Source organism: Parasteatoda tepidariorum, chromosome 9, assembly GCF_982258835.1.
Source record: "Parasteatoda tepidariorum strain Cologne lab strain chromosome 9, Ptep-v5.0, whole genome shotgun sequence".
Taxonomy (NCBI): Eukaryota; Metazoa; Arthropoda; class Arachnida; order Araneae; family Theridiidae; genus Parasteatoda; species Parasteatoda tepidariorum.
Genome location: NC_141763.1, coordinates 58,373,260 through 58,445,348, shown reverse-complemented (window position 1 = coordinate 58,445,348; position 72,089 = coordinate 58,373,260). Strand labels below are relative to the sequence as shown.

Here is a 72,089-nt window from a genome sequence, read left to right as displayed (position 1 = left end):
CATTGAGAATTTCAAAATTTGGATGCTGATTTTCAACATCCAGCCACTCGCAAATGTCCTCTTCCAAGACTTCTTCACAACCTTCAATTCCATTGATGGTATCAAGAAGTTCCGCGTCTGTCGGTGTGTTTTCCGTCTGCTGGGATTCACACTGTCTCCTCTTTTCAACAATTATTTTGTTGAATGATTTTCGAATTGTTGCTGGATTCACTAATTGCCATGCCTGGGCAACCATATAGATCACGTCTTTCACATTTATTCTTTTCAGCGCCTCATTTATGTTTTCTTCGCATTCAAGAATATGAGTGATGAGTTTCTTTTTGTAATGTCTCTTCGTTGTTTCAATTACCCCTTGATCCATTGGCTGTATTAGCGAAGTCACGTTTGGGGGAAGAAAAATCACACGTATTTCTCCTGAAATGAGCATTTCTTCTTCCGGATGACAAGGAGCATTGTCTATCAGCAAGACTGCTTTAGGTGAGAGATTTAGCTGCGCCAAATGTTCCTTTACATGCGGTACAAAGTCATGATAGAACCACTTTTCAAAAATTTCAGAATTCATCCAAGCAGACCTCTGATTTGTGTATTTCGCAGGCAAAGAATTCACATTAATATTTTTAAATGGTCGGGGCTTCTTTGATTTACCGATGAGAAGCAGGGGTAATTTATCAGTTCCACTTGCATTTGCACAAATTAGAAGGGATACTCGATCTTTGCTCTTCTTGTAACCCGGGGCACTGGCTTCTTCTTTAGATGCCAAAGTTTTCGATGGCATCATTCTGTAAAACAAGCCAGTTTCATCGGCGTTATAAATTTGATCTAATGTCAAATTTTCTTTTTCAATCATTTCTTCAAATCTCTCAACAAAGTCTTTAGCAGATTCTATGTTGGCAGACAACTTTTCACCTGCAATCGCCAGTTGTCGAATTCCATGTCTCTTTTTAAATTTATCTAACCAACCTTGACTTGCAGAAAAACTTTCATTTTCGTTTAATTTTTGGCTGAGAAGAAGGGCTTTCTCTTTTAGAATGTTCCCGGAAATAGGAATGCCCTGCGCGCGTTGTTGCTTGAACCAAAGATAGACTGCTTCATCAAGTTTTTCAGTTTTTGCTTTCTTTAATGTCGATCGTCCTTCTAAGGCTTTTGAGGAATCCATCTTTGAACAAAAAGCCTCTATTTGAGCTTTGTTACGTCTCCAATCGCCTACAGTGGTTTCACCAACTCCAAATTCCAAAGCAATTTTTTTCAAATTCTCACCATTATTAATTCTTTTAATAGCCTCAAGCTTTTTACTCATCGAAACAACAACTCTCTTTCTTTTTTGATTTGGCATTTTAAATATGAACAACTTACTAGTGCGATGGTCAAATGTGAAATGATTTAAGCAAAGGTTTACTACGAAATAGGGAATTCGTTAAAGAAAAGGGAAACAAAAGAATGTTATCGGAGGGGATTGGCGACTCTTACAATGCCTATTGTGAGAGTCGCCAATCCCCTCCCCCAACAAGAAGCGTCCGATAACATATTGCACCTGGTATTCAATAGAGTCACATGACCACTGTTAACAAAGCATTCATGGATGTTGTCTTCTCAGGGTGTAATATTTCTTGGAAGTTGAGTGCTTTTGAGGGGAAGAAGTGATACGGGTGTGCTGAGGGGTAGAAGTGAAAAGATAACACGGACAACGAACTAAAATGTGTATAATTTTTTCCAAGCTCATTGTGGAAAAGAGAGAAAAAAAAGGTTTGGAAAAAAAAAAAAAAAAAGACTTGCCTCGGTTAACAGAAACCTCGGTTGATCGAAGCTCGGTTAATCGAGGTTCTACTGTACTTACATTTATTTCGATGTTGAATATAATATGTATCAACATGGATCACATGCACTATTAGTCTTTTTTGTCTAATGGGAGAATAAAATGAAGAATTTATTATGTGATCGAATAAAAATAGACAAGAGAAAATGAAAATTTGAACGAAACACTTTTTATGCATAGTAGACCTAACATCTTAAATAAAAGATTTGGAATTGATTGGAAAATTTTATCTTTCTACATAAATGCATAATGTGAAACAATTTCAAAACACTATTATAAATCCACGTCATTGTATCTTTTTTCAATATTGTTTATCCTCAGCATTTTTATTGAAAAGAAGCATAAAAATTTAACTTTAAGGCAATAAATAATACTAGTCATCATAAATGAAGGAAAAATCACAAAAATGACCATAACTCAAAAAGTTAAGCATTGAATTTACGAAACTGGCTCACACTATAGTGCATAGAGTGATGTGCAAAATAACGTAAAGAGCATTAATCAGACAACTGTGGTGTTAGCGAAATTAGCAAACGTATGATGTGAATAAATCAGACTTGTCAGTTTGAAATAGAAAAAATGCTTTCTCTATGCAGTATGATTATCTATAGCAGCGATACAGCACATGCAGCTATATGTGATGCTTTCAATTACGCGGTCTACCAGTTCCTGCTGGATGTGCGATTCTTGTAGAGCAGCTGCAAGCGTGTCAAGGGAGAAGGAAGATTGAGAGCAGCTTCGCCGATTCCTAATGCATATCAAACATGTTCGATAGGATTCAAGTCTGGAGATCCAGTTGAGCACTCTATGTACTGAATTGCTTGCTGCTGAGGATAATCATCAACGATGCGAGCCTTGTGCGGAGTTGTGTTATAGTCCGTTAGCACGAAATCACTACTTATTACAACAACATAAGAGCGCACATAAAAATCAAGGATGTCATCTCTATACACGTGAGCATTCACGGTTCCACGGTTCAAGTTATGCAGGTCTGTGCGTCCACTCAATCACCCCAAACACAGACATTGCCTCCTTTGTTTGCACCTCTTTGACAGATGTTTGATGAATGATATCAGGTTCCAGGCTCTCTGATTATCAAACAAAGCCTATTATCACTTCAGTGGCTAAACCTAAACTGATCTGTGAAGAAAACAGTCCTCCATTGGTCAGCCGACTAGCGGGCATATTGTTGAGCCTACCTTAAGCGTTCCCTTCTATGGCGTAACAAGAGTGGCACTCAAATGGGTGCTCGTTTAGCGAACTAATGACGCGAAAGACTCACATTTAACTCTTTGACCACTTATCCTTGACTTGACCGTTGACTTTGTCCTGCCTTGAGTCTTCCAATAGATCGCCATCGCAGTTCTTTGGACAATGATGCCAGAAGGTCATTGCTTTAAATCGTCAGTCTCAAATTTATAATTTTAGAAGCACAGCGAAATTCACATACTTGGGATCAAATATACAATTTTATGCTCATTGCAGATGACGTCATTCCATTGCACCACTAATTTACATTACAGTAATACTTAGCAACTTTTATTTAACAATATATTCAAATTTCATCGGGATTGGTTTATTTTTGGGAGAGTTATAGCTATTTTTGTAATTTTTTTCTAAAATTTTAGATGACCAGCGTAGTTTAACTTTCTGAACTGAGACTTCTACTGTTTCTTCTTGAAGATAGCTCAGCGCCCTAACCAATTAATCTTTACAGGCCTATCTGGGCTAAGCATTGAATATATATTTATAAGATATATTTGTTAACAAAATTCAAACGAAAAATTGAAATGAAAGTGCACAGATATCTGAGATGAAAAAAAGCTGAGGATGAAGGTTGATCGGACATAGTGGAAGTAGTAAGGCTGAAGGCTGTAAGTCAGTGTGACCGGCTCTGTATCTCCAATTTCTGATCAGGCTGAAAAACAAAGTTATTATAATACACTGGAGCAGGGCCGGATTAAGACCTCTTGAGGCCCTAAGCACTGAAAATATTTTGGTGCCCCCTCCTCAACAAATCAAATATATCTAGTACTAAGTCATGAGTTAATTCAAAATATAAAATCAAAATTTTTTGTAAAAAAAAGTATTTATTCAAATTAAATAAAAAAATTAAAATAGAATCAATTGAAAACTTTTCAATTAATATTAAAAAAATAACTTATGTTTGTGCGTATATACAATGTGTAAAAAAGCAAACACTTCGAATAACTTATGATCGAAAGTTTGAACTTTTATATACTAAGACTCAAAATACTTTAAATTAAAAAAACAGACAAGTACTTTTTCTAAAAAAAGCATGCCTTTTTTTTCGATTGATTCGAATTCTTGACTCTCGAAATAAATAGCCATATGTCGAGAATTTTTCAACCCAAGTAAAACATTTTAGCTCACAATAATAAAATTCATTTACCTAAAAATAGTTCATTCTAAAAATAATTTTTAAGAAGTATTAATCATTTTATATTATTTTATTTATTAACAGAATAGTCGAAAGAACTTTAAATTGAAAATTTGAACAAATGTCATTTTGAATGACAAAATACAAAATTTAATGTGTACTAAATCAATCAAATAAACCTTAATTATTCAATTTTAAAAAAGTTATATATTTAACATTTAATTTCTCAAGAACTTTTCGACAGATTTCGTTCAAATTTTATATTTTACCATTTAAATAAATATTCTTTAAAATTATATAAAAATTTGCATATTTTTAAATTGAAAATTGTTCCGACCATTAATAATAAATAATTTTTAAAAAAAACTATTTTTGACAGGGAATTATTTTTAGGTTAATGAATTTTATTAATAGTTGCAAAATTTTTTCAATTCGTTTCAAAAGTTCTCGGGACATGGCGAAATGCATGAAACCTGCAATTGAATAAAAGAGTCCAAACTTTCAACCTAAAAAAACTTTTGGGATCTTAATTTCCATATTGTGAATACCATCAATATTTTGAGAAGCAAATATCCAAATTCAACAACAGTAACATTTATATATGTAGGTAGAGGAAGCACGTTTGCCGGATTTCATAACTTAAAAAAAAAACTTCTGCACCAACTAATTAACATATTTTAAGTTTGGCCCTCAAACCCTTTGAGATCTAGTAAGTTAAAATCCGATCATTAAATCAAGAGTTATTCAAGTTTTTTACTTTCATTTTATTTTACGCACTGTATATAATACAGCATAACTTTTACAAATAATAATGCTTTTCATTATTCCTTTTTCCTTATTAAACCTAATATATTAATAATGATAGGAAGAGGGGAAAAATAGTGATGAGTAATTTTATAAATACAACAATTATCTTTAATGATCCTATAAAATCTGGATTAAAAATCTGAAATGAACTTATTCCATAATAACAACTCACTCTAGATTTCATCTGTGGAAAACAGAACTAATTATCTAATAAAATTATTACTATTTTGTTCTATATTTTGGACATTCTCGTAGTTAGTTGACCTGTCAAAGTCAAGGGTACAGAGGAGCTTAAGAGTAATAAATTACTATTAATTAAATCTTAATTTGACTATTAAAAAAATTACCTTTTAGAAAAAATGATAGAAATCACTTAAAACTATTGCATTAAACCTGTACTTGAAATTCTCATAAGTGATAGCAGAAACTTAGGTTTGAAAAAGCTGTTACAGTAAATAAACACTCTGTCCTCAATAAGTAAATAAATGCATAAACAAAATACTTTAAATAACTATAAATTCAATGATCAGATTTTCATTTACAAATTCAGAACATTCGTGTTTTTATAATACAAAACAAAAACATAAATATAGCAACGATGAATATAATATAAAAACTGAACTTAAATAATAATCAGTAGAAAATAACAGACCATCATTTTTAATTTATTCACTTTTTTTGTGTTACGATATTTTTTATTCCTGTATGCATACGCGTACATAATACCACATAAGTTTTATAGAAAATAATTTCAGGTTTGGAAAAATATAATCTTAAATGTAAATAATCATATGTATGTAATTTTATTAAACCAATATTTATCTAAAACCAACTAAAATCTACTTTGCCTACTAAAATTTTATGTACTAAATATTTTACATATTCTTTACAACATTTAAAGACAAATTCGTAAAATAAATCAAAATAAAATTTGTGTATTGTTACCTAAAATTTTTATTTTAAATCGAATAACTATTTTAATTATAACGTCATAGAATGAAATTTATTTCGATAAGATCATTCATTTAAAAAATTTAATTACTTCTTAAAACTTATAATATGGCAGCCCCTCTTAAAAAACATGTCACATTGTATTTTTAACAAAAGCTTGAAATTTGTTTTTATTGCTTTTGAGTATTATTGTGTAATAGAATGCTTAAATGTAAAAAAAAAATTATATAATTTTTAATAATTGTAATTTTATTTTTACATTTAAGTTTAATTTTTTATTATTAAAATATAATACTATAGGAAAATTAAACTCTTCGCTTATATTGATTTAGACAAAATCAATATTGATCGATAAATAATAATTATTGATAAAATTATTTGAAGGATTTAGCTACTACCTGAAGCAACATCAGTTTTACACTATTACAGCATGCTTTCAAAAGCAATAGTTTAGAATAATGTTTTGGTAGAATAAACTTTTTTCTGTGCATTCATGTAGGATTCAGTGCACTCACGTTCTGTGCATTCACGTATACACGGGGGTGTGTAAATACGAGAAATTAGTTACTGATTGTAGCATAAATAATGTTATTGGTTAAAAATTATGTCAATCAAGAAACTTTTCTTTTCCTAGACCTCCCACTTTCTTCAATCTTATAAGTCACTATTTATTTGTATATCTACCCCCTCGAAAGGAAGACAATTTGAATTTTCTGAGATATGCACCCTTTTTTCTTTTGAAAAAAAAAAGAAAAAAGAAGGGGGAATGAGTCCCCTATAAAGATATCTGAGATGAAAGGATGTTCTCTGTCTGTAGTAAATCAATTGGTTACGCTTGTCTTATCCTTAAAGTGTTTCTTCTCAGAAAATTTAGCTTTGTATTCTAACACATATGTTGGTGACAATCACGGTGGTCCTTTTCAGGAACCTTCGAATTCATGGAATCGAATGCTGGCAACATACAGATTTTGTTGTTTTACTGGATTGTTTGTTATAGGCAGAAAGCAAGATCAGGTTAAATTGAACCACGTTTCCCAGAAGTCTATTACTTATAATAAAATAACAGGGAACAACAATATTTTTCCCACTCGTTTATGCAGAATGACCAATTTTTATTTTAAGAAAAAATTTATGGATAATGGAAATACCTTAACTAATTATTTATTTATTTCAATCTGATTTACACACGAGCTACAAGTAAAAATTAAGCACAACTATTAAAATTTTTTTTAGTGACGGAAATAATATTATTATACTCAAAATATTTACATGTTCAAATTATCATCATAATAAAAGTTGATGAAATTACACATATATATTGTATATATATATAATCATTATCATTAAGGATTTTCCTTATTAGTTATTAAACATATTTTAAAATTCAATTAATAAAAATATCTTTCTTAAATTTGCTATTTATTTTTAATTTGAAATTTTCAGTACTTTTCTTATTTCTTAATTATAATTTTTACAAACTTTGTTATAAGATGCACAAAATATAGTTTATTTGCACTAAACAAAATTCAATGATTAAAAATTTTATTTTATTGCTACTTATTTCTTACATTTGCTTTCAAAATTAAATTAGTTTTAATGGGTACTCTTCTTAACGTATTTTTCAATGTCAATGAACATCCGGTTCACATTGAGAATTTACACATTTTTTGTGCTCAACTTTTATAACATTTGTATTTATACAAGACTCTAAGGACTAAGGAACCTATAATTCTTTCCTTATTCAAAAACTAGCTGCTTGCATTCATATTACGTAGTATATATTTTAAATCTTAAAATCTAATTTCGTTATTCGATATATATAGATAAAAAAAATCATAAGTGATGCGAAGTGTGTGGTCATATTTTTCCTAAATTTAACCTCTCCTCCACAAAGAAATTTCGAAAAATGATACTTAAACGCAGCTCCTTTTTCTTAATTTAGTGAATAAAAAAAATTATTTGACGTAAATTTTTGAAATAAATTTTTGCAACACAACCTTTACGTAATTTGATGACTTCTTTTCCAGTTGCAATGAGAATATAATTAAAAATATAGTATAAGCAAATATTTTATGTAGTATAAACAAAAACATGCACAGAAACTGAAAACATGCACAACATAGATTTTTTTTTCACATCAAAAATCACATTTTTTACATCATCAAACCATTGCATCAAAAATTTTGTAAATCAAATTTTTTTTCATAAAAATATCAAATTTCTGGAGTATTAACTTCTACAACTGCGAAAAATATTCTGTAAACATGAATCGTAGCAGTATGTTATGGAATCATTGTAATGGATAAATAAATAGAGCTTTTATCGCATAGAAATTCACTACCTAATTTCATTATAAGACCGAAAATTTTTGATACAAAACATCTTTTGTTTTTTTTTCTTTTATTATGTGAAATTTCGTACTTAGAAATGGTTGTTATCTACTCTTAAAATGGAAGCTCAAAATAATAAATTTATTATCAATGTTTAAAAAAAAAAAAAATTTATTGTGAACATTTAGTTGTGGTGCCCCCCTATCCTCTGGTGCCCTAAGCACGTGCTTAGTGTGCTTAATGGTTAATCCGGCCTTGCACTGGAGGACAAAATTAAGAGATGGAAAGCATTTTCGCACATTCATTCGCACATGCAAGGTACCCGCACACCGCTCCATGTGCTTCACAATGGTTCCGTGAATGCCAAGAGGTACAGGCAGGAGGTCCTAGAGCCCTATATGCGTCTTTTCAGGGGTGCTGTTGGTCCTAAGTTCATTTTTATGGACGACAATAAGCGATCACATAGGGCTCTCATGGTTGATGACTATCTGGAAAGCGAGGATATTCAACGAATGGATTGGCCATCCAAATCCCCTGACCTGAATCCTATTGAACATGCTTGGGATGCTCTTGGGATAGCTATTGCGATGCGCCAACCTCCCCCCCAGAACCATTCTGGAGTTAAAAATTGCTCTGGTGGAAGAATGGGAGGGTCTTCCACAAGTCCTCCTTAACTCCCTTATTAACCATCATGCATATTCGTTGTGCATGTTGTTTGTCTGTCAGGGGTGACCATACACCATACTAGAGGCAACACACACTGCACAAGCATCACTTTTATTGCCATCTTTTATCCTTAACTTCAGACTACATTGGATTTATTGGCAATAGGTTCTTTCATTTTTGTTTCGCATACTTTATTATCATGGAATAAGCTATATCCATACCGAATTTAATTTATTTATATTCAGTATTTTTTGAGATATTTGGGAAAATGTCTTCCATCTCTTAATTTTGTCCACCAGTGTATTTCCTTAATGAAAAATACAAATTCATTTAAAAAAAGATTGGAAAATATTATTAAAGCTTAAATTAGGTAGGAGTAAAATATACTTACAATGTAAAATTCAGAATAAATAAATAAAATAAGTTTTATCGTTTGGATCCAGCTATCTAATTCAACATTTATCAATCACCTTTGAACATTTTTGTTTCTACAAGAAAACTGCTAACTTTGGTGCCGATAAAAATGAAATATAATATGAACCAGACTTATTATTCTGACAAAATTTTAAAAAGTCAACAAAAAATTCAAAATTCTTATCCATTTAAAAAAAAAAAAAGTAAAAGTTTGTGTACAGCAATGCTTCTTAAACAGAATATAGTAAATTCGGTTACATTACTAATTTAATTTATGCCACATAATCATGCAAAATACTTTAGAGGTAATTTTGAAATCGGTGGTTTGTTAATGCTTATCGTAGAAATTGAAATTAAGCCAGCTGTAATTGGGAAGCAATTATTGAAATATTGGAATTCTCCCAAATTGAAAGTCTTGGGACTATTTGAGTGATATTGTGGATCAAGAATTGGGAGAAATTTGTCTTCGTGGAGGACTTTTTGATGGAACTAAGCCTGAATTGGCATTACGTAGAGAGAAAAATCAAGAAAACCTCCCACGGTTAGCCTGACCGCAAGGGGTCTCTAGCCCATGATCCGTCTATCACTGAGAGTACTTTACGTCAGCACTGCGGTCGATGCAAGCTTGCTCCGGAATTCGTATCGCCCAGCCATCACTCAGATTCGAACCCGATTTATCTTATTAGAAGGCGAATGCTCATCTTCTGAGCCACCACTGCTCAACCCGGGATATTTGGAAATACATATATAATTTCCTTTTATGAAAAAGTTTCTTTCTTTCTTTCTTCTTCTTTTTTCAAATTAAATTGTCGCATTTTGAATTCATAGAAATCTTGATTATCAAGATTTATAATTCAATTTATAAAAATGTCAAGCATGATTTCTTGATGAATAAAACTGTACATATTAAATTTTTCATTTAAAGGAAGTTAGTAAATCTCAATAAGTCTGAAACTGATAACGTTAACTTCATGTCTGAAGCCTTACTGATGATAGTCACAATAATTTTTTTTCTTTTTTTCCATCCGATTAGCAGAAAAATTCAAAACACGAAAAATAAATTAAAAAATAAAATGAAATCTAAGTAAAACATGGCTATAAAAATACATACTGTTTCGTGCGTGCAGAATTAAAAAAAATATTTCTTTAATAAACAGCAACATTTTGAACTAAAAAGTTTCGTTGTTGTCGTTGTCGGCCATTAAGGCATAGGGGGCGTGATTGTTCCTGCTTTTCAGTGGCGCCATCTTTGGCCGAGAATTCGACTTCTGCCACACATACGTCACACCCGTTTATAGGGTGGACCCATTCATACATCCATTCATTCAGCCACAGATCGTAATTTCGACCTGAACCAAAGAACGATCAATCTCCAACTCAGTACCCCCAGAGGTATCGAATTGTTATGGGAGCATGGAGGACTTTGTCACCCGACAGATTTAACACGCACCAGTCACCATTTACTACACGGGGAATCTTCGGCGGGTTGGATTCGAATTATCGTTCCCACAAACGTATGTCCATTGCCCTGCCAACCAGGCTATCCCGGCCAGGAAAAAGTTTTAAATCGGGGTATATCATTTAATTAACGAAAAAAAATTAAAAAAGAAATTTCTACGTTTGACTGGAATTTTGTCACATATATACCGTTTATGTCAGCGTATAAGTGGTCCAGCTATTTTCGATTACGAGATAGCCAATCTCTATGTCGGGAGTATCGACCATCGGCTGATGTCTGTAAGTCGACTATAATTCATTTGACATCATGTGTCAAGTAATACTACACGAACGCGCATTGCAAAATGTGGATTCAAACATTATTGTAAAATATTTTAAAAAATGTAGAATTTTGTATTCTTTTTTTTTGGGGGGGGGGTAGAAGACGATTTTTTGTGGGACTCAGCAGATGAGGAGGATGAATTAAAATACATTGCAGAGTATGATCCTTAGACAACACGGCTATAACGTTAATAAATCCAACACAAATGACATTCTGGAATTTTTAAACTTGCATCTTCATGTAATATTTTAAAAGTTTTCATTATGATATGTTTTTTGAAACACTTATTCTTAATTTCTTAACGTAATTATGACGTATTGTTTCTTAAAAAAAAAAAAAAAAAGCCTTATTGTAAAGAAAATTTAGTAAGAAAAATGCAAAATTAATAGCATATAACGCACTAAAAATAATTTTGAAATGGGTAATTAGTAAAGATAAAGTGATACTGAGTTATTCATATTTATCTTATTGTCTATGATGCATCGATATTTCACGAATATCAGACTTGATTACAGGTGGATAAGTCGACCCCTTGATTTTGGAAAAAAAGGAAGGAAAATCCAAGCATTTTTTGAAATCATGTGAACTTTAATTTATATTTTCAAAGAAATGCTCTACTGTTACGTGCGTTTCATCAAATTATGCAAAAAAGAGAGAAAAAAAATCTTGTGAAAATTCTCTTATACATGCTATTATAATACATACTGTAATACTGTAAAGTTTTTGATCAAATCCAGTAAAATGAAAATCGAAGGGGAAATTGAACCAGCGAATGTAAAAAAATCTTACTTAAAAAAAAAAAAAAAAAATCCAAGCATTTTTTTTTATTTTTGTGAATTTCAATTTATATTTTTAGAGAAATGCTCTACTGTTGCATGCGTTTCGTCAAATTATTCAAAAAAATAAAAAAGTATGTTTTGAAAATTTTATGATTTTGTTACACTATAATATCGGTATCTCGAGACATAGTATGGTACTGTACAAATTCGCCGCCTAAAAGCATTAGATTAAAAGGTGTTTATGTATCCTTAGTATCCTGTAATTAAGTTTAAAAAATAAGGATAATCTGATTCACCGTAATGACATATTAAGGTTCCAGTGAATTCGAACTACATTATGGTTTGTCTTTATCTAGTATTTGATGTTTTTAACTGCGTAATTTGTGTCAAGTCCCAATCACTTTTTTCCCCCAAAATTATATTTTGACATATTTTTATTCAACAATCAATAAATAATTTTAAAGCAAAAAAAAAAAAAAAAAAAAAAAAAAAATTATAATAATAAAAAAAAAATCTTAATTTTTAAATAATAATAAAAATAAATAAACAAAAGAAATGTTAATAAAAAAAACCAGAAATTTATTAGTAAATAAAACATTTTCCATGTTTTTCAAAAATACATTAAAGCGTAAAAACGTTTATTTATGTATTTTTTAAAACTACCGTATTTACCATTATATTAAAATAAATTAATGAATTATATAATGGAGTTCATAATTAGTTTTAAATATCTTTATTCCGTGATAAAACATAATAAATAAAATTATTTAAAATTTGTCAGTTTTTAAAAATAAATGGCGAAAGTTTTTAACAATAAAATACTAATATAAATTAAATTAAATTTTTTGACTACCCCTTTTTTTCTGGGAAAAAAATATTTTAATCAATTATTCAGAATTTTTCATAAATTTCAACAACCATAATTGTTTAAGTAATGTGAATGTTTAGAAAATTCTGTTATTACGTAAATAATATTTTTCTAAAATTAATTGTTATTACTCAGTTATTTATTTATTTTTTAAATTAATATGATTTCATAGTGTAAGGGGTTGTGTACTTCTTCTTTTGATTACTTTTATTTTAATCCACTCTAATAAAACTTTTAACGCATGCAATGTTTTGAAATGGATTGTAATTTTTACAATAATCCTCTTTTACACCTTATCCAAGTATCATTTTTATTTAATGGTCGATGACGTTTGCATATTTACTGACGTCACTTTATTCTTATACTTTTTCACAAACATCATGATTCATAAAAAGAAATGCTCTTTTCGAAAAATTTCGCGAATTAATTGCAAACAAAAAGATAGCATTTCCAAAACTTGTCATTTTTAGAAACAGTCATGGATTGCATGTATTGTTTACGCTTGTCAGATGATTGGGCGGAGCTTCAAAGAAAAGCAAAAAAGAAAGGAAGGAAGAGGCGGGGTTTGACACTTTATTAATTAAGTAATGAATTATTTCTCAAAATAAATTATTTTATACCTGTTAAAAATGCCTTACTGATTAAAAATCTTTCTAAATTTGTATGGTTGTAACATCACGTCACCTATATTATTATTTATTAGACATGATTTGTCCTGCTTATACATAGCGAATGAAAAATAGGATTTTTTATTTCTCGTATTTCATGGGCAGTTAACAACAATTTCTTAATTTTTAGGCTTTTAAAGATATTAATAATATACATCGTTCTTGGTTCGTTATTACATTTAAAAAAAGTAAAAACACAGTGTCAAAACAAAACAAGCGTCACATGATAGGTGACGTCAAAAGATAGTTGCTAAGCTGTTTGCATTGAAGGTGAAGGAAGGTTTGTGATGCGAGGTTGCATATCGTTGGAAAGTTCTTGTACGAACGAGTCTCGTGTTGAATTTTGAGAAATTACTGTATATTCCAGCTGGTATCAAAAAGATCAAACGCATAACTAAGTTGAACAAAAGATGTCTTCTCCAAGCGCTGGAAAGCGACGAATGGATACGGATGTTATTAAACTGTATCCTTTCTCTGAGAAATCTTAATCTGGTACCCCCCTGCGACGAATTTAGGGCCTTGTTTTGGTTGCAGTCACTTTTGTTTAGATTGAAGTATATTAAAAATTATGATGTAATTGTAAGCCTAAGTAGGCCTAAAGTCTCTACGTTGAAAATAAAATTGACAATAATGTCACTTTCCGATGGTTCAATTAATTGCATTGCAATTTTATGTGCGTTGCAGCTTAAAAACAAAAGAAGTAATCAATCTAAAATACGAAAAGCATTTCAGATTGGCACTGCATTTGACACTTTATTTAGAATTTTTTTAAATAGGTAAATAAAAAATCGATCAATAAGCTAATCGAATAATCTAAAACCTGTTTGACAAGTAATTTGACGATATAAATGTTTATTTTAAAAAAAAAATAGGCGAAGTTGTGTTATTTTTTGTATCTAATTATAGATTATTGTATTATGATAATCTAAAATGCATTTTAAACATTTCTGAAATTTTCTGTTTTAATGCTAATCCTAGTAAGAAAATGTTTTAAAATTTAATTTATAATTCTAGAATCATTGAAAATATTAAAAGCAATAAGAAAAGTAAGCGATAAATTTAGTTTGTATGATTTTATTTGTTAAGTCCAAAGAAACCAAGGTAATGCATATATTCTTTTAAAATCGATATTTTTGATAACAAAGTAAAAATTCTTAAGAATTGTAAAATGTGTTTTTAAATGATAAATGTTTTATTTTTTTACAACTTGTTCTTTTTTAATTACTGTGCATCCTTTGTTTTATTAAATTATCGATCGACTTCACGAGTATTAATTTTTAAAATGCAGTCATATATAAATAAATTTGTTTACATTATGCTGTAGTCTTAACTTTTCTCATATGTATGCTTTTTTGTTTTGTTTATATAGGCATTTACAACTTTGGTTATTTATATCTGAAGTCAATTATCAAACTGTTAATTAAATGTATAGTTTTGGAAGCCACATAATTTAGAATATAAACCATATTTAATAATACTTAACCATATTATCTAGCATAGAAAGCAAACATGAAGTCACAATTTTAGGTGGATTAAATGAATTTTGTGTCAAGTTCTATGGCCCAAAAGGAAGTAAGGAATAATTATATATTTCTTCAACAAAATAATCCTATAGTGAATGTATATAAACTAAATGCTTACATTAAAGTTGTATGTTTTAATCTTTCATATTTAAGAAAGTAATGAAAAATCAATATGGTCTGATGAGTTAAAAATATAAAACATTCTAATACTTTTTGTTCATTATATTTTCTTTCATTTATTCACTTTTTTTAATATCTAAAACTTTTGTTTGCCATAAAGAAATTTATTTATATTTATTGGTTCATTGATTTAAATTTTATTTTGTATTTTTCTTTCAATTTAGCTACATCATTATTGCCATAAACTAATAAATACTTATGACTTATATACTTGACTTATATACTAATTATCTTTTTCTGAAACTGGGATGATAAGTTTAGATTTTTAGTATAACTATTAGTAAAACAAGTACATAGTATTTGAATTAGTTTGGGAAGAAATGTTTGCCAAAAAGAATTAAACATTTAAGGATTTAATTTAAATTAACCCAATAAACTGTATATGTATAAGATAAACTGTATATGTATAAGATGTAAAGCTTCATGAGTTAAAAAAAAAAAAAATCTGTAACATGACTGTATTCTGAAAATGTTCAAGTCATAATCAAGAAGTGTAAAATTATCTGTGATAATGTTTATATACATTATGTTTAAAGTCATCATTTTAAGCCATATATTTTTTATAAAGGTTGATCTTCTAGCCATTTTAAGAAGAAAAAAAATCAATATCTGATTCACATTTTTTAATTAGTGCTGTACTTTAAATAATCTTTAACAAAGAGAAATTGGATATACATATTTCCATGCATGTACTTTTGACTACCAACTGAAACTACCAAGCATAACTGCTTGGTTACTGTATTTAAGATGAATTTAAAAAAATACATGGATTAATATAGTGATTCACCTGGAAGTGGCTAGAAGTTTTACCTTTCGAGTTGCAGTGAGTATAAGTTGCTACTTTGAGTTAGTTATTCAAATCTAATGTTCACTTGTAATATTTTTTTATATTCTTCACTTGCAGGGTTGTTTTTGCATCGGTAGTACCTGTTTGTGTCAAAATACCAAAAGGTTTTTTACTTGTAAAAATTTTATAAAATGTAATAGTTTACTAGAGGTTACTACAAGTTGTGTACCCTTTGAGTTGATTCCCTTTGGCAATATTTTTTTAGTTTTTACCAAAATTTGGCAACTTCTCTTGTGCCTTATGTGAAAAAATCACACATATTTATTCACTGAGATTGTTCATTGCATTTCAAGAAAAAGGAAATAAAGATCAAGTGTTTAAATTGAAGTTGTATAAAGTTAGAAGAAGTGTATAAATGGAAAACAATATTTTGCATGAACTTAACAAATAATTAAGTGGTACTTGCTCTTTTGGCAAAAACAACATATTTGCCATTGTGTTATGAAAAAGAAAATTTTTAATCTTTTAATATTTTACAAAGCTTTAAAATAGGCAAAAGAGACTGGTAAAATGTGTACTCAGCACTTGAGATCAATCAAAAAATAATAATTTGGGTCTCACAGAAGCAAAAGTTTTTGATGTTCTTGTGATAGTTAAACATGGTAAATGTCATAGTGCTATTTACCAAGTAATAACCATATTGCTGATTATTGAACTTACATCTTTGATTTATGTCATCAAAAAGCCAAAAATTCAGATAGTCTGATGAAAATAGAATGAAATTTGATTATTGGTCAAGATTAGAAGCTTTTGGAAGCTCTAGGTCTAATGCTTAATTTATCTGATTGTTGATGCTAATGATTTATTTGATAGTTTGTCTGTTTAGGTGTCTCTTGAACAGAAATACAGACATTCCGTTAAATTTAACAATTCAATAATTTTTTAAGAAAAATCTTTTTTAAAAAAATTACCTTAAAATTCTTACAAAAGCTTAAAAGGGCTAATCGCTTTCAATAATTTTGAGAGGTGATTTAATTATGCCAGTTTCTGTACTTCCATGGGAATTTAAAAAAAAATATATATGAACCAAGTAACCGATCTGTTTTCCGGGTCCTGGATAAAGCTTTTCAAAATCTTTTCTTAGCTTCATTAACAATGCATTAGTAATGAATGCATTTAGAAAATTTAATGTGTTAGTGTCTTACAATGGCAATAATAAACATTTTCTTTCTCTGAAAAAGTAAAATCTTTAAATGTTGTTACTTACAGGCACAATGTAATTAACCTATCATTATCCTTCTTAATAGTTCAAAAACTTTCACTAATTTTGATGCAGAAAGTTTTGTCTAATACTAAGCTAATGGATAAGTACAAAATTGTAGATTGTTACATACTTGCAAAAACTAATTTATAATTTTTGCTATTTTAGGCACTGGCTATATTTAATATTTTTAAAGTTGTACATATACAAGTTAAACTTGCATTGAAACCTCATTTTTGTTTTAAACTATCTTTTTTTCCAGCACCATATGAAGGGGGTGTATGGAAAGTAAGAGTTGATTTGCCAGAGAAGTATCCATTCAAGTCTCCATCAATTGGTAAATTATATTACAGTTATATAGTATTTAATCATATAATATTTAATAGTATGTTTAATTTTAATTTTATCTTTTTTTTCTCCATCTAAACAATAGGTTCTAATTTTTAGCCAAAATTTTAAATTTACATGATGTTCATTTTGAATTAACAATGTTTATTAATTATTCATTATGTGGGATGCAAAAAGAGTTAGGATTTAATGCTAAGAAAAGCAAATTGATTTTGCACATTCTTCTTTGTCGGCACAACAGCCCCTTGCAGGCCTTGGCTAGCTCAACAGCTGACAAATGGCAGCGCCTCCTATCCGTGGCAACTCTCTTCCAATATCTAATCTTTTGGGTTTTCAGGTCAGTTTGAATGTCGTTGATTCTCATGGAGCTCTTTTCAGGGCTTCTCCTTGTAGGGCCCATCCACCGCAGCCTATTACTTCATATTATTTGTGTAATTTGGGTCTGGTTATAGAGTTGGTAGAGCTTGAAGTTACATCTGGTTAGCCAGCATCCCCTTTCTTGAATTGTGCCAAAGATGGGCTCTGAGGATCTTTCTTTCAAAGGTGTCCAGTGACCCCTGTATATCTGAATTTAGGGTCCAAGTTTTGATTCCATAAAGCAGTACAGGAAGTATGAGTGTCTTATGGAGTTTTAACTTTGTTTTTCGGCTGAGAAAGTTCGATCTTAATTGTCTCCTCAGTCCAACGAAACACTTGTTAGCCATTTTGACTCTATTGTTGATTTCTGCTCTAAGTATGGATTGTTAACAACAGTGCCAAGGTATTTGAATTCATTAACCCTTACAAAGGTATAACTATTAATACACAAAGGGGCACTGTAATTTACTGTTGAGGACGAAAATTCCATGAATTTCCTCCTATCTTCGTTAATAGAAAGACCTATATTTGTGTCAGCAGCTTCAAGAGTTCGAACCTATTCTAAAGACCTATTTTAGAGAGTGCCTTTTCGGTCTAATCCATTATCCCGGATACATTTATCCAAAGCAATATTAAAAATTGGCAAGCAAGGGAATCACCCTGACTCAAGTCTCTTTCAGTTACAAAGGGTTCACAAAGATGGTTTTGAATTTTAATCCTGTATCTCACATTATTGAGTGTATCACCGGTGAGGTTAACAAGCTTCGCAGGTATACCGAGCTCATTCATTGCCTCAAGCAACTTATCCCTCTTGATGCTATCATAGGCAGATTTTGCTCATTGGATCACTAAATAATCAAGTAAGGAAATCATTCACGATAAAGAGCCATGAAAATAACCAATAAAATAATTCCAGTAAATTTTTTAATTAGGTTTCAATATAATTTAATGTAAAAAATTAGTCTGAAAATGTGTTATTCATAATAGTATTATGTGCATTTTTTTTCCAACTATGCAACTAAACATGTAAAGTCATGCCTTCACCAAAGGTAATTCATACTGAAAAGGCAACCTAGATAATTAGTAGGAAACAAGAATGTTTTCTAACTTTGCGAACTGGCACTTGTAAGGCTGAATCTAGGTTTTTACTCTCCCTTTCCTTAAAACACAAAAAATCTTTTTTTCTTATTTAGTTGATTATTTGAATAGCTTTTTTTATGCAGATTTTGGAGTGGGATTCAGCAATTCTGAGCCACGAGACAGTCGTAGCTCTCTTCCTCCCTTTGAATATAGCTTTGGGTATTAGTAATCCCCAATGTTACACTGTGTTTAATATAAAATTTCAAATTTTATAAATTGTAATTTTTAAAAAAAAATTATTTTTATGCTTGCTTTTTGGTGGCTTTTATTTATTATTTTTTATTGATCTACCTCAGAAAGTATTTGTGACCTGTAAGTTATGAACCACATCTTAAAATTTTTAACTTTCTTTTTTTTTTAAAAAGCTACATAAAATTATCATTAAATGTATAAATTTATTCAAACGAAATAAGCTGTGTCTTAATGGGAAGGTTTTGGTGTCAGTACCTATGTGGAAACAATCTAAAGTATCAAATTCACAATGCTTTAGTTATTTAAAAAGTCAAATATCATTTTTTTTTTAATATCATTAGATATTTTAGAATTAACCGTTAGAAATGTATCATTACTAGAAAATTCAAATTGTGGAAACATCCTAATTTAAGGATAACTTTTTACATTCATATTTATTTTTATGGTAATCTTTGATTTTTAATATTTGTGAACCAATTAATTAAAAATAAGTAATGTAATGTGAAATATTCATTTGAAATGCATTTTGCATATCATTTGAAAATAGTACTCTACATTATTGTGTTTTTGTTTTCTTAATTATTGATTTTTATGTTATAAATAAATTATTATTTGAAATTTGTATGTTCATACCAAATACATTTGAAAGTTCATACCATTTTCCTGTTACTTTTTTTAGGATTCATGAACAAAATATATCATCCCAATATTGATGAAGTGTAAGTATGGCATTTATACTTAATTAGTTTTCACCACAGCTGTCAAATTGGTGTATTAATTTATGTAATGTTTTGTTTTTTCTTCCATTAAATATTGTTTTATCTATTGTATCTATATAAAAAATTTTATTAATTTTTTATCGGCATTTGGTGCTAGTCCCTAACATTATGCTGGTTTACAATTGTAGGGAATGAAATTGGTGAATATAAATTAAATAGCATTTGGGATTAATTTTTAACGTGAGAAGAATCTGAAAACTTTTTTGGACTTAATAGTCTTACTCTGCCTGTTTAAAAAGTAAGCCAAGAAAGTGCTCTCTTCTAATTTCTGTATTGTTATAAGAATCCATTTTAAAACTTTGAAAGATTGGATGTTTGAGGAATGTCTATTGTTACACCCACACACATGCACAAAAAAAGGAAATGAATGAATAAAAGTGTGAAGATTAGAATACAAAAAGGTAATTCATTGTTTTTAATTACCTGTACTATTCTAACAGCTTGGTGTGAATGATAGTTTGTTCATTTTCATCTAGGATAGCATAGTAAATTGAAATGGTTTATTGTTTTACTTCATTATATTATTCCCCTTAATAATGATTTATATGAAAAGCTTATTAGCTTGTTAGGCTGTCAATATATAAATAAATATAGTAAAAAAATATAGTGAAATATAGTATATATATATGGCATATATAAAAATATAGTTAAAAAATGTAAATAAGTATTAAATAATTTAAATGGTTTCCTTTTGTGAGAATTAGTTTCACATGTTTATTTTTTCACGATTTGTGTTGATAGGCATTTTCCAGTAAGTTGTTGCTGTTCTTTAATTATTCTCGTGGCTGTATAAGTAATTTTTGGTTATAGTTAATAAGGGGCATGGGACAACATAAATGGCAAGCCATATTTTTAAATTACTTTGGATGTGCATTTTTAGAGGAAGACTACCACAAGTTCAATTTGGGAAATAATATGCTACTGTTTATTTTGTTATGTAGTTAAAATTCTTAAAAATTTTAAAATTCCTCTGGAAACTCTACTAAGGAATGTCACCTTTGGAAAAAGTTGCTTATTACTTTATTGTGGCATGCAGTTCAATAGCATCATTCACACAGCGTTTACTTTGTTGACTTTTACTGCTGTTCCAAATTACTTTCATTAGAATATTCGTAAAAAGATTTTCTTTCGTAAAGTATTATGGGTTATTTTGTGTCAATCAGCATTTTGATATACAGAACGTACTCTCTATTCAAATTGTTTTTTGTTTAGGGTAATGTCTTAACTTGATGTTTTTTAGGCTTTCATTTATGTTTTAAGTTATCAAAGTTTGTATATTTATTTCATTGTAGTTTATAAATGTCACTTTCTTTTAATAAACTTTCACTCCTTTGTCTCAAAGTGTCATATTTCACCTTACCCCCCCCCTTCTCACATATCATGCTACATTGCACATCATGCAAAATATTGCATAAAATACAGAAAGGTCTTTTCTTTAAATTTTTGCTTTGTGTTTTAACGGCATTTTTAAAGTTAACAATAATGGTTAGATGTGTACTTATTTTGATGACAATGATATAAAAACTGACTATAATTTATTTAATCTGTTGATATTAAATGTTTTAATAAAATTATTTGCTGCCACACTTGTATCATTCTCTCCCTCCTCATTGTCACAGGCGTATCAGAATTTTTTTTACAAGCCCCTCCCTTCCAAGCATGAAATTATTTATGTTAATATTATAATTATTGTTATTATTTTAAATTACTACTTTTTTGATGATTGTGCTCCGGAAAAATCCAGATTTCTAGATTTTTTGCAGTTTTCCGGAATTTTCCGGAAATTTGAGGTCCAGAAGTTTCAAGAAATCATTGATCACTTTTATGTATAAAAATTCTTGCTTATTTTATTTAAAAATATTAGAACTAGAATTTATACTTTGGCATCTCTTTCATTTGTAAATATTTTTCTATGGTGGAATAATGTGATTAGTGTTAAAAGTAAACTTAGACATAATATGTGATTAGAGATAAAAGTAAACTTAGACATAATTACTCATTTGAATTATGCTGCATATAATTTATTTAGAATGTCATGTTTTAAAAATATCAATGATTTTATAAAGGCATTAATTTTTGAAATGCGTCATTAATGATTTTACTCAACAAATTTTCAGGATTTTTGATTTCGGTTCACCATTACCCCTGCATATAGGCCTAGCAAAATGGTTTTATTTAATATTGTTCTTATTTTAGTTTTAAATTTAAATAATTTAAATTTTCTTAATTGTATTTTTATTATTACAGGTCTGGAACTGTTTGTTTGGATGTCATAAATCAAGCCTGGACTGCACTATATGGTAAGTGATTTGTGACAATATTTTTTAAAATATTTTTGTTTGTATTTTTAATGTCCCTGCCCTTGTTACAGCTTCAAGTTTTTAACTATGCTTTTTGTTTTGTTGGATAATGTATAAGTGATTGTTAATTATGTTGGGAGTCAAGTTTTTTCTTTTTATAAAGGATGAAGAAATTACTTGCTAGAAATAAAAGTGGATGGTTATTACATATTTTAAAGTTTAGTTTTTAAACACTTATTGTATATAATGTCAATTTATCGGTTTGTATTTAAATTTCAGTTTTACATCTGTTCATGGAGTAATATTCAATTTTATCTTAAAGAAAATTTAAAGTGATTCAGTGTATGCTGGTTCTATTTTTTGTAAAATGTCATATAATTTGTGCATTCTATAATACTAATTTTTTTTCAATACTCAATGACAGTCTAATCCTTGATAAATTAATCTGGATTTCTGGGAATCATTTCACATTTTGAAATATGACCTTTCTTGTATTTCATTCTTTCCTTAAGTTTGGGATTCTATTTTATTTTAATTATTACATCTTGCAACACCTGCGTGGTGCGTAGCGTTTTTAAAAAGTGCTTAAAGGTGCTTATTTTCGTTTTTTAAGGGCTTTTAATTGTGCTTTTTTCATTGAGTGTTTTTAAAAAGTGCTTAATTTTCCCTTTTTCAAAATGAGATATTTCTTTTACTATGCTAATTTTCGTTTCGCATTATGCAAAAAGTCACAGTTTACATTGTTCTATTCAACGTTTTCACAATTAATTTAGCCCCAATCTATTTCGGCGTATTGTCAGTCCGTAGCGTATGAAAATGCCGTTAGTTTTACATGATTCAAAATTTAATAATTTTTGACAATTGTCAAAAACAGTGCCAATATAAATTTGTTTCAAACATAATACATTTTTAGTATCAGAGGCAACAGTAATTTATATATTTCTTGGCAATCAAAGAATATTAATCACACTGGATAAACTTGTAACTAAGTAAAGTTGTTGAAGCTTAAAATGATAGAAAATAACATTCAGAAAATTGTTATAAAAAGAAAAAAAAAATCTTTAGAGAACTACAGTGGAAGAAAGTTTTGTATCTGAAATCGTCTGGTCATAGATGAAGATAAATCGTTGAGATAAACTGTTACTGAATCTTAAAAAATGAAAAAATATTGTCAATATTTATCCAATAATTTATTGGTTAAATTAAATTTAATTAGTTGAAGAATGTTTGACATTATACATGTCACTGATAAAAAAATGAAAAAATAAAAAAAACAGACTATAAATGACACGCTTCTTTCCATTTGCAGGGAAAACCTAGTAGGGATAATAGCATTAAGTGAACGCTATACTTATGGAGAAACGCTTCATTGCAAAATCTGTTTTACTTATTTAATCTGTTTTACTTATTTATGTAATTTAAAGTGTAGAAAAAAGTATAGAATAAACCAAAGTAAACTATGAAGTAAACGATGAAGTTTCAACAAAAGTAAACTATGAAGTTTAAAATGCTGAATTTTTTTAGGTATCAAAATGCAAGAAAATTATGGTAGGATTCTATAAAAAAAGAAATGATTCTATTATTCGTTTTCATTTTGATATTTGGAAAAAAAAATCAGCATTTGAAATTTTTTGGTTTTCCTGGTTACCTTTACTTTTTTACTGGTTATATTACTTTATTTACATACACTTTAAATTACCTATGTAGGTAAGACAGAATTTGTCATTTCTGCTTGGTATAGCATCCTGTTAAAAAACAGACTTCAAATTCAAAAATAAATCAGTTTTATTTGATAAAAATATATTTGACTATAGGTTATTGTTTTCCTTTTAAGTACCATGAGCTTTCCCAGATACCACCAGTAATACACATATTGTTCGTTGGGAGCCTCTGATTTAAATGAAACATGAATTTGAGTCTGAGATTTTTTTAGTTCTTTGTACTATATTTAATTGTTAATTAATGATGTGATAATTTTTCCCTTTTGTAGCAAGACTATCTAATGAGGCTAAAAGGTGTAACATTTAAGGTTAATAACATTCAGAATTTAGTCTGGGTGTTTTTAATACAATGTTACCAGAAAATTATTCTACTTTCTCATTTTTTCCTGAATGAAAATTGGGATTTTCAGTGGGAAATAACTAGTTAACTTTAAGTAAGTGCAAATATTTGTTTTGATTTTAATAAAAGAAATTTTTTCATGAACTATTACCCAAGGAGCTTCAGATATTATCTTACACCAGGGTTGTTAAATTAAATTGCTAAATATGATTTCCTTTCTGAATCTGGGTTAAAATTATTTTAAAATTTTTTTTGAAATGCTGTTAAAATTATAAGTTCTATGTTAAGTCTTTAAATTTGTATGCTTGTTTTTGCATATGGTTTACCCACATATGAAATTATAGTTTTATTAATTTTAGAAATCTCAATCTGCAATACACAGTTGATAAAGCCAGCGCATTTAATTTTAGATTTTTTGCAGCTTTAAGTTTACTTGTTCGATAGTCAATATATGTTTAACTATGTTTTTTCTCCCTCAGTAATTGTCTGACAATAAAATTAAACATGTATATTTTTTGTAAAATTCTGAAAAGGAGGCTGAAAAAATAAATATTTTGTTATTTTAATTTTCTCCTTAAAAAAATGTTTAGTATTTTTATTTTTAGTTAGTTTTATTTCTAAGCATTTATCTTGAAATATGTTCCGATGGCATTTACATCATGCATGAAAATTTCTATCTTCAGTTCAATCTTCATGATAATTGGAATCTTTGATGGGACTGACCAAAAAACTTAGATCTATCGAAAATTATACTAGACTGTAAATTAGTTTTAATCTTTTTTTTAAAAAAAATTGTTGTTCTGGAAGCATGTTTATATTGTTTTAGCATGTAGATTTTTAAAAAGTTTATTTTTGGTTTTCGTTTTTAAAAGTCCTTAAAGGTGCTGATTTTTGATAGTTTGTAAAAAAATACTTTATTTTCTTTTTTCTAAAAGGAAATGTTTTTCTTTGCTATGACAATTGTTACTATGAATAGTGCAAAAAGAGTGGTTATCACAGTTGTGAAGTGCTTATTGTTTTACATGTTGAATGAACAACTCGAGGGCTTAATAAATTTGCTTGTACACTGAGCCAGTTTTTTTAAAAAAAGAATCCCGTAGTCTCGGCATAATCAAAAGAATCCTGTAGTCTCGGCATAATCAAAAGAATCCTGTAGTCTCGGCATAATCAAAAGAATCCTGTAGTCTCGGCATAATCAAAAGAATCCTGTAATCATAGGCGTTCATCTCGTTGAATTTTGTGAGAAACTCTTTACTTCAGGCATTGTCTCTCGCCCTTTAAAATCGAATAGAATATCTCTCGAATTTCTTAACATCAAAATAAAAGTTTGTTTTCTTTTCCTAATTATTTCTTCGTTGATGAAGAGTTATACCTCATAGGAAAGCCCATCACATTATTGCACTGTTCTGTTTTTAGATAAGTACCACAATCTTTAAACTCTAATTGCAGATCGATCGTTCAGTATTTAAATATTTTCATGCGGGTCAAGAGCAGTAAAAAAAACACAGCTTCATCACTTCAAAATTTTAGTCTCCCTTTTATTCATTTGATTTAATTAGGATAAAAATTTATTACATTATTATAATAGATGGAGGTTGTGTCTGAGAGACCATCCACTTTTGTATTAAGTATTTTGAGCTTTTTATTGTAGTGATATTTTTCTGGATTTGTTTAAATTTTCAGCACTTCAGTGTTATTTTATGGAAATTTTTTTTTTATAAATTCAAAACTTATTAGAGGCAAGATTTTAAAAAAAGTATGATTTTAGGAATCACTTCAATTTTTTAATGTTTAGAAAATGTAGTAGGAAATTTTATGTGATTCATATTTGTCAGAAAAAATAGTAATCTTTTTATTATTTGATTTAAAAATGTTTGAAACTGGCAATTTAATCTTGCATATATTAAATAGGGGACTGTATAATAATTTACTTCTAACAAAAATATTTTGCTGCATTGCTCACTGAATTTTCATTTTAAAATTATTGAAATTATTTTTATTTGATTTAATAATGCATTGAACTAAATTACAGATTGTAAGAAGAATTTAATTGGTGTCATTCACTAATCTTCATTTATAATATGAATTCATTTAGGTTATCTTAGTTCGCTTACTTTCTACAAGTCTTTAACAATTCCTTAAGATCAAAAATATTAGTGTTATAAATGCTTTTATTTAGTATACACCAATAAAATTTTTTTATTTAGTTCTGAAAAATACATCCAATAACTTTTTTGAAATTTAAGTATCTAACTGTAATTTTAAGATAAAATTACTGTTTTTTTCAAGTAATTATTAGTCTAATGAAAATAATAAAATATAATAAAAACTCAACATTAAATATATTTTTAAAATTTAGCATAAAAGGTTTTTTTGGTGGCAAATAAAATTAAGAATAATTTACTTATCATGATTTAGTAAAAAATGTCCCTGAAATATGCAATTTATAAGAAAAACTTTCATTTAATGTGGAATGCGGGAAAAAATTTATTGTTGTTCTATTTTTTAAAAGTGCTTACAAATATTAGAGCGCTTAAAATGTGCTTATTTTTTGTTGAAAAATTTGTTAACACACCCTGTTTAACTGTTTTCTTTATCAGTGTATTTCTTTTAATTTTTAGCTTAGATATCTTTAGTAGTATATACTTATTTCTCACAAATTCTGAATTTCAATAGTCCAATACTGGTACTGTCAATGCTAACAATGCAGATTACCAAAAATGTCAACTTATATGCTCATATGTTTAGAGTCCCTTTCTCATATGCTGAAACAATTTGTTTTGACTCTTAGAATTGTCGCTGTTTTGGTTATTGCAAGAGTTTAATTGTTGCTTGAAATTGTTTCCTCTAATTATTTTTATAATTAGAGGATTATTTTTTATAATTAATCTAATTTTTTGATAGATGGATAATTTTTTTTTCCAGTTTTGAAAGATATTAATTTAAAAAAAAATATGTAAAAAGAGTACTGATAATATGATTTAAAAAATAATGATAGGAAATAAAAATTGAATTAAAATAATGCTTTATAACATTTCAGTTATTGTGTTTTGAATTATTATATCAAGTAAAATTATTGAAATTGACCATATGCAGTTGAATAGGATTTCTTATAACAGTAAATAATTTTTGAGATCTATATAAATTTTTTACTCAGCTTTGCAAATTTTTGAGAATTGCAGTTCTATAAATGTGGGTTTTATGAATGATTCTTTTTTGTCATTTTAGAGATTGAAAAATAAACTTAATATTTCGAATTCTATATCCAGTAATGGTTTTTTAATTTTTCAAATATAATAATCAAATAGATTGAGTTTGACTAAAGACCGCATTTTAAATGGATTTCTGAAATTTGTTTCTCTTGAAATGAAAGATATTTTTATTAAATGTTATTTTATTGAAGAATCTTGCTTATATTTCTCAGCTGGAAGGAGGTGGAGTAAATATTCTTCTGAGAAACTATAGGGGTTATGGGGTTTCTTTTGTTTCAAGTTACATAATTTTTACTAATGGGGGGCTTTGGTCACTTTTCTTGTTTTTTTTTTTAAATGTTAGAGTTTCTTTTTTTGTATTTGGATCACGATTGAATAGTTTTTAAATATTATTAAAAAGTCAAATTTTTATTTGCATTTGTTTATATATATATTTTTTTTTTAAAAAAAATTTCTTTTAAATAATTGACACAATTTCTTTTCTTGTTTTCAGTGTTTAAGTTCTTTTTTTGTCTTTAGTTTGTTTAGCTATTATTAGCTTTACTTAGACTGAAGCATATTTATCCATATCTGATTATATCTTTTACGGGGTCACAGTAGCCAAAAAAATGACCAAAATATCTATATTTTTTTATTGTTTGCAGTAAAACTTCAAACTATTTCTCAAATGCACTGAAAAAAAAAAAAAAACCGTCTCTCTATCTACATTTTTTAAAAAAGTTATGAATGGTTTTGGATTGCCCTAAAACAGAAACTTGATCAGTAGACAAACTTTAAAATGCCTTTTCTCATAGATGATGATTTTGTGTTTTAATCTTAATTAAATCCCTTAGGAATTTTTTTCTATTTAAGACAAAGCTTTGAAGTAAACTTTTTTATCTTAAGTATAGTACACTGATTTAAATAGTACACAGAATAATCTTTTTATGAGGTATTACAATTTTCACAGCATGTTATATATATTTTATAGGAATTTTTAACCTTTTTTCTACTTTTTTACAAAATCTGTAAAAAATGTTTTAATTCATATATCAACAAATGAATGCACAAAATTGTTATGAATATTGTAAGCACTAAAAAAAAGTTTTTTTTGAAAATATGTTAAAATAAAAAAGCCTTAGTGATTTAAAAATTTAGAATTTTTCCAATTTTTTTAAAATTTTAAAAATAATAAACAGTTCAACTATTTTTTGAAGATAAATTATTGATTATAAGTTAAATGAGCAAGTAAAGCATCCACAAAATGAATGATTATACCTTTATTTAAAATGTTGCAAGGGTACTGTGACCCCTTAACTTTGTTTATTTTCATAACTAATTTGGTATGAAACAGCATCAACATTTTAATTTTGAAATATTTGTTTCAAGTAGTAACTTCAGTCTGGTGATTAAAAATGCTTTATTGTATTTAACAAGTATGAACTTAGGTTAACAAAATGTGTTTACTAGGCTACATAATTTGACCATTGGAATATTTTTTAAAAAAGTCTTTTTATTCTTATAATTTAACACTTTTTAATTATCACACAGCATTCTATATCAAACTTTGAATTGTTTCAATCTGGGACACTATTGTAAGTTCATATACATAAACTAGATTTTATTTTATGAATTTTCTGTTCTTATTGTATTTGTTGTTATTTTTTTTTTTTTTTAATATTTGTGTCTCCTTTACTAAAGATCAATGTTTTATTTCAGATTTGTCAAATATTTTTGAATCCTTCCTTCCTCAGTTACTAACCTATCCTAACCCGATTGATCCTTTAAATGGCGATGCTGCTGCAATGTATTTACATAAGCCAGAAGAGTACAAGAAAAAAGTTCAAGGTACCTAATGTTTTCATTTGAATATATTAAGGTATATTATTCAATATGCCTTCAACCTCTCCTTACTAAAAGTTATAGTTGTTTGGTAGTGTAGAATTCTATAAGTAAATTTCATACAACCATGACTTTTTTTTCCACTTTTATTTTTATCTTGATTGAAGGAATGTTCCTAAGTATGTTACATATAAACACAGAGTTGACTAATAAGTAAGAATATTATTTTTTAGAGATCTCTCTAAAAATAAAAAAGGGGCAGGAGGATTTTTCAAAAACAAAGACACCTTCAGTTTTGAATTGCCCTAATCATGCTAATTAATTATATCTAGCTAGATTCATGCCTTTCAAAATAGAATTAAAAATACTCAAATAAATGTGAGAAATATTTTATATTAAGTTAGCTTAAAAATAATTTTAAGTAGTTATGATTATATGAATTTCCTTTTTTCTGCTACTGCAATCTTTTTCTTAAAATAAAAACAGCATTTTTTTTCTGAAAAGAAGGGGACAGCATTTTTACAAAAACTGCAAGGACAGTGCATTTATTTCCATGAAAGGGTAGGAAAGGGGCAACACCCTTCTAAAAACACTTAGGGAGAACACTGATTTTTATTACAAATTTTCTCATAATTCGTCAAATATTTGCAATTTATAATGAGTTAATATCTTTCACGTAAAAGTGAAATGAAATGTAATTTGTTATCATGACCACTTAACTTAGTCTCTAAAATCTAATCTGAACTCTAATTTTTTTTTATCACTGATGTCTTTTTGAATCATAAAGTCGAGTATTTTGAACATTTTAGTTTTGGGATATGTAAGCATTTTCTACTTTTTGTTATTTGCTTAAAAATTTTTATATCTGGCAAAAACCATTAAACTAAGAAAAGATTGAAAAATAAAATAGTTGGTCCTTCAGCTGTTATGATGAAACTATTTTCTATCTGTTCTATTCATATGATGGGAACATCAATCAACTATTTCCACCGTATTACAATCACTGTCGTCGGTATCGAAATTTCAAGAGCTAATTTAAATTGATAATCATTTTTAATAATTAGTTTTAAGTGTGTAGAAATTTTAATTTTAGAAGTAATTGTAAAAATTAATAAGATTATTTTTATTCTATTAGTTTTAATTTCATCTTTATTTTGTGCAATATAATTTAAGTATTTTTAAAGTGGGAATAGTGTATGTTTGTAAATTGTGTAGAATATTTGACATTCTACTGCCAAATGTAGACCAAGGTATGGTTTTACCTCAGTTTACATTTGGCATTAGTGTTTTATAAAAATAAAATAAAATAATTGAAGGTTTATATATTTTATCTTCAGTTTTTTATGTATATTTATTGTGTCACATAGGATGATAAAATATTGTTATAATATCTAATAGGAGTAATAAAATTTTATTTTTGAATTAAAACAAAGCAATTAAATTGGATATATTTTAAGCATGTTTGCGGATCACATAAGAAATACACATTGTAATGGTAATTTAATTCCTGTTAAAGCCTTAGGTTGAACATTCTTTTTGGATAAGGGAAGAAAAAAGGTTTGCTTTTCATGTGCCACATACCTGTTTCTACACAATGTTATACAAAAAACTTCTTTGCGAGAAATTTAAATCTTCATTTTTTACTGTTTATGAATTAAATGTTATTACAATTCCAATTATTATATTAATATTTTGTTCTGCATAATTTCTAGTGTGATAAATGTTTCTTTATATTTTAAATATTCTCCTAAAATTCAGATGTAATGCATAAAATTTGACATTTATCACCAGGGTCATGTTAGCAACACCAAAATTCTCAAAATGAGTGCACTGAAAAACATAGTGCAAATAATTGAAACCAATAAATGTACTGAATTTTTTTTCTATTTGTGCCAATCAATATTTTAATTAAAATGAGCAGAATTTTGGTACAATATATTGTACATAGTTAAATTATTCTCCTTAGTGTTTCATCCTTCTTCAAATAGTTATGTGGGAGCTTTTTCACATCCTTTTCAACCCAAAGGATTTGGTATGGTAGGATCAGTGTATGGTATCATTATGTATATATATTGAGTGTTCCTCACACTAATGTATTGACATATTTTGCTTTGGCTATATTAATACAATATTAGAAAGCACTCTTTTTGTAGATATAATTGTGTGAGCTGATGAAGATATATCTATCCTCCCCCCCAAATTTTTATTAACTTTTATTAATTTTTTTAATAATTTTCTTTTCTCATTATTTTGGAATTTTTTTCCATGTTTTCTCTACATTTTGAGTGAGCATATGTATGTATATATATATAATATATATCATTGCTATAATCAAATTTAAAATTTATTTCACAAACTATGTAAATTAGAAAATATCTTTAAATTGAATTTGATATATACAGGGATGAGATTCTTCCGCGGATTCGCGGATTTCCGCTTTTTCTCAGATTTTTCCATTTTTTCCGCTAATTTCCGCTGAAATTGCTATTTGCACAAGTTAAAGTATTTTATGAGGAATTTTCCGCGGAGCGAAATCATTGAAGTCCTCATTCCTTCATCTGAAGTTTCTCTAAAAATCATTTCCTTGGGATAAAACTGGTTGACCTTTATACAGGGATGAGATTTTTTTCGCTTTTGTCTCTCGAATTTCAGCCTTTTTATCAAAAACTCAGATTATCTAAAAGTTTCTTTTTTTTTATTTATTTATAAATATCCCCTTTTTTTAAAAGAAAAAATTCAGTCGTTGAAGTCAAATAATTATATTTATTTACGATTTTCAACGAAAAACAGAAAATTCAAACTACGTCCTAGCTGCTAACCCTTCCGCAATGTTTACTTATATTTGCCTTTTCTCCGATTTCAGGCACAGAAAATAAGATTTTCCGTGTTTTTTATCCGTCAGCGGGATAGCTCGTATTTTCGTAATTTAGACGTCGCTGCTTCTTGTATTCTGGAGTGAAAGCAAACAAAAAAAGCGAAAAAAAAATAGAGGTGAAATTGCGTTGAAAATATTTATTTGCTCATTCAATTAATCTCGTAAATTTTTATTTATTGTGTAAACAAAAAATAATTCAAACAAGCTTTTTAGAAATTCCAAGTCCAGACTCTGCAAATATCTCAATTTTTATTCACACGATTTTAATATCAATCATCGATTTTCGTATTTACCTGATTTAAAAGTTGCGCATTGCAATTCTGACTTACGCTTTTTAAATATCGTACATTATGACTCGTATTTACGAGATTTAAAAATCTAATATCGTGTTTTGTATTTTTGAATTTTTAAAATCGCGATTTTATTATCAATCATCGATTTTCGTATTTACCTGATTTAAAAGTTGAACATTGCGATTCTTATTCAAGCCATTTAAATATTGTACATTGCGATTCTTATTTACGAGATTTAAAAAACCAATATCGCGATTTGTATTTACGAGCTTTTAAAACCCTATGTAGCTACCCTATGTACCCTATGTAGCTTAAAATCCAATATCGTGATTCGTTTTTGCCGTTGTAATATCTCGCGATTTTAAAATTATGCATCTTGATCTAAAAATTACGCATCATGATTTGTATGTTCGCATTTTTTAAATTCGATGCAGAGTTTCATATTCACGTGATTTAAAAGCCTCATATCGGGATTTATAATCACATGGTTTACAAGTTTAAAAATCGCACTTTTTTTGTCAAATTTTTGTTTATATATATATATTCTTGGATTTCCTCTTTTTTACTTTCTGACTACTCTCATCCCTGTATATAGAAATGTCTGATTCACCCAAATATTTTACAGCCACTATACAACCAATATTGGCACTATATGGAATTGTCAGATTCACTCCATATTTTGTATTCATTATTAGGCAATATGGGCCCCATAAAGGCCGATATTGGCCCTATGTATGACCAATATTGAAACATCTAGACAACACAATATTGACCCTCCAGTGTATGCTCATATAGGACCCATATGGTGCCAATTTTGAGCCCAAATGGAGCTGTGGTGATATTGTTGCTAATGGCAAATACTATTCTAAACTGAAATGTGAAAACGAATGTCTATCACATATATAACTGATTTTAAATCCTCTCTTCCAGAGTATGTCAAAAAGTACGCAACTGAAGAAGCCCTCAGAGAACAGGAGGAAGATCAGTCGAGCAGTGAAAGCTCTATGAGCGACTTTTCGGATGACGAAACACAAGATATGGAACTATAACAAAGCTAGTATAGGGGAATTGGGGATTAAATAGGGGGGGAGGGATAAAACAAGGGACTACAACAATGAGGGATTGGGGGGATGGGGGGAAAACATTTGCAGAGTTAATCATGTGTAAATTTTTTCATGTTAGATATTGACAGATGCTGCTTTATAATGTTTGCAGCTTATTCTTTTTAGCAGTGTTCCCTAAAAAAATAGCTTAATTTCCTTGTAAATAACAATAGTTTACTGTGGCATTCAATAATATTTCATTTTTGGTGACTTTATAGTTTATAAAGAATTTAATAAAACTGCGCATTTATAGTCATGAGGACACACATATTTTTTATGTAACTTGGGTTATTTTGTTCTAAGAATGAAAATGGTTTTATTTATTTGTTTTAATTAGCACTTTTTAAATATCGAGTGTATTTGTAATTTGTGATTTATCCCCTTTCATGTTAACAAAACTACGCTTTTCATGCTGCAATGACATTCTTTTGTTCTAACTTATTTTTTTGTTGCATATTTTTCATTTTTTCAGTTAAATCTGTCAAATCAGATAAGACAGTAATTAAATGTTATTTTAGATTTTTATGAAGTGGATGTTTTTAAAATTTTATGTTCGTATATATATATATATTATCCCCACTAGTATATAAATCTATATCTTGTGTTATGTGCCGAAATTCGATGTTGCATTGTGATACAAATTTGAGTATGATTTAATCAATTTTAGCTTTCTTTTTTTTATTTGGAGATATTGATACTGTGAAAGCTTTGTATTGTATAAAGATATGCTTATAGTTAAATGTGTGTTAAAAATCTGTTGTAATTTTGATAGGACTGTTAGGCTATTGAAGAAAAGTATTAGCATATTTCTTCCTGATTAATAATTCGAATAGCTGACTCATAATGTTAAACAGTTTTTTCATCAAATGCAATACATTTAATATTTCTGAATAAAATTTGTTTCTAAAAAGTTGTGTGATTTGAATCATTTTACCTTTTTGAATAAGATGTGTATTTAAACAGTGAATGCTATATTGTATGTTTAGCTATTTATTTCTACTAAACTAGCTTAAATTTCAATTTACTTTTTGTGATTATCATCAAATAATCATTAAATTAGTTTCTTATGTGATCTGTTCTTAGATTGTTAGTTCAAAGTATGTATTTAAATTCAAAAGTGGCTTAGTCAGAATAATTTGGTAAATAACACTGGAGTTAAATACTTTTCTTAATGTGTCCACAAAACTTTTTTCATTTTATTTTTCAAACTGGGCATATGGATTTCATTAACCACATGCCATTGCTTTCATCCTCTTTGCTAAATCTTGCAGTTTGGTTTCGATAAATATGTTAGCTTTTAACCCACGTCAAAGTACTATGACTTGACCTCAACCCATTTATAGGATGAGTATAACTACACACATATAAACTTGAATGCTGTAGGGAAGATAAAGTCTACTGGCCCAGTTATCTGTATATGGACGCTAGCTACTTGTCCATTATATTGGTTTTTATTCATTTAATTTCTGACCAAAAAAATATTTAATATTTTTTTTTGTTTTTCTTAGCTGCGGTATTGGTCCAATCAATTTTTTTTAGTCCAAGTCTAGTTTTGAATTTTAAATTTATTTCAGTAATTGGCCCTGATGGGGTTTTTCAACTTCAAAAAGCCTGTATACTCTTGAGACTGCCAACAATGGTTGAGATTGTATTTTACTTGATAATATTTAATTGTTAAATTTACTCAACTGAGTGGATAAAAAAACTAGCTGAAACGTAAATTGATGCTTTGCATTGCTGTACATTTAACTCAAACATCAGAATAAGAATAAAATATTATGTATATGCTGAATTGTACAATTCTTAACTAACTCAAATGCATTGCTGTACATTTAACTCAAACATCAGAATAAGAATGAAATATTATGTATATGCTGAATTGTACAATTCTTAACTAATTCAAATTTTTTGACATTTTTTTTCTTCTTAGCTTCAAAACTCTGGTCTTTGAAGATTAAACCAATTGCATTTTTAAGAGGTAAGCACTAAATAAACATAAGATAAAATTTTCAAAAAAGCATCCTGTAGAATGCAATAGGGTTCTCCGGAGGATATGGCAAATGTAACAAAAAGTTAGTTTACATTTTATTATTATTTTTTTAATTATTATTCCAACTTTATGAAATTTTACTATATACAAAAATCAGGACACAGAATTTTTGCACCAGCTTGCTATTGGTGACCCATATATTTAGGGCTAGTGAGTAAGGTACACAATTTGGCAAATTTTTGAGTTGCAGAGTTAGAGACTAGGGTTGCAATTGCCAGATGGTATTTCGATTATTTAAACTTTCTGAAGTTTTTCTTATTTTATTGAGTTTTAATAATGTGTGAATGACACAGTCCTTTGGGGAATCTTAGTTTTAATTTATATTTTTATTATTTTGTCATAAATGTGTCATCATTTTTCAGTTTTTGCATTCTTTTATAGTTTTAGACGCAAAAATTTTTTTTGTGCTTCATCTGTTAGTGTTATAATAGTGGCAGGCAAAAATTTTTTTCTGGTTAATACTTTTAGAAATGAAATTTCATGTCATGTACTAAATATTTATTTTTATGAATCAGTACTCTGTTTATTTCTGTAAAATTAATAAATGCATGTTTTTCTAAAAATTATAAAAAATGAACTTTGCCTTTTTTGAATTTAAGCTCTTCCAGTTGCTTCTTCTATTTAGCATCAATTAATAGACTAGTTGCTAGAATCATTGAGATACTTTTATATTGAAATTAATCACATTAATATCTATTACATTAATGAAAATATTATTGAAATCTATTATATGCCAACTTAAATTTCTCATCTAATTCTTGAATAAACTATTCAAATTGAAATTAAAGAAAGTTAGCTTTTGTAATTTAAGTGCTTGCAGCTACATATAATTGCCTTTTATTGAAGGGAAATAAGATTGGTGGTTGTTCAAACATTTAAAATAATGAACTATGTTAATCTCAAGCAATAATACATTGCTTGCTAGTTTTAACTTAAAAGTATGAGTGAGAGTTTTGAATTATTTCTTAGTAGTTACTAATTTTGGAACAGCTTTCTTAAACTGTACCTTTAACCTAGTTTCTTATGTTTTTCTTTAAATATGCAAAGCTAGGTATTACATTAACACTACTAGTACTAGATCATTAAAATTTTACATGCCTAGTGGGTTAAGTAAATCAGAAAATTAATTAAGAAGTTATTTCAATTTCACACCTGCAAAAATATTTAATTTTTATTCTTATTCCTTAGTATTTTCAATTTTTGAAGAAAGCTGGTTTTAAGAATGCAGTTTTATGTGCTAATTTAAATTTTTTACTTCCTGGTAATTGATATACTTGTTTAAATCAATTTTTGACAGCACAGGTTGGAACTAAATTTAAAGCTGTTTTCTGAAATTTAGTTTTGACAACACAGATTGAAACTAAATCCTGTGTGAACCCAGTTCTGACAACATAAGTTAAAGTTTATTTTAAAGCAGTTTTTCAGAAATCTTATTCTTTTATTAAATAACTTTTAAACAAATAAAACCTTATTTTTATAATTGTTTATGGGTAAAGGTTGAATTCATTATTTCAATCAGTGCAATATTCAATTGTAGCAGTCTGCTGTATTCTGCTAATATTCACTATAAATTAAGATCACAAAGAAAACTTAACTGATTTAAAAGTTAATTTGATCTATCCAACAAATTACCCTGCTAAACTTTTATTCTTTCTCTCAACATAATAAATGGAGAAATATTAAGTTGAAATATATGTATGTTTATTGGAACATTGATGCAATTTGGTTGTTGAATTTTCGCGCTCACGCTTCTTTACTGCTTTTTTTTTTTTTTTTTTGAAACTTGCAGACAATCTCGGTCAAGCTCTGAAGTCCTGTTTAAAAAAAATTTAATTTCAAATTAAGATGATTCAAAAAATTTTTTATGAATAAAAAATTTATAATCTGATCTTTCTGTAAAGAAAGTCTTAAAGTATAGTCCAGTCTGTTTTTGTGAAAGCTTTTGCACATAGATGAGATATTTTAAGGTTTCTTACTATGATGCATATTTTTGACATTGTCTTCTATTATAATTTTTTTAATAAAATTTTGCTGACATTTTCTTGATTATTTTACAATTAGAACCTATACTTGTTATAATGTGTTTATAGTAGTAAATATTTTCAATCAAATTGTATAAAATTAGATTAGAATGTCCATGTTTCAAGAGTAGCTAAAAAAAAATACACATTTTTGTGTTGGGGTGGTAATTTTTTAAGATAATGCAATTTTGGGGCAATATAATGAGCCACATTTTTAAATTGTTTAGGAGAGTGTTTTTGGTATGCTATAAGATATGTCTGTGCATTGAGCTGTTGTCTTGGGAAAAATTCTAAAAATTCGTAAATCTGGAAAAAATACTAAGGAAAACTTCAGTCTAAATTAGTCATTTTTGCAAAAAAATGTGGACTATCATGTTGCTCCAAACTCTCTATATTTAAAGATGACTAAGGGATTATATCAAAATTTGCTATTAGTTCCCTGCCCAAAGTATTTCTGGGAGTTAGACGAGGAAAATGTTTTTGAATTAAATATATTTTATTTTTATTTTTTAAATATTTTTTTACAGATATTAAATGTTGGTTCCATTAAACAATACATTATATTTTATGTTAAATGCAAAGACAATGCCTTCATTGTATCTAAAGGGTAATTAAATGAATCGTGCCAATTTCGTTTCATTTTTACTGTTCAATCATGCATAAATGAATTAATCTTGTATTGTTCATTTTGTTACATACCAATCAGCAAATGCATACTTAGAACTTAATGTTGTACTAGAGAAGTGATATATATTTTGTATAATATAATTCATAGAGAATATGCATTCTATTGTTATTTGGTTGTGTTGCTAGTGTATATGGCTTATTTGTTCTACTCATAAAGCATGAAAAATCCTTATAAAAAAAAAATCTGTATCATTCTGGTGTTGGCTGTCATTTCACTTGATGTTAATTTTCTCTGTGATGAGATAAATAAAGCACTCAATATTTTTAAATTCTGCTTTTTTTTTGTATGCTACTTTTTTTTTTGAAGTACAAGTGGTAGTTTAGAATGGGGGGCTACTTATTTGGGAAAAAATATGCATGTCATTTTCAACTTTTCCAACATATTGCAAAACATATAGGGTGTTTATAAATTCCGGACCCATTTTGATGTTTAATAACTCACAAAATAATGAAGATATAAACAAACTTATGGCATTTATTGATGGAATAACTCATATATTTTCCTTTTCAGGTTTGCATATCTTTACTTTTGTAAATATCGTCTGCGCGTGTGGTTAATTTCAGATAATTTCATTTTCCAGTCTAAATATCTGTACTTTTCTAAATATCGTCTGCTTATTAATTGCATTTTTCTCTCTTTTGTTTTTGGCAACTATTGCAATGTTATGTTTACTTTTGATGTGCTTCTATGTAGTACTTTTCTATGTGATGTTTTATTCGAGCGGATATTAAGGAGAATGCATGCACCTCAAGAGAAAGCACAGATTTTATGGTGGTTCATAGAAACGAAATCGATAGTGCAGGCACAGAGAAATTGCAGGAGAATTTACCAAAAAGATCCTCCATCCAAAAGCAGAAAGATAATTCTCCAGAAACTGGAAGTATCGCAGGTAAGAAACGTTCCGGACGTCCCTGCACAAGTGATTTTGACGTTGAGCGCGCCAGACAGACATTTTTAGACAATCTTAGAAGATCTGTGAGATCAGCAGCAAGAGAATTGGATATGCCAATTTCGACGGTGTATAAGGTTATTAAGAAACAATTAAGACTGCATGCATACAAAGTTCAAATTGTTCAACGATAGGCCTAGGAGGACGGCGTTTGCAACAGATATGGATATAAGAAGGATAGAAGATGCTGATTTTCTGAAGCGCATAATATTCTCCGACGAAGCATCCTTTCATGTTTCTGGCATTGTTAATCGCCATAATGTGCGCATATGGGGATCTGAAAACCCCCATGAATACCGTGAGACACAAAGGGATTCCCCAAAGGTTAATGTGTAGTGTGGACTAATGCACGACCGAGTCATTGGGCGTTTCTTTTTTAGAGCAAAGACGGTCTCATCAGTCGTATACTTAGACATGTTGGAAAACTTCGTATTTCCATAACTAGAAGAGCTTCAGTCACATGTCTTTTTGCAACAAGATGGTGCACCACCTCATTGGGGTATCATCGCTCGTAGCTCTTTGAATGACCATTTTCCATGAAGATGGATTGGGCGAGGAGGTCCAATTCCTTGGCCATCCAGATCACCTGATATAACGCCGCTGGACTTTTTTCTTTGGGGATTTATAAAGGACAATGATTACAGGAGGATCGTGTCGAACATTGATGACCTAAATGCTAGAATTACAACCACAATAGCCTCTGTGGATACCGACATTCTTGCCGCTACCTGTTGTGAAATTGACTATCGACTTGATATTCTCCGTGCGACGAAGGGGGCACACGTGGAAGTTCATTGACAAGGGTCATGAAACTTTTTGAGTCTATCTAACCATTTATGTTATTAATTTTAATCTATCTTTATTATTTTATGAGTTTTTAAACATCAAAATGGGTCCGGGACTTTATAAACACCCTGTATTACCAGATGACAATTTTTGCCATGGATATTAAAAACGTGGTTGAATCTCTTTCATGCATTATATACCTAAATGAAAAATGTTCATGATGTATCCTTACTTCCATCAATTGTAGCAAGCAAATCAATCATAGACACCAGCGTGACATTATTAGGGATAAAAATTATCTTTCATGATTAAAATTCAATATTTTTTTTTTTTTTTTTTTTGAAAAGCAAAAAGCATACTGTGTTATTTTTGGTAAACATATAAAAATGCTGTTGTTTTTTCTTTAAAATTTATTTCTAAAATTTTTTTTATATTTTGCTATAAATTAGTTAAATAAAAATTGTTCACGTAATACAAAATATGTACTAAACAAACAATGCGCCGATTCATAATTCATTATGGGCTCAGTACAAAATGCGTGTTTACTAAAATGAACATAGCATTTTATTCCATTTTTTCAAAACTTCTATTAAGAGTATTTTTTTTTTAAGAATAAGCTAATCAATACTAATAAATTCGTAAAATGATATAGCGCCTTAGCATAAATCACTTGGTGCATTTGATTAAATTAGTTTCTTTATGAAAAATTTGTTTAAAAAAAACTTAAAAAGTGAATAGTAGTTTTTACAAGATTGCCGCGAATCTTATACATTTATAATAGTTCCAATAAATTTGCGTTATAGGAATTTAGACATTCAATTTCTACTTTTAGAGTTCTCAATATGAAGACATTACCTAAAAATTTAAATTTTTAATATACCTAGCCCATAATGATTATACTTAGTGTTGAAATAAGTAAGAAAATGCAAGTACCATATTCCTTGTTCAGTTGTTCAATTTGGATTGAACATTGAAGAAAATTTATTTCAATTCAAATATTACTGCCGTAGATTCGCTTCAAATTATTTGTTTTTTGCTATTAATAATCATATTATTAGTTATAAAGAATTTGTTGTAATAATTAAAATACTTTTTAAAAGTTTGAAATTCACAAGAGCACCATCGAGTGAAGTTAACACCAGGGCGGCTCTATTGCACTTAGTCACAAGATATCGTATTTTAAGTTCCGACACTCGGGCTCCGCGGCTTCGTCTCTTTTCGCGAACATTCGTGTGCATAAGTTAGAAACGCCTTGTTCCGAATTTCAGGGGTTAAACAGTAACTAAACTTTTAAGTACTGAATAAAATTATATTTCTAAATTCTTTTGCATAAAATCATGCCCCGTCCAGATTCGTAATCAGCCTATATAAATTGATTATTTTTTTTTTTTAATATGCAGGGTGTTTATAAAGTCCCGAACCCATTTTGATGTTTAATAACTCATAAAATAATAAAGATAGATTAAAATTAATAACATAAATGGTTAGATGGACTCAAAAAGTTTCATGACCCTTGTCAATGAACTTCCACGTGTGTCCCCGTCGTCGCACGGAGAATATCAAGTCGATAATCAATTTCACGCCAGGTAGCGGCAAGAATGTCTGCATCCACAGAGGCTATTGCGGTTGCAATTCTAGCATTTAGGCAGTGGCGTACCTAGGGGGGGGGCGGTGGGTGCGGTCCGCACCGGGCGGCACTTACCTTGGGGCGGCATTTTTTGTATTTACTTATAGTTGTAAAAAGCAACTTATTCATTTCATATTTATTTTCTTTCTTGAATAATAAATGATTATTATGATTATTATAAGTTTAATATTTGGTTTATATAAAATATGATTAGCTATATGATTTCGAATATTATTCCTCGGTGTATATAAATGCATTTTAGTGTAAATTTTGAATTCTAATTCAAGAACAAGATAATTTTATTTTATTGTATTCATTAAAATTCGTTGAATTCGTAAAAGGATCTTTACGATTTTGTTCGGCAATTTTTCCTAACTAAAATTTTTTGATATCAGTTTATAAATGTCATTTCTTTTGAAAAGTTTATATGATTACTTTGAAGTGATATATCAATATTTTTTTAAATCATCGATTTTTCTTTTGAAAAGCAGGGCCGGCGGAAGGCGGTCTAGGCGGGAAGGCACAAGACCTAGCAGACCGCCGGTCTGCTAGGTCTGCAAAGCATTAGGGCGCCAGCATAAGAACTATCTTTTTCAAACAACAAAATCTAAACGAGTCAAACAAAAATACTGACGAAGTTACAATTTCAGGAATCGCAAATAGATAAATATACTCAGTCCGTTTTGAAGAATTGTATTTGGAATGATAAATTGCTTATAAACCATTTTGTTCATTCGCGATTCAATCTTTTAACAGTGAAGAGTGAAACAAATTATTAGGGTGCCAGTGCATTTGGAGAGTTTATTATAGGTAAGTATATTATATTACGTATTATAGATATAGATGTTATTCTAAATGCTATTCAGAGTAGTAAAATGACTTTGCCGTTTTCTATACATAATATACTATTTATTTCGACAAGTTATATTTTTATTATACATCCCTAGGATGAAACGAGTAAAAGAAAGTGGTGCGTCATTTAGAAAGAAAAGGAAGAGAAGGGAGGAAATACAGACTAAAAATACTGGAGCACTACTCAAATATATCTCCCATAAGTGAACTTCTAGTTCTTTTAGTATTGTTGCCTCAAATACGGGCGAAGAAGCAGCCCTCGAAGGCGAAAAAACATTTTCCAATGTTGTTCAAGAGGAAAGACCTGCTTCACACACTGGCGAAGAAGTAGAAAGTTCATCAAGTTCTGATGAAGAATCTGCTGCACAAATTATTCCGTCTATTTCTATGAAAGATATTGGATTATGGCCTAACAAAATTGACGACAATACAAGAGTATTTCTGGTACGTCAAGGTCCCTTTGCAATTCAAAATTTGGACGCCGACTTCAGCGAAGGAGTAAAACATCCTAATAATACAATCAAAGCCAAAGGTGAAACAAGAAAACTGAGTCAGGACTGGTTTTTTCAAATTTTGCCTAATGGCGAAAAGCTCTTAAGATCGTGGATGGTATATTCACCATCGAAGAAAAGTATTTATTGTTTCTGCTGCAAACTGTTTGATAATCCTTGTCAAGCAGGTTTTAATACGGAAAATGGTTTTAACAAATGGTGGAAACTTAATCCCAAAATTAGTCAACATGAGGTGAGTCCACTGCACATTCGATCATATTCCAAATGGAAGGAATTAGAAATAAGACTTGGACGTGGCGTAACTATTGACAAACTACAACAACAGAATATTGATATAGAAATAAAAAAAAATGGAAGGAAATTCTAACAAGAATACTTGATATAATTAGATTCTTAGCAAACCAAAATTTAGCGTTTCGAGGACATCTTGAAAGTGTTCATCAGGAAAGCATCGATTCAATGGAAAATAGAGGAAATTTTCTTGAGTTTGTTGACTTATTGGCTAAGTACGACCCAGTATTATGAGAACACGTAGTAAAAATTAAGATGGGTAATAAATATAGTATCTCTTATTTGTCGCGGAAGATCCAGAACGAATTCATAGAGCTATTGGGAGGCGCAGTCAGAAAAACAATTATGGATCAAATAAAGCAGGCTAAATACTTTTGCATTATATTTGACAGCACTCCTGACATTTCACACAAAGATCAAACCAGTCAAATTATTAGATATGTAGTTATTGATGATAGCGAAGTTAAAGTTGTAGAATCGTTTATTGACTTTGTAGAAACTAAGGGAAAAACTGCTGGTGAAATCACAGATATGATTTTAACGAAATTAGAAAATGACGGTTTAGATATAAAAAATTGCAGAGGACAGGCTAACGATAATGCTGCCGTCATGGCAGGAAAGCACAGCGGTGTTCAAACTCGTATTAAAGAAATAAATCCAAATGCAGAATTTGTACCATGTACAAATCATTCTTTAAACCTGGCATGTTTACACGCAGCTTCTACAGCTATCAATTCCATAACATTTTTTGGAACTATCGAACAGTTGTTTTCGTTGATTTCTTCTTCCACTCATAGATGGAATGTTTTACTTTCTGTCACTGGTCAAGGTGTTAAACGCAGTGTAGAAACTCGCTGGAGCGCTAGAGCTGCCGCGGTAACTATAGTAAAAAAACATTTTTTTTACATTTTAAGCGCTTTGGAAAAATTGGCATCTGAAGAAGAAAATAGTAAAACGAGATCAGATGCTGGAGTATTACTCAATTCTATGCAATCTTTTTCTTTTCTATGTTACCTTCATTTATGGGAACCCGTCCTTTTGGAAATTAATGACGCTCAAAAATACTTGCAAATAAAAGGGTTAAATGTTCACCAATGCCATATAAAACTAAATTCTTTGCAAACACATTTCATGGAACAAAGAGCGCTAGTACAAAACGCTGTTATAGCAGCCAAAATAATTTGTGAAGAGTTGGAGATATCGACTGAGCGTCGAGTTAGAGGGAGAAAAAATATGAGTGGGGAAAATTCGCGAGACGTGGGACTATCCTTAGAAGAAGAAGTACGAAGAGAAATGTTTTCATCTATGGACAGAATTATAAAAGAAATAAAAGAACGCTTCGATCAGTTGCATGGCCTTGTAAGAAAATATTCGTGTATAATACCGTGTAACCTACCAAATGAAGAATTTGAATGTCAAATAAATGACTTGATTGACATTGATAAAGAACAGTTCCATATTGAAAGAAAAAGGATCCAGGTTTTTATGGCTGTACCTACACTAAAAGAAGAGGCAAAACATTGGAAAAACGGGGAGAAGGGCCCTCTTGATCTGCTAAAATTTATTCAGCAGTATAGGTTGGAAAATTCTGTTCCCAACATTGTAATTTTGTTAAGAATTTTTTTAACAATTTCAATCAGTGTCGCTAGTTGCGAAAGAAGCTTCTCAAAATTGAAGTTGATAAAAAATTATCTTCGTTCTACAATGAGTCAATTAAGACTACAAAATCTTGCAATATTGTCAATAGAACAAGAAATTACAAATAATATAAATTTTGAGAGCATTATACACGATTTTTCTAGTATGAAAGCTAGAAGAGTAGATATTATATAAATATGTTTACGAGTGCATACAAATATGTCTAAAAAAAATTACTCTGTGTATTAATTAATATTGATTAAATAACTTATTTATTTATTTATGTGTATTAATTTATAAAAACCACTATTTGATTGACTTATAATAGAAAGGGCGGCAAACTGGAGATCGCCCCGGGCGGTAAAAGTTCTAGGTACGCCACTGCATTTAGGTCATCAATGATCGACACGGTCCTCCTGTAATCATTGTCCTTTATAAATCCCCAAAGGAAAAAGTCCAGCGGCGTTATATCAGATGATCTGGATGGCCAAGGAATTGGACCTCCTCGCCCAATCCATCTTCCTGGAAAATGATCATTCAAAGAACTACGAGCGATGATACCCCAATAAGGTGGTGCACCATCTTGTTGCAAAAAGACATGTGACTGAAGCTCTTCTAGTTATGGAAATACGAAGTTTTCCAACATGTCTAAGTATACGACTGATGAGACCGTCTTTGCTGTAAAAAAAAGAAAAATGGCCCAATGACTCGTTCGTGCATTAGTCCACACTACACATTAACCTTTAGGGAATCCCTTTGTGTCTCGCGGTATTCATGGGGGTTTTCAGATCCCCATATGCGCACATTATGGCGATTAACAATGCCAGAAACATGAAAGGATGCTTCGTCGGAGAACATTATGCGCTTCAGAAAATCAGAATCATCTTCTATCCTTCCTACCATATCTGTTGCGAACGCTATCCTCTTAGGCCTATCGTTCGGTTCCAAACCTTGAACAATATGAACTTTGTATGCATGCAGTCTTAATTGTTTCTTAATAACCTTGTACTCCGTCGAAATTGGCATATCCAATTCTCTTGCCGCTGATCTCACAGATCTTCTAAGATTTTCTAAAAATGTTGGTCTGGCGCGCTCAACGTCAAAATCACTTGTGCAGGGACGTCCGGAACATTTCTTATCTGCGGTACTTCCAGTTTCTAGAAAATTCTTTTTCCACCGCAAGATGCTGCTTTTGGATGGAGGATCTTTTTGGTAAATTCTTCTGCAATTTCTCTGTGCTTGCACTATCGATTTCGTTTCAATGAACCACCATAAAATCTGTGCTTTCTCTTGTGGTGTATGCATTCTCCTTAATATCCGCTCGAATAAAACATCACATAGAAAAGTACTACATAGAACAAACACATCAAAAGTAAACATAACATTGCAATAGTTGCCAAAAACAAAAGAGAGAAAAATGCAATTAATAAGCAGACGATATTTAGAAAAGTACAGATATTTAGACTGGAAAATGAAATTATCTGAAATTAACCACACGCGCAGACGATATTTACAAAAGTAAAGATATGCGAACCTGAAAAGGAAAATATATGAGTTATTCCATAAATAAATGCCATAAGTTTGTTTATATCTTCATTATTTTATAAGTTATTAAACATCAAAATGGGTCCGGGAATTTATAAACACCCTGCAGATTAAGTTAACTATTTTGCATCAAATATCAAATAAATCACTTATCAAAGACTGCCATTTTTTTTTGTAAAATTTACATCACAGAAACAAAGTGTAAGGTTCTATTTTTAAGATGGACTTAAGTATAAAATACACTGGTCGCATTTTTTTTAGATTAAGTGCACAAAAAAAAAGAAGTGTTAAGCAGTGCAAGTCTTTTTTTTTAACCCATTTGTTAACCTTTTAAAAAGACAGTTAATTTTTTCAAAAGAAGAGGAAAAAGTGGTAGCACGAGTAAATACATACATAAAAATAAGTCAAATACATAAAAATGAATTGGATGGCCCACATGATTCGAATGAGCAATGTCAATACAGTAAAAAAGATACTACTGTTTAGTCCCACTGGAACAAGAAAGCAGGAAAGACGGCGGTTGAGATGGGCTGACTCAGTGGAGTCTGATTTTCTTGCAATTAATGAAACGAATTGGAGATCAAAGATAAATCGGAAGTCGTCATGGAGAAATCTTCAGAGGAAGGCATTGACTTACATTGGGTTGTCTGGCCAACTATGATGATGAAACATTTATTTTTGGCTACCTTTCTTTAAAAAAAATGCAATCCAGATGGAAAAGTGTAATTTACCATTTTAAAGGGGTCACGAGTGAAAAGTATTTTTCTTAAAAAATAAAATGTTCCATTGTTTAATTTTTTTTAAAACTATATATATATATTTCTTATTTAGCTTATCTTCAACCAGCTTCCTCTATGTTTATTTTGAAAATGGCGCAAAACTTATCATAAAACTTCAGTACTTGGAGAAAAGTCACAGTTTTTAGAAAATGAAAAACGTTTGTGGTCTAGTTTTTTACTTCAATGCTGCATTATCCAGGCTTATAAAAATTTGAAAAAATGAGAATAAAGTGTTGATTTTGATAATTTTCATCTAGTTAAATAACTTAAAATATTTTAGTTCTTTTCTGTTATAATGTCCAGATAATTCTATACAGCAGGACAGGATGTATAGTTTTAAAATTATAGCTTTGATTCAAGTCTAAGGCACTTAAACTATGACTTATTTTTTTAATTTCCTCAGAAAAACCATGTTATGCTTCCTGGGGCAAATCGCTTCAATAAATTTTTTAAGTATTAATTTTCTTCTTTTAAGCGTCACTTTTTCTAAATGAACTATTTTTGTTTGTTTGACTGTCTTAGAAAAATTTGAGATAATGTTTCAAAAATGGTCATTAGTAGAAAATAACTTCCCCCAAAAATAAGTTCCAAAATGCAATTTAGTTTTAATAAATTTTTGAATTCTCTATTGCTTCATTATATATTATGCCACATTTTCACCAGATTACACTATAACTGCCTTTTTTTTTTAAAAAAAGTTTTAGGTCTGAAGTTATTTAATAATAAGATACAATTTTAAAGATATGGACTCGGGTAGTAAACATTTATCACAAAAATAAAATATTCAATAATGCACATTCTTTGAAAAAAATTGCATTAAGTGTCCTCTACATGTCTGGCTTCCTTTTCACAAAAGGAAACTTATGACTGCATTTTCTGAAAAATTTTTGGAATTTAGTGGTATATAATATAAAGTCATGTAATTTGATTTACTCCCCAAGGAATGGGGAATATATATATATATATATATATATATATATATATATACCATAGGCACTCGTAGTATCGAACGAGCGGTATTGATCACTTTTTGGGTGGGCACCATACAGTGGCGTAGCGAGAGGGGAGCAAGGGGGGGGGGCATCATGCCCCGGGCGCTACACACAAAGGGGCGCCAAATAGTCAGCAAAACAAAAAAAATTGTTGGATAATTTTTATTTTTATTATAATTTATTTCTGGAAAATATATTTCAAATTTAGTGCCGGGGAAATATAATAAATGTTAATTCGTAAATAAAAAGGAACACTAATCGAACTGTAATAATATATTCATAATAGAAATGACACGTCTTTTCCACTGGGCTGACTCGACCTGTGTCTGTCAGCACTTCCTTATAGCATCTACGCTGTGTGGTTACATATATTATCTCCAAATATTTGCAGTGTACAAAGTACAAGCATCACTGTACAAAGTGTTTGTATGTTTGTACAGTGTACAAAGTGTTTGTATGTTTGTACAGTGTACAAAGTACAAACATTCTTTCTTTCAGAACACTATTTATTTTTGTTTCTATAAACGCAATGTAGCTTACGCTTGTTATTTTAAAACGATAACAATAGCACTCTAATATACTTATATGTACAGTCACGGAAAAAAGTATCCCGAAAATAACAACTGAAAGATTGTCTATTTTTTAATATAGATACTTCTCAGACACACAACAAATACAGCGTTTTGCTGTTTCTAGGTAAGGACACAAACGCCGTATTTGTTGTGTACCTGAGAATGATCTGTTTCAAAAAATAAATGATTCTTTATTTGTTACTTTCCGGATACTTTTTTCCGTGACTGTACATATCCGTGACACTTGCGACAGGTTGTGGAATTCCGCTACAAGTTAGGTAAATACCCGAAATATTAACGTTTAAGTTATTTTGTGCCTGTATTTTTCAGTTTTGCGTCATTGTCATCGCGCTCTGCTTAGAATAAAAATGAAATGTTATTAAATGTTATAAGTTTAATGTTAGCATAAATTATAGTGTATATTTCACTATATTGCTACCTTTCAAGTTCAAGGCATTCTTGGTTAGTAATAAAACAAATAAGATTACTTACTACATCTACTCGACGATTCTATTATTCAGTGAATAGGGTATGAAAAAATTTGAAATGATCAACTTTGATGATATTATTGATAAATTTGCTTCATCAAAAGCGGAAAATTTATACATAGTAATTAGTTTTATTAATGTATTATAATCATATTATTAAATATCTGTATCTCCTTAGGGATAATAAATATTTACTTTTTTATTATTTTAAAGCTGCGTGTTTTTAAAATATTTCTTTATAAATATGTAAGATAAATAATAGGTATCTTTTGAACTAATTCTAGATGATCATATACATTTCAAAATCTAGTCTTGTTTTCTCAACTACATTTTTTGTCTCAAATTTAATGCCTAGCTTGAGCATATGACTTTATTTATTTTACTTTATTTATTGACTACTTTGCGAGAATATTTCACTTATAATATTAGATGGTTTTCGAATGGGGGGGGGGGGCGCTTAAAAGGTATTGTGCCCCGGGCGCGAGTTAAGCTCGCTACGGCACTGGCACCATATAGATAGATCAACGTCGCTTCAACAACGCAAGGAATAGAGAGGTTAATTACATCCATGTCCAAGCGGGACTCCAACCCGGGATTATCCTGGTATGAGGCCACCTACTTGACCAGTCGGCATATTTCGTGAATCTAGTTTCGATCGTCTAGTCCTCATTTTCGCTAACAATCTCCCACAATGCACTGTAATGAGGTTCCGAGTCGAGGAAAAAGTTTCGTCGTATATTTGAGAGTTCGCATTTCGTTAGAAATCACGTGATTTCGTAACGAAATGATTCTCAACATTAACGAAATACAGCTCAAAGATTTCTGAATCGTCAAATGTGAGAGTTTTATTTCTGAGAGCGTATGGAATAAAGGTTCAGTCAAAAGTTTCGGTTTTTTAATATTAAATTTTTAACAGTTAAGTAATTGAACAGTTAAGTTACGCATTCTCAAGTTTAACTTCACAATTATGCACAGTTTTTGATTTGTTTGTAAACTTCTTATATCCTCTTGACGTAGTTTAAAATGTTGACTTCTAGAATTCATCAGAAATCGAAAGAAAAATTTCTGAAGCATACAAATTCAAAGAAGTTTTACTTTTAACTTACTTTTTTCTCAGGAACTATTTAATTTAAAAATGAATTCATTAAGATTTTAGGTGTCTTCATCTGAAAATATGTAAAAAGAAAAAAAAAAGGAACATTATACAATTCAAAATAATTTGGTCAGCACTAAATAATAAGAAATATATAATTAAAATTTGAAATAATATTGAGTCAAACTATCTAAACGAATACACGAGCGCTGAGTTATTTTTACTTGCCCAATTACATCAAGACTTAGCTTGAAATTTGCAGAATCATTGTAATTACAATGCATAATAATTCGAGCATTTTGCAAATCATATCTAATATTATTAATCTCCTTAATGATCAAGAAACTTCAGAAAATTCCTATTTTCCTGAACATTCGTTCCACCATAAAATAAAGATATTTTTTTTATTAAAATAAAAAATGGAATTATCACTTTTTTTTATCTTTACGATGATGTAGTATGTTTTAAGATATTGAAGGTAATTTCGCTTCTTTTATAATGCTTATTACGAAAGTCACTTCATGCAAAAAGTTGTTTTATGTAGGATGCTCCCTTGAAATCTTTCTTACTTTTCAAAAAAAATGTATTAAATGACCATTGTAGCCTAATTGTTAGTTTACAATCTCTACACCTTAAGGTAAGTATTTTTTTTAAAATTGGAAAACAATTTTGCGATTTTATTAGGTTTATTACTATTTTTTTTGGCAATTGAAAGCAAATTTTTTGTTATTCACTAATTATTATTCTCATCCCAAAAGTTTTGCTAAACTTACTAATGCGTGAAAAAAATTATATTTCAGGGAAATCGTTTTAATATATTGCATGCGCAAAATGCGCAGTACTATGATGTCGGTGAGTTTTTTATTCTGGAAACAGCTCAAAATACGTGTTTACAAAAATAAATACAGCTCAAAATGCGTGTTTAAGGAAATGGACACAGCTTGAAATTCTCTTTAATAAAATAAGCATAGTAATTGATTACGTTTTTCGAAATTTTTTTATGAGTATTGTTCTTTTATATTTAAAGAATAAACTAATAAATTCGTAACATGATATCATCTATTTAAGTAAATCACTTGGTACATTTTATTAAATTAGTCTATTTTTTAAAATACTTTAAAAGTCAACAGTTGCTCTTACAAGGTTGCTATGAGTTTGTTGTTGTTGTTTCTGATCCCCAAGAGGTCCATCCCAATTAGACCAAATCCATAAGTTCAAAAATGTCCAGAAAGTCTAAAAACAGATGAGGTTTTTGGAAAAACATCGTCGATCTTAAAATCGATACAGTTTAGAATATGCTCGGGCGAAGCCGGAGCAGTCCTACATTTAGTGCAAAGTTCAAAAGTCTTTTGCCCCTGAACATACGAGAGACACCTCAAGTGATCACTTGCAAAGCGAGATAAACAAGTCTGCTGGCTTCTAGGTCCCTCAAAAAGCAAGGCACTTCCAGGTCGTTTTCTGAAATACCAACTATGCGGAGGAGGAACACTCCAGAGGTCCATAAACATTTTTTTGCACTCTGCAAAGACCTCATTGAAAGTGGAAGATAAATCTGGCTGTAAAGGTTCCAAAGAAGCATCTTTAGCCAGTGAGTCCGCCATCTCGTTACCTTTGATTCCAACGTGTGATGGAATCCACTGGAAGTGTACCCCAAAGTCCGCTGTAACAAGCAGCCAAAGAGAAGAGACTGTTTCTCTTCAGTCTGTGGTTATTTTTCCAATTTTTGAGATAGGAAGAGGTTCTGTTCTGGTCACCAAAACTGATGAGCTTATTGCAGTATTTCTTGAGACTGGAGTTCCTTCTCATGTATAACGGCTGGAGGTCAGACTCAAACAGAACAATTTTATCTGGACAGCTACGCCTCAAACCTGTAATAATTTTTGCAATGATTTTGTAATAATTTTTGCAATGATTTTGTAATAATTTTTGCAATGAGTTTCATAAATTTATAGTAGTGGCAGTAAATTTATGATGTAAGAATTTAGACTTTCAAAATTCAATTTCAACTTTTAGAGTTTTTAACATGAAGATATTGCATGTAAAGTTATAACTGTGAAATACCTAGACATCCCGACCCCGATCTCTAGGACCTTGTCCCATAATGATAATGATTAAAAATCATGTGTTTAAATAAGATGGAGAAAATATGTAAAAAATTCCTCGCCTAGTTGTTAAATTAGGGTTGAACATTTAAAAGAAGCCTTTTTTTTCTGCGTCCATTTTCGTAAAAACGCATTTTGAGCTATCTCTATTTTCGTAAACATGATTTTTAAGCATTGTTTATTTCTGTAAACACGTATTTTTAGCTATTTTCTTTTCTGTAAACACGCATTTCGAGCTATCTCCATTTTCGTAAGCACGCACTTCAAGCTGTGTCCATTTTCGTAAAAGCGCATTTTGAACTGTGTTCATTTTCGCAAATACACATTTTGAGCTGTGTACCTTTTCGTAAAAACCCATTTTGAGCTGTGTCAATTTTCGTAAATTTCCAAATATATATATAAAAAAAACAAAAAACAAAAACTAAAACAAAAGAAGAAAAAAAAGATCTAAAGAAAAAGGTAAGAAATGATTTAAAAAAAAAATATATCAATTTCCGTGATTCTACTGAAGTTCGATTCTTTTACGTGAGTGACCTTTTTTTGTTAAAAACTGAAGATATCAGAGATTTTTATGATCGTATTTGTGTTCAGCTCAGTATATTCAATTAATTGAGAGTAATTAATTTAGTTTTTAAAATTATTTTGTTGGTTAACGTTATCTATCAATCCAAAATGAATGCTTCATTATTTTAGTTACATTTAAAGTTATCTTCTTCTATCAGATGATAATGTATGGCGATGTAAGTCGTAAGAAAATTAAAATATCTAGCATTTTTTGATACACAAGACTAATTAGAAGGCTCCACTATTTTAGATTCAGCCTGACAATATTTGCACTTATTTCAATGAGTCCATTTATCTTTCGAATAATTAGAAAATATTATCTTTGTTAAATTAACCTAATTTATTTCAAGTTAACCTTAGTTTCAGAAGTTAAACCTTAATGCAACGAGCCTAGCAAAGTCTTATTGAAAAACATTCAAACAAAAGAAATAAGTTACAATCAAAACTAACACCGATTCTTTATCTAAAGCTCCAGTGGACAAGCCTTATTACAATGAACCTTAATAAATTTAGATAGATTGATTAAATTTTCGCACATTTTCTAATAGTTTTCCTCTCCATGTAATGCGAATACGGGTTAGTTCCATCAAAATGTCCTCCACGAAAGGCAATTTTTCCTAACACTTCATTCTGAATTGTCTTTTGGATTGAGTTTAAAACTACAAGGCTACGGAGTTGAACATTACTTGTCGTAAACCTAAAATTGGGTCAGTTGTTCAACGAAGGCTATAAAATAAAATTAAATTAGCTTCAGAAAAATAGAGCGTTCTTTTCCCAATGAGATGACCCAGGTTCCAGTCCCAGCGGTTACTGGTTAATAAGAATTTTACTCCCGGCTCGCACCGACCACAGTGCTGACGTAAAATATCCTCAGTGGTTGACGGATCATAAATTAAAATCTCCTTGCCATTAGGTTAATCGTGGGAGGTTTTCGTTTGGTTTTCTTTTCCATGTAACACAAATGTGTGTTAGTACCATCAAAAAGTCTTCCAAGTTTGTCCCAATGCTTGATCCAGGAGTTCTGTTTTCTACAGGGTTGGATTCAAAATTACAAGGTCGAGGATAACGTCTGTAATAAAATAAAATTACCCTAATTATAATTATATAAATAATAATTATATACATTACTAAATATTGATTAATGTTTCTTCTGTGAACTTCAAGCTAAGGGAGATATTTTAATTGATGTGCTTTTCATCTGTTGCAGATCAGACAGTATGAGAGCAGATATAATTAACAACTGCAAAATACTGATCGGCTGTTTTGTAGTAGATTTCTTGATATCTGGTGCAGGAAGACTTTCTTCGATTTATTTTGTGGAATCCGTAACACGTTATGATGTGGACAGAGCTCAAGCATCTTTTCCTTTCGTCCTGACTTACGCAGTGAAAAACTTTTCAGGTAGACTTTTTTTTCTAATAACAGCAATCCTACTTTTTTGGTTTTAGTCATAAACTTCATAACAAATTAGTGTATAGTTACAAATAATAAGATTGTGCCATCTTCTACACATCATCTATCTATCAGGATTTTGATAGATGCTTCATATCAGGATATCTGTGAGACATAGATGATATCTGTGATAGATATCAGGATTGTGCCATCCATCAGGATCTATAAGTTTTTACCCGGTAATCTCCGATACGCGGTGATTGAGGATATTTCTCTCCTCTTTTAACTTTCATACAGAATGCTCAAATTAAAAAGTGACTTTTGGCCTAATTATACAAATTTCATTTATAACGATTTAATGTCAACTGTTCGTGAGTCGAACCTTAAAAATGCTAATTAATTTGCGCAAACGATATTTTAGATTACAAAAAACAGACATTAAAACGAATTAATTCGCGATTGCAACGCTCGAGTACGCCCTCTAGCGGGAGCCTGTAAATATCAGACATTTATTTATCACGTTTTTATTTAGTTCCATCAAAATCATTTGCAGAATCAGACGCCATTTTCTTAGCAGCAAATAAAAATCAAAATTTCCATAAGGAAAAGCCGAAGAACTTGATAAAACTCTCCAGAATATTGGGATATCTTTCAGACCCAGAACACGCCGAACATTTGAAGAAAAATTTCTCAATAATTTTTAACTTATATTATCAACAAATTTGCAACTCATAACTTCCGATTTCGCTATTCGCGATCGCAACGAACTATAGGGGGCGTTGTTGTATGAGACTAATATCTGCGATTTCTATATGAACAGTCATTCAGTTACTCTAGAGACGTCGTTAATGTAGCACGTAGCATTGCAATGTTCCTTCTTTATTGTGGATAATTAAATTTAAAAAAGAAAAATGCTTGATATTCTTTCTTATGCAAACGAAAACAAAATGGTATCTCTTTTTATTAGAGAAGGAATATCCAAAACACATCGGAAAAATATTTCCGATGTGATTCGGCGGTGGCGTTAATACGCCACCGCCGAATGCGCCACGTACCGAATTACGCCACGTACCGAATTTTTATTCCATACTTTTCTGAATCATATTACTTCAAACATTGGAATATACAAGAAGAATACATAAACACATAATGTTATACCATTTAATTTTTCAAAAAAAGTATTTTGAGAACAATTTTTATCAAAAAATTATAAACTAAAAAACGGAAAATAAAGAATTCTTAGGATAAAAAAACGATTTTAAGAATTCTTTACATTGAAATAAAAGCTTTCATATTGTTTCTTTTTTTATTATTCTTATAGTTCTTAATTAGACGTAAGAAACCATTCTGTAGAGAACCATCATCAAATGAAAAAAAAATATTTACAAGCAAATTTTTTATTGTAAAAATCATTGCACTTACCTGATTTATAATTCCCGGAGAATTCCAAAATGATAAGTTCCTTGTTTGAAAAATTTATTATCAAATAATAGATACATAGTTTAACCCTTCATTACTTTTAGATAACATACTACACAGCAAAATTTTATAGTTGATATGAATTTGAATATGTAGCTAAAAACAGAATAGCTGAATTCTAGTTGAACTTATTCTTTCAAAACTAAAAAATACTTACCAAGAAAACGATAAAAAGTAATTAAGAATCAGCACAAATGGCACTATTTCAAGTAACTTGGATAATTTTTTATTGTTGTTTTCCGAATTATATGGATACAGAAATATATACTATTCCATAACGAAGAAGAATATGCTATAACTATTACAATTCTGTATGTTCTGAATTCATATTTATTCACTGGAATGACGAAAGCAATGTTGACTTCACTTTAATTCGTAATGAATTGAAGACAGAAGAAATGCATTTTACCTTTATACACACATCTGTAACAGTATCCGAAATCGGAAGTCATCAGTTGCAAGTTTGTTGTTAATAGAAATTAAAAATTATTGAGGAATTTTTCTTCAAATGTTTGGCGTGTTCTGTTCCTGAAAGATTTACTAATATTCTGGAGATTTTTTTCAAGTTCTTCGGCCTTTTCCTTAGGGAAATTTTGTTTCTTATTTGCTGCTAAAAAATGGCGTCTTATTCAGTCAATGATTTTGATGGAACTAAATGAAAACGTGATAAATTAATGTCTGATATTTACAGGCTCCCGCTAGACGGCGTACTCGAGCGTTGCGATCGCGAATCGCATACTGTTACAGAAGTGTGTATTAAGGTAAAATGCATTTCTTCTGTCTTCAATTCATTACAAATCAAAGTGAAGTCAACATTGCTTTCGTCATTCCAGTGAATAAATATGAATTCAGAACATACAGAACTGTAATAGTTATGGAATATTCTTCTTCTTTATAGAATAGTATATATTTCTGTATCCATATAATTCGGAAAACAACAATAAAAAATTATCCAAATTACTTGAAATAGTGCCATTTGTGCTGATTCTTAATTAATTTTTATCGTTTTCTTGGTAAGTATTTTTTAGTTTTGAAAGAATAATTTCAACTAGAATTCAGATATTCTGTTTTTAGCTACATATTCAAATTCATATCAAGATCTTACAATTATAAAATTTTGCTGTGTAGTATGTTATCTAAAAGTAATGAAGGGATAAACTATGTATCTATTATTTGAGAATAAAGTTTTCAAACGAAGAACATATCATTTTGGAATTCTCAGGAATTATAAATCAGGTTAGTGCAATGATTTTTACAATAAAAAATTTGCTTGTAAATATTTTTTTCTCTCATTTGATGATAGTTCTCTACAGAATGCTTTCTTATGTCTGATTAAGAACAATAAGAATAAAAAGAGAAACAATATGGAAGTTTTTTATTTCAATATGAGGAATTTTTAAAATCGTTTTTTTATCCTAAGAATTCTTTATTTTACTTTTTATAGTTTTCAATTTTTTGATAAAAATTGTTGTTAAAATAATCGTTTTGAAGAATTAAATGGTATAACATTACGTGTTAATGTATACTTCTTGCATATTCTAATGTTTGAAGTAATATGATTCAAAAAAGTATGGAATAAAAATTCGGTACTTACGTAATAACGCCACCGCAACTACAGATTTGGCGGTTTTTAAGTGCCACCAATCTACACCAAAATTTTTGCGACAAATCATAAAATAAAACACTTTATTTAAAATCAAAGTAGTTTATCGGATATCGGTGGACAATGGGCAAAATATTTCGCTCCTGAAAAAATCAAATTGCATCTTGTTCTATTTTTGGCAAATCCCAAAGACGCATTTTCGTAGTACTAAAAAATGGTGACAAAAATCGAAGAACAAATCATTTTGGAATTCTTCTGATTTATAAAGCAGGTAAGTGTTAATTTTTATAAAATGAAAAATTTTACTTTTAATAAATTTTTTTCTCATTTGATGATAGTTTTCTATAGAATGGTTTTCTGCATGAATCAAAAAAGAAAAAACATGAAAGTTGTTTATTTTAATGTAAGGAATTTTTAGAATCGGTTCTTTCTTTTTTGCTTTGTATCGTAAGCATTCTTTATTTTACGGTTTTTAGCTTCTAAATAATGATTTTTATTAAAACTTAAAATTTTTTGATGAAAATTGTTGTTAAAAAGCTTTCTTTACAAAATTAAATTATATAAATTTATGAAGCTTATGTATACTTTTTGCTTATCTTAATGTTTGAAGCAATGTGATTCTTAAAACTATGGAATGTAAAGTTCAAATAGGTCTTTCAGGTTATATCATTAAATTTAATAAAACTATTTCTCAGGCATTAGGTTAAACTCTAATAAGAAGACACATATTTTTTTCTGTTTATTTGCTAATATTTTTCAGATGTGTTTTGGATGTTCCTTCTTTAAAAAAAAGAGATACTCTCTTGTTTTCGGTTGCATAAGAAAGGATATCAAGCATTTTTCTTTTTTAAATTTAATAAGCCACAATAAAGAAGGAACGTTACAATGTTACATGCTACATTAAAGACGGCTCCAGAGTAACTGAATGACTGTTCACATAGAAATCGCAGGTATTAGTCTCATACAACAACGCCCCCTATAGTTCGTTGCGATCGCGAATTCTGAATAAATAAGATCTTTACCGATGAATTTTTGATTTTTGATCCACAAAATTAGCGGGGGGGGGGGCTATGGTCTATAAGCAAATATAGTGTTTAGCTTTATTTATTCCAAGGGTAATCTTTTTGATCACAATTTTCTTCAGTATTGTTCCCATATAGCACTTTATACATTTTCGGAATTTCCTATTTTAGATTGCAAAAAACAGACATTAAAACGAATTAATTCTGAATAAATAAGATCTTTCCCGATGAATTTTTGATTTTTGATCCACAAATTAGCGGAGGGGGGTTTTGGTCTATAAGCAATATAGTGTTTAGCTTCATTTACTCCAAGGGTAATTTTTTTCATCATAATTTTCTTTAGTATTGTTCCCATATAGCACTTTATACATTTTCGGAATTTCCTATTTTAGATTACAAAAAACAGACATTAGAACGAATTAATTCTGAATAAATAAGATCTTTCCCGATGAATTTTGGTTTTTGATCCACAAAATTAGCGGAGGGGGGTTATGGTCTATAAACAATATAGTGTTTAGCTTCATTTATTCCAAGGGTAGTTTTTTTCATCACAATTTTCTTTAGTATTGTTCCATATAGCACTTCATACATTTTTGGAATTTCCTAATTTAGATTACAAAAAACAGACATTAAAACGAATTAATTCTGAATAAATAAGATCTTTCTCGATGAATTTCTGATTTATTTATTCCAAGCTTTATTTATTCCAAGGGTAGTTTTTTTCGTCACTATTTAATTTAGTATTGTTCCCATATAGCACTTTATACAGTTTCGGAATTTCCTATGAATGGCAGAATAATTCACAGAAATAACTTATTGCCTTACATTGAAATCGCTGTATTTTGTTCTACCAAACAGGCTTTCTTCAGAATGATTTGAAAATATGACTTATCATTTTATTGTCTTATAGTTTTTATACGTCTAATTACGCGAGGCATGTGCCTTAGGCGAACTCCAACTTAATATCTTTAATTTTGATTTAAATTGTTAAAAAGTATGTTTTCAAATAGAAATTTTATAACACACGAAGACGATAATCTTTTATAGGGCCATTGATTGGATATGCTGAGCAAATATTAGGCACTAAATGGATCATTACCATTGGAAGTATTATGGCCACTTTAGGCATAGGAGGATGTTTCTTTGCTGAAGATATATTGGTTATCACACTTTTGTGGGGAGTGGTACTAGGTAAGATAATTGAAAAAACTATTAATGCATCAACATTTATCGGGTGTTCAATAAAAGATCGATGAATTGAAAACTCAACTAAAGAAAATTGGAAGGAAATAGAAATGTAAAATTTATGTTTTCTTCTTTTTTTGCTTAGGACATAAGGTTTATTTGAGTGAATTTTCAAAGGTAATTACACAGTTTGTCAACAGATAACGCTTGCAACAGATCGTTTTGCGACATATCAGACCATTCCAATTAAGATATTTGCACCGGTATCTGTTAATTTTGTCCTCAAACTGGGCCACGTGTGTGCTGTATATGATGGTTACTTGGGAAAAAAATGTTTAATGGTTTTTTAAGAGTTAACATTCATCTGTTGACGAACTTTGTAACTTAGTTTGAAATTTGTTATAAATGAAGTTTCTAGTTTTCTAAGAAGAACGTTGCAAGCCGTCTATCTTTATCTTGTCGTTTATTGATCGTTTTTTTAAAAATTTGATTTTCAAAATCATCGGCCATTTTTCGAATACTTGATATCGTTTAATATAGGGTTATCAATGATAGGCAGGCGCAAAATTAATCCACGATAAAATCTAAACTAAAGGAAAAGAAAAAACTTTCTGGGTTTTTCGTATTGTATTGAGATCTATTCTTCTTCTTCCGATCTGGTGGCCGAGTGGTTAGCGTGCTTGACTGCGGAGCCGCTGGTGGCGGGTTCGAATCCTGCTCAGGGCATGAGTGTTTCTTTCTCTCTGTGTTCTACGTCCTTTCTCCTGTGTGTGTGTGATTGTGTGAGTGTGACCCGCCCTATAAACGGGTTTGTGGTTGTATGACATGGGCGACGCTGCTCCACCGCCGTGACTTCGCCTCAGGTGCCCACTGGGTAACGAGAAGAGAGTAGCAGTTCTGGCATTCCTATGGCTAATGGGACAACACCCAAGTGCCCGCCATTAAAAAAAAAATATTCTTCTTTAAACAACATAGAACGGCAGGTTTTGTAAATAAAAGTATATAATAAAAATAAAAACTTGTTAGTTTAAAAACAAAAAACATGAGTATGAACGGTTAAAAGAATAAAATTAAAAAAATAATAATAATATAATATTTTATTATGAACATACTAAAATGGAGAAATTAATTTTTAGACAAAAATTATTAATTTTAAAAATTAATCTAATAAAGAGGTTAAAATCTTTGTTTTTGTCTCAAAACTTTTGATTAAAATACTACTTTTATGTTGTCTTTAGTAGGTGTGGAAAAATATTTTTCTTGTCATTTTGATTTTTAATTTTTTAGGCTTTCATACTGTTTCAACCTATTCAATATATGTAAATCGTGAAAATTATATAATTTCGATATTCAGCTCGTAACGTATTTTTAAAATCGTCTGAAACTATAAATATGTTAATTAACATAGCTAATTTTTTTATTTTTAGTGAAACATTATTTTTTCTGAAACGAAACATATTCCAATAAAAAAAATATGAAATTCCTTTCGTTATATTATAAAAAAAAATTGCACTTAATTCGACGATAGTATGACAGTCCATTTTTAATTTTAGAGGCCAAAAAATTTGAATTAAATTCGAGTAGTAATGAAGACAAAACCCGTTCATTATTAAAAAAAAAGTTTCGATTGGGATTTTTAGATGAAAGAATCAATTTCATTTTTAATAAAAACAAACTAAAACTTCCTTGTCTCTTTTCTAGGACTCAGCTATGGATTTGCGCACAATATGCAAGCCTCACTTTTAAATCAACATTTTAAAAATGGAAAAAGTAAAGCCAACGGTTTCGTTTTATCAGGTAGTTGCATTGGAGGAGCTTTGTTGCCAGCATTGACATCAGCTTGTATACAGTCTTATGGAACTTCAGGTTCTTTCCTTGTTTTATCAGCAATTATAGCTCACACCATACCAGCCAGCCTTTTAGTACACTACTCAAAAATTACACCATTATGTAACATTCAAAATGAGAGTGGAATCATTGGGAATAAAAATGATAAAAACAGTCCTGAAATCTCGAACCTTTCAGATAATTATAGTATGAATAGTACACATACAAAACAACCGAAACAAGTAAAAAATATATCGTCTACAGGTTTGTTTATTTCCAATTCATTGCAAAACAGTAAAGAAAACGTGATAAATCGTGAAAGCGCATCATCTGCTGATGATTCATATTTTTCAAACAAACTACATAAAGAGCGAAATGAAAATGTAAAAGAAATTGGATTTGTGCTACATAAGGAGCAAAACGAAAATGTAAAAGAAGCTGGATTTGGGTTGCATAAGGAGCAATTTGAAAATGTAAAAGAGACTAGATTGGTGGTACATGAAAACGAAAATGCAAATGAAACTGGATTTGTGTTGCATGAGGAGCAATTTGAAAATGTAAAAGAGACTGGATTTGTGTTACATAAAAACGAAAATGTAAATGAAACTGGATTTGGGTTGCATGAGGAGCAATTTGAAAACGTAAAAGAGACTGGATTTGTGTTACATAAAAACGGAAGTGTTAATGAAAATGGATTTGGGTTGCATGAGGAGCAATTTGAAAACGTAAAAGAGACTGGATTTGTGTTACAAAAAAACGAAAATGTAAATGAAACTGGATTTGGGTTGCATGAGGAGCAATTTGAAAATGTAAAAGAGACTGGATTTGTGTTACATAAAAACGAAAATGTAAATGAAACTGGATCTGGGTTGCATGAGGAGCAATTTGAAAACGTAAAAGAGACTGGATTTGTGTTACATGAAAACGGAAGTGTAAATGAAACTGGATTTGGGTTGCATAAAGAGCAATTTGTAAATGTAAAAGAGACTGGATTTGTGTTACAAAATGAGAAACATGAATTTGCAATTACAAAAAAAGAAAGTGAAAATGGGCATAAAACTATTTTTAACAAAAGCAAATTTACCCTTCGTTATTTCCGAATATTTATAGATCCCCCTTTTATAGCTGTTCTCTTTACTAATGGAATAAATACTGTAATAATAACAGCAATTTGGACAATAATTTTGGATTTTATTCGTGACAAAGATGTTCCAGCGAATTTAGAAATATATTATGTAATAATTCTTTCCATAGCTGACTGTTTTGGACGAGCCGCTTCAGGATATTTTCTAGATAAAAGAACATTAACTTTAGCAAATTTTTGTTTAATAACTTTTATTGTAGAAGCAGCGACACTTGTAGTTATCGTCTATATAAATAACTATATATTGGTTATGGTTTGCGAAATACTTATAGCAACATGCATTGGAATAACAGTTCTTCTGGAGATAGCGTTGACACATGAATTTGTAGAACAGAATTCTAGAAAAATGGCGATGAGTTGTAGATTAATACTTTATGGCCCTCTCAGCTTTACAATATCACCGATGATAGGTAAGTTATTAGGTATCCTTAGATTTATGATTAACAAAGTTACTTTAAACATTGAAATGAGAATCTTTTACTCATATTCATTGATCATTTCAAGCATTTAAAAAATGATAATGGGTTGTAGAATTCTAGAAAAAATAGCAATGAGTTGTAAATTAGTGCCTTATGGCCCTCTTAGCTTTACAATATCAGCATGATAAGTAAGTTATTAGGTATTTATAGATTGACGATTTACTAAGTTACTTTAAAGTGATCGCTAGAAAAATGTCTATGAGTAGTAGATTAAAGCTTTATAGCCCTCTTAGTTTTACAATATCATCTATGATAGGTAAGTTATTAGGTATTTATAGATTGACGATTTACTAGGTTACTTTAAAGTGATTTCTAGAAAAATGTCTATGAGTAGTAGATTAAAGCTTTGTAGCCCTCTTAGTTTTACAATATCATCTATGATAAATAAGTTATTAGGTATTTATAGATTGACGATTTACTAAGTTACTTTAAAGTGATCGCTAGAAAAATGTCTATGAATAGTAGATTAAAGCTTTATAGCCCTTTTAGTTTTACAATATCATCTATGATAGGTAAGTTATTAGGTATTTATAGATTGACGATTTACTAGGTTACTTTAAAGTGATTTCTAGAAAAATGTCTATGAGTAGTAGATTAAAGCTTTATAGCCCTCTTAGTTTTACAATATCATTTATGATAAGTAAGTTATTAGGTATTTATAGATTGACGATTTACTAGGTTACTTTAAAGTGATTTCTAGAAAAATGTCTATGAGTAGTAGATTAAAGCTTTATGGCCCTCTTAGCTTTACAATATCACCTATGATAAGTAAGTTATTAGGTATTTATAGATTGACGATTTACTAAGTTACTTTAAAGTGATTGCTAGAAAATTTGCTATGAATTGTAAATTAATGCCTTATTAGTTTTACAATATCATCCATGATAGGTAAGTTATTAAGTGTTTATAGATTTACGAGTGATAAAGTTACTTTAAACTTTTTCTACAACGAACAAATTTCGTTATTTCTTTTTTGATATTCATTAGATTCATGAATATATTTTTATTTAAAATATTTAATACTTTGCTTCTCTTTATTCTAGGTTATTTTAGAGGTGGTTATGGCTCATACGATAATGTATTCTATATTCTAAGTGCAGCATCTCTTCTTTGTGGACTTATATCTTATCTTCTTCCCCGTCTAGCAAAAAGAAAACAATCATTACCACCTGATATTTCTTAATATCCGCAAAGAACTTCCACATGCCTCGATTATGTGAAGAAAAAAAGAAGTTATTAGAAGATTTCAAACTCTTCGAGTAAAACTCGTGGTGTGCAAGTATTTGGAGTGATAGCAAATGTTACATAAACGTTTTTATTTCCTCTCTAAAACATAGACATATCTAGTTTAATGCAACCTATACTAAGTTTTCTTAACATGCAACCTACAATTAAATATGCAACTAACAACTAAATATGCAACATGCAACCTATACTAATCAACCAACAACTAAATTTGCGATCTACAATAAATGAAGGAAAAAAAACTCATATTTATTAACTTATATTTCTGAATTTTTATTTCTTCAAGCAATTGTAATTTCAGTTACTCGAAATTTGAATCCCAGGTATGGCAAATATGTTAATCCCACATTGACCATGTATTTTGATATGGTACACGTATTGAGATTTTGTAGCCCCGAACTCTTTTCATGGTTAGCTTGTTAGCTGGATGAATTAACGTAATCAGACGGTTATTGATGAGAAAAATAATAGAAGATTCAATATAATTTAAGAATATTCATAATATAATTAGTAGAATATTCATTTTAAAAACCCTCTACGAATTTAAATTTTTATAATTTAATTTGATTTTTTTATTTTTCTGTATTTAATATCTTGCATACATTTATTTATAGTATTTATTGTGCTTAACAAAACTTTTATTGTAACTTCAAAAACGATAATCTGGTGAAGGTCGACATTCGCATAGTTGCTCTGGTAAATTGTACCTTAAATTTCTTATTTTTCAGTATTTAGTATCTTGCATTCATTTATTTTTAGTATTTATTGACCTTCATTGAACTTTTACTGCAACTGCAAAATCGATAATCTGGCGAATGTCGGCATTCACATAATTGATTTTATGGTGGATTGCCAAAGTCAGCATTCAGCATACTCCGAAGCATACAAATTTTTTTATCAGCATGCAAATTTTTTTATGATTATTTCCCGCCTACAATTCTACTACCAGTGTATTATTAAAATTTCCGGTACAAGTGAGGATATTTAAATAAAATATTTTATTCAACATTCATTTAATGGTAACCAAACAGAACGCACCTTCCTAATGTGTTCCAATTCTTTAACCCCTCCTCCTATTCCCGCATTTTAACTAGTTTTATACAATAGATTATCCAACTAAAGTTTTTCACCGTCTAGCTCATAGATTCTCAACCCTTTTAACGTTGCCGCCCTCCTAAGGAGCTGAAAAAATTTCAACGCCCTCCTTTGTTATAATAAAAATAAATATGGTAATGAAAAAAATAACAACGTATAGTTAAAAAGTGTCCTATATTCTTAATTAGATGATTTAAAAAAAACTCCGCAAAAAAAATTCTTTTTTACTCTAATATCAACGAAAAAAAAGTAACTGTGTTAGTGGAATAATTGTGCTTGATAGTTCAATCAAGCTTCTTAACGATCGGTTCAATATTTTTAGTGAGGTGAAGACGCAAGACCCCTCGTTTTCTCTTTTTTGGTAACTAGATCCGTCACAGCACTGAATCTTTGTTCGACAAGGTAGGAGGAAGGGAAGGCAGTTAAAAAAAATTTCAGGGTAGAGGCGAGTGATGTTACCTTGAAGCCAAACTTCTGTGAGATGATCACCATTTCAAAGGTTCATAAGTTGAAGGTTCGATCAATTCTCTCTGAATCTGAACCTCTGCTGTTTCAATATTCACAAAAGGGTTCATAACCCATTGAGGGACTTCCAGGGATAACAAAACATCTTTAAAACAGTCAGAAAAGTTCATGTGTAAAAGCTCAAGGAGTTGGCAATATTCTTGTGTATCATCAGAGGAAATTCCACCATTCTTTTTAAGATCCGATAAGATTGGAAATTCGCTGAACTCATTCTGACCAAAATTCAGCTCCCACGAAATGATTTTGTTCCAAAAAGAAATAATTAACTTTGTAGTGATCAAATTGAGCTCGTCGACTTGAAGTTGCAAATTAACACTATTAAGTTTTTCAAATAAATCCGTCATGTATGCAACGTCTATCTTAAATTCTATCAATTTGCCTCTCAGAGCTACACCTCTGTCTTCGAGGAACTCAAGCACAGCGTCGGAAAGATTCTAAAACCTTTTGAGACAGGCTTCTTTGGAAACCCAGCGAATCTCGGTGTGTAGTTGCAAACGATTGAATTCTCCATCGTTTTTCTTACACAAATGTCTGCATAATCGATCGTTCAGAGCATTACTGCGAATTTTGTTCACAGAATAGATCGATATATTGCAAACGGTAGCTGAGATTTTCTCCTCAACTAAATGCTGTCCATGAATCATGCAGTGAATAGCTAAAATATCTGATACTTAACTCTTCAAAAAGGCGATAAGCCCATGATGTTGACCTAGCACTGCTGGCAACAGACCTAATATTCGCAAGAAGAATATTTTTCTCTTTAAAACAATCTTCAACTGTATTAAAAATAGATTCACCTTTGGTATCTACAATCAAGCTTCTTGTAAAAAGCATCTATTGAATAATTTTTCTTTCCTTAACAAACCTGACCTACACCAACAGTAAAGCCTTATTACTTGGCAAGGTTGATTCATCAACTTACTACGGAAAACTACGTCGGATATCAAAAGTTTGCATAAGGAAACTTCAACGTCTTCAGCCATCTCATCAATTCGTCGTCGCACTGCATCATTGCTTAATGAGATATTTTTTAATTAAATTGGATGAGGCTGGATGTTGTAAAACTGTTTCTAAAACTTCCTTGATCGTAGTAAGCCTGAGATAGCAGGTACCTTCAAAAACTTGTCCTTGATTTTCGTGAAAAATGACTAATCTTCATTTTGCTTGTCAGGATGAATTTTTTTGCAAACGCTCCTGCAAACGGGAAGGTTTCATTGCCTCTGTATATGATTCGGTGATGGAGATGTAAGACTTTCAAAAATGAAACAATATGGCAAAGAAACATCCTCTTTAATATTGAAAGATAACAAACCATCTACGAAACTTCACAAACTCCAATTAACAAGTTATTCTTTAAAAACATTAAAAGTTGTTATTAAAAAGAACAATTAAAAACTTAAACTTTTGATTGTAAATGTCGCATTCTGCAGGTGGGCGTCACCGGGAAGAATTGGGATATCGGGACGAAGTCTCGGACGCTGCACAACAACCTCTCTCGAAGGCAAACTGTCATCTGCTTAAATACTGGATTTCAGCCTTTTCACTCCCTGCCTTGGCCACCGGTTGATGCTCCTCCGCCGGTATTCATCCGCGCAGGAACTATTTCGGTTCGTCCTCCTACCTTCGATCTTCGTTCCCATCCTCGATCCTTCTACCTCAGTTTTCCATGCAATCTGAGCTGACGCAACCAACAGCCTCTACAGCCTCATTAGATAAAACTTTGTTAAAAATTAAACACATACGTAGTTGAGAGTTCGACGGCGATTTAAAAAATCTGAACTTCCAAGCACGTGACATTGCCTTGACGACACTTCTTTTTGCTAATCGACATTTTTGGCGGCAGCAAAATACAAACTACGAAAGAAAATCAACTATTTCTCAAAATTAATAAATAATTTACGATACAGAACTAATTCGCTGATGTACCTGGCTAAATAAATACTGAAATCGAATCGAAACTAAGGAGGAAAACGATTGGAAGCGAACGAAAACTATCATAAGAAACATGGTTCAAGTCAAACATTCATACTGAAAGCGTAAGCATTTCACTTTTCGCCAAATAGCTGGAATGAGTCTGAGTCAAAAACAACTAACCCGTGCCCTGCGCTGGTTCGAATTGGAGAATAAATATAGCATAAGTTCGTTTTATTGCTTGTACAGATGGTGAATTGGATAAATTTATTATATTAATTTTACTTTTTTAATATTAATTTTAGATTAATTTTATTTATTAAATTAATCTTTATTTTAATAATTTTATTTGGGAGTTTCAATATTAAATTTGAATGACAAAACATGCTCATTGCCCACCCCCTACCGCCCGAAACAAGTTCACCGCCCCCCTACTGCCCAAAACAAGTCCACAGCCCCTTAACATACTACTACCGCCATCGTTGGGAAACTATGGTCTAGCTCAGTGGTTTCCAACTGGCAGCCCGGGGGCCGCATCCGGCCCGGAAGCCTTTTTTTGTGGCCCGCGAACTAAAATATTTTAGTTGTCATTTTTTTGCGGACAATTTCCGCAAGAAATCTATATGGGTTTAAAATACTTTTCTCGTTAATAAAAACTTAATTTCTTCGTTTCTGTGAAATTTATCATACCAACGGTGCAAAAAAAATTATTTCTCAGGTTTTGCATCCAAGAGAATATTTATTCAAAGATAAAAATAATCGTGTATGTTGCTCTTTTTTATTTCATTTTTTTTGTATTTTGTGAAGATAATTTAGCATGTGTGTATCAGAAATTTTCCCAAAGAAATTCTCCGATTTAACGTTTTGAAACCACTCATTTTGAACGAAAATATTTACACACACATTCGTAAATTTTAAATGTAAATATCTATTCTCTGGTGGTTGACATTTTGTGTGCTGAACATGAAAGTTTTAATACCAACCTTTTTAAAGTTTTATATCTTAGCAATTCGATATCTGTTGCACATTAATTGATTAATACATGGGTGGGCATTAAAGTTATTGTAGCCCAAATTTTTTAATATGTAATTAAATATTTTTAAAAATCTACTTCTGATTTTAATTTGTAATTCAATACTTTTGTTTTGTACAACTTGGTAAAAATCTGACAGTAATATTTAATGTTCCTTCAAACATAAGAGAGTCCTACATAAAATTTTGATAAAGTTGCAGCCCGCCATTTGATTTGTGTTTTTAATTGTGGCCCCCGGCCTCATGTAAGTTGGAAACCCCTGGTTTAGCTGTTACCCACGACTAAACCGACAGGGAAGTAATTTGATTTCAACTTTAACTATTCTTGAAAGATATTAGCGATATTGTCATAGCTTTTTATGCATTGAATTTTAGAAATGATTTAAAATCAGTCCGGTAGCCATTAAACCACGCAAACTACAGTAAGTATGAGTTCGGAACATTTCTGCATATTAGGCAGCAGAAGCATAAAAATGATTTCTATCCCTGTCTTGTGGTAAGATATAAACTCACACCAATGATCCATTAAGTGATGAACTACTTTCTCACACACCTCTCGAGTCAAAACTTGAGTATCCTAAAATATATATAAACATATATGCTCGTGAAAGGCAAGCTTCGTCACTAATAATTTGTATGATAGTATGCGGAACCAAAGCACCTGCTATGTTTAAAATTTCAAAGCCATTTCTGAATGGATCAAAAATAAATCTAAATAGTTACTTCGTAACAACGTTTTAATTTTTATACAACTGAAAAATTTTTCTAAATAAATACGAGATTTTTTTAAAAGATTGTATAAAAGTGGTCTATAAAAATATATTCAGGAGTTACACTTACATTTATTTTTAACAAAAATGTTGTGTTACGAATTTAGCCGGCATGAAAAACTATGTCATTTAAGAAAGCAAGACACTGTAAACTGTAGAAATATTATCTGTTATGGTATGATTATATGTTATGGCTGTAGAAATATTATCTGTTATGGTTATGTTATGGATGAATAAAATAATGACAGTTTCCAAGACCGAAGAAGCCTTATTAACAGTATCAAGTCGAAATCTTAGGCATTTTACTTACTCTTTGCCCTTTGTATCAGAATTATCGAAGATAACATTTCTTAAATGAAGTATGAAGCATTTGATGGAAAATATATTGACAGCATTGTTTCTTGACAATTGATGTTTTTTTTTAATTATATTTGAAAAAAAAAATGATTATTATACTGATTAAGGAAATATTTGTAGGCAAAGACAGATATTAAGTTTACATGCCAATTTCTTGTAAGTATTACGTTATTCTAGTTCTTTTTTCTTTCTTTATGAAGAATTATGTAAATCAGCGAAAGAAAAAAAACGGATCAACCTTTTATCTTTAAGCGGTTGATCGGATTTTCATTCGGTAAATTGATTTGGTAATATTTAGAGAAATCTCTTAAAATATGCATAACAGTTTACTGTAATTGTGTCGGAATATATTTTTTTTTACCATAAAACTCACTTTTTCTACAGAAACGTATTTTTTCCCATCAAATTCGGATTTATCCTTTTTCAAATAGGGGGAAAGATGGACAAAGTTTTGAAAAGCTGGTTTTCATAGTTTAACCGCTATAATGGTTTAAAAAAAATTGTTACTCAAATGTTATTTTAATGCGTCACGTTTCTCTTCACATCTTTTGAATTATTGGTTAAATTCCAATTATTCTCATGCAAAACGTTGTAAGCCTTCAGCCCAAAGACAAATACGTAATGTTAATAGGGAATTTAAAAGAATTTATACATAATTTTCATTAATTTATTTGTTAATGACGAAGAAAATGAATTGTAAGGTATAAAAATGTTTATATATTCAGAAATTTCCTTTTTTTTAAAAACATAAATCTAGATTCTCACGAATTTGATCAATAAAAAAACTGCTTATAATTAATTAAAAAAATTAATTACAGAATGGTATCAAAATGACCATTCTGGTACAAAATGACCATTTGGAGTTTACATAGCCAAATTGCAGTGGTTCCCATAATGCATCATTCGAGGTAAGCTATAAATGAAAGAATTAATTCTTAAAAGGAATAATCCTGAGAAACAGAAGGAGTAAGATATTGCCTGATTGAAAACGTCATGCGCTTCAAAAATACGCAAAAAGGAAATTACAGTCAATCCTTTGTTGTTGTTGACATCGGCCATTAAGGCAGAGGGTGTGTGATTAATCTTGTTTTCCAGTGGCGCCATCTATGGCAAAGAATTCGTCTTCTGCCACACTCATACGTCACACCCGTTTACAGGGCGAACCCAATTATACACCCACAGATCGCAATTTTGAACCAGCGAACAGTCAATCTCCGATTCAGTATCCCTAGAGGTGTCGATTTATTATGGGAACATGGAGGACTTTGTGACCCGACATATTTAACATGTACCAGTCACGTTTACTACGCGTGGAGTCTTCGGCCGGCTGGATTCGAAGTCACATTCTCACAAACGTGTGCCCAGTCAACCAGACTATCTCGGACAATTAATCCTTTCTTTAATCTTTATAACCGTAAAGTTAAGAAACGCGAGCCTTTTTTAAGAATTTTATAGATAGAAAACTGGTAGATAGTTATCTCTTTTTAATTTGATATTTTTCATTTTCTTTTACTATGTATTTTAGTTTTAGATTTTACTTTCAACTGTCTTCATTAAAAATCTCATTAAAACGTTCTTTTCTTTCCACAATAGTACTACTGCATTTAAATTTATTAGTAATCGAGTAACAAATTCATTAAAACGTTTTTTTCTGCAATAGTACTACTGCTTTTAAATTTTAAAGGTATCTAGTATTAGAGTATTTAGAGGTATTAGTAATCTAGTTACAAATTCATTAAAGCGATTTTTTCCACAATAGTACTAC

General features: G+C 29.9%; 4 protein-coding genes and 1 long non-coding RNA gene across 5 annotated transcripts in view; all 5 read left to right on the top strand.

Moving 5' to 3' along the window:
• The first annotated feature begins 13,667 nt into the window (after positions 1-13,667).
• UbcE2H (ubiquitin conjugating enzyme E2H) lies at positions 13,668-34,619 on the top strand. Its single transcript, XM_016049805.4, has 7 exons — positions 13,668-13,940; positions 14,973-15,049; positions 17,491-17,565; positions 19,945-19,984; positions 22,292-22,344; positions 29,316-29,444; positions 33,537-34,619. Exons 1-7 carry the CDS (start codon positions 13,888-13,890, stop codon positions 33,653-33,655), a joined length of 546 nt encoding a protein of 181 aa, XP_015905291.1. The 5' UTR covers positions 13,668-13,887; the 3' UTR covers positions 33,656-34,619.
• Positions 34,620-36,814: 2,195 nt separating this feature from the next.
• On the top strand, positions 36,815-38,736 carry LOC147804079 (uncharacterized). The gene is made up of 2 exons (XR_015429249.1): positions 36,815-37,061; positions 37,113-38,736. It is a non-coding gene; the product is annotated as an uncharacterized LOC147804079 (long non-coding RNA).
• A 5,094-nt stretch (positions 38,737-43,830) lies between these two features.
• On the top strand, positions 43,831-52,404 carry LOC147804078 (zinc finger MYM-type protein 1-like). Its single transcript, XM_087151408.1, has 2 exons — positions 43,831-45,087; positions 52,120-52,404. The coding sequence occupies exons 1-2, from the start codon at positions 43,831-43,833 to the stop codon at positions 52,402-52,404; spliced, it is 1,542 nt and encodes a 513-aa protein (XP_087007534.1).
• On the top strand, positions 51,080-65,946 carry LOC122270068 (uncharacterized). The gene is made up of 5 exons (XM_087151884.1): positions 51,080-51,229; positions 54,466-54,659; positions 59,802-59,945; positions 61,641-63,320; positions 64,433-65,946. Exons 2-5 carry the CDS (start codon positions 54,476-54,478, stop codon positions 64,570-64,572), a joined length of 2,148 nt encoding a protein of 715 aa, XP_087008010.1. The 5' UTR covers positions 51,080-51,229; positions 54,466-54,475; the 3' UTR covers positions 64,573-65,946.
• Positions 65,947-70,323: 4,377 nt separating this feature from the next.
• LOC107437694 (uncharacterized) overlaps positions 70,324-72,089 on the top strand; it is an 18,122-nt gene continuing 16,356 nt past the window's right edge. Inside the window, exon 1 of the mRNA XM_043046064.3 lies at positions 70,324-70,480. The gene's annotated coding sequence lies outside the window, so the exon portion shown is untranslated. The remainder of the gene's footprint in view (positions 70,481-72,089) is intronic.

Bases quoted from the DNA above. Each gene is read 5' to 3' on its own strand.
- UbcE2H (XM_016049805.4), top strand. From the start codon at position 13,888: ATGTCTTCTCCAAGCGCTGGAAAGCGACGAATGGATACGGATGTTATT. The intron at 17,566-19,944 runs GTAAATTATATT...TACTTTTTTTAG, and splicing joins ATTCAAGTCTCCATCAATTG to GATTCATGAACAAAATATAT. The intron at 19,985-22,291 runs GTAAGTATGGCA...TTATTATTACAG, and splicing joins CATCCCAATATTGATGAAGT to GTCTGGAACTGTTTGTTTGG.
- LOC147804078 (XM_087151408.1), top strand. From the start codon at position 43,831: ATGGATCAAATAAAGCAGGCTAAATACTTTTGCATTATATTTGACAGC. The intron at 45,088-52,119 runs GTAATTTTGTTA...CACTCTGCAAAG, and splicing joins AAAATTCTGTTCCCAACATT to ACCTCATTGAAAGTGGAAGA.
- LOC122270068 (XM_087151884.1), top strand. From the start codon at position 54,476: ATGAGAGCAGATATAATTAACAACTGCAAAATACTGATCGGCTGTTTT. The intron at 54,660-59,801 runs GTAGACTTTTTT...AATCTTTTATAG, and splicing joins CGCAGTGAAAAACTTTTCAG to GGCCATTGATTGGATATGCT. The intron at 63,321-64,432 runs GTAAGTTATTAG...TCTTTATTCTAG, and splicing joins TACAATATCACCGATGATAG to GTTATTTTAGAGGTGGTTAT.